Source organism: Onychostruthus taczanowskii, unplaced genomic scaffold, assembly GCF_017590055.1.
Source record: "Onychostruthus taczanowskii isolate IOZ18803 unplaced genomic scaffold, ASM1759005v1 scaffold20, whole genome shotgun sequence".
Classification (NCBI taxonomy): Eukaryota; Metazoa; Chordata; class Aves; order Passeriformes; family Passeridae; genus Onychostruthus; species Onychostruthus taczanowskii.
Window position 1 is genome coordinate 441,666 of NW_024499240.1, and position 72,089 is coordinate 513,754.

Here is a 72,089-nt window from a genome sequence, read left to right on the forward strand (position 1 = left end):
GTATTGCCAGAATCCACTTTTTTAAAAGTCACCTTGGAGTAAATTACTCTGTTTATGATGAAAAGTAGAAAACCAAAGAACTGTTGTATTGTTTGTAATTATAGTCCCTTCTGCATTGGTAAAGAGAAATCCATAAGGACTTACAGTCTGTGTTGCAGTACTGTGTCATCACAATAAAAATCTCGTCTGGTATCCTGCCCTACCCCCACAAATCTGTAAAAAAATCTTAGTTACTGACAAATATTACAATAGAGTGTGCAGGAATTTTCAGTGTGCAAATACCATTGCTGTGGTTTAGCCATAAAGAATATACCCAAGATAACAGTATTTTATAAGGGCATTTAAACTATGCACCACTTGCAAGTTAATTTGCTATTAACAGAATATTCCCTCTCTAGTACTTTGTCAACTCCCATTGTAAAACTCAGAACTAAATGGGAAAGGTCCATCAGAGTGGCAACTGAATTTTATTCTCCAGTAAGGAATCTGTTTATCCTAAGCCCAGTCCCTTAATATAGCTCATAGACCTTGCTTTAAAACTGTGCAGTGTCTGTTCAGTTTGGTGAATAAGAACTTGATGTACTTCTCGACAACAGAATTAATTTTACTAACTTTTAGAAACCTGGGTGTTACATATCCCACTGTGCTCCATACACACAGCAACAGCAGATGCATGAAGGACCCAAATACTAGTTCCAACTTGTAGCAAGAAAAATTGTCATGTTTGGTCTTCATTTATTTGCAGCCATAGCAAAACCAAAAAATCACTAGCAGGCCATGAAATTTACTTACTCCTTTCAAAAATGTTTACATGTATAACATATGTCCAAAGCAACAAGCAGATGGTGCATTTGGTTTAAGGGAAAAATGCTGAGAAGTACAACAAAAGCATCAAGCCCAAAGGGTGCTCACGCATAAAGACTCGTTGATTTTTATGTCCCTTAAGTTAGTGATGCAGAAACACTTCTAAAATAAAAATGCTGGCTGGTGTAGAGGCAAATGTGGATTAACCTTTCCATGACCCAGAGTCTCCAAGGCCTGGGCAAAATTCAGGAAGAAGAACTGAAGTTGTACACTTTTTGCCTAAAGCTACCACAGCTGGCAGACAGTCTGTCCTCTGGGATGAAAGAGTTTTGGGACGCCTTCTCAACTCCATTGCTTGGGGACCTGGGAAAGCATTTCTCTGCTGCCATTTCCCTGTACATCATCTTCAGTTTTAAGATTAATGTTTGTGAAGCAGATGACCTCGTTGGTCATCTTGCACAATAGGATGTTTCTCCCAGCAAGCTAAAAATAACACTGCCCTTTGACCAGCAGTCAGAGATTTTGGGCATATGGAATTCAGAGCTCAGACATCACTTAAAATTAATACATCTTATGCTTTAATTGCAAGTGTTACTTAGCTGGAAACAGTTTAACTTTACCTGTATTTTAAGAGGCATTATCGAGGGAGCCTTTATACACTGCCTTAATCTGGGCCTTGAGGTGCTAATGAACTACACCCTGATTAGAACAGAAAGGCACAGAGGAATGTTCCCTGTGTAAGCTTGAAGCACCTTGATAAATGCTAGGTATAACTAAGTTTTCAACTGCAAAAAGAAAATTACTGGCATTCTTTTTAAATACATCAAAGATGATGTATTACCTCTAAAGTTTTCTTACTGTGGTAACACACACTTTCTGGCTTTAATTCTAATCACAGCCCCTGTGCTGTGCTTTTTTACCCAGTGATTAATGACCCATGCCTTAGCTTTGACAACTGCTTCTACTGAAATAAAACCAGTGTAAGCAGTTCAGTGTTTTATTTAACTTTATTCTTTCAACAACAATACTGCCAAATAATCTTCCTGTCTATTTCAAATGAAGTACGTTATTCACCTGCACTAAGGCCATAGTGCTTATGCACAAAGGAATTACCAGTGATTAGACAACTTGGGTGTGATGAAACAAACACGAGAAATGGGGCCTGAAAAAATTATTTACATCATTTATAAGAATAAAATATACAATTTTTAATAAAAAGTATATATCCTTTTGTGTTGAATCAGGATCTTACTACTAATTTCCACTTTCAATTTCAGATTCACACCTACAAACGCTCAGAGTATAAACATCTATAAAACTATTAAATCTCAAAACATGGGAACTTGTAAATAATTTTTCCCACTTATTACCGTAGTTAGAAAAAGACAATAACCAATATTTATTTAGTCCATTAAGTTAAAAGTCATTTGGCAAAGCACTTAGGCATATAAGCTAAACCAGAAGACATCTGGAACCAGACTTTGCAACATTTCAAGCACTTCTCACACCAGGGTAAGTTAAAGAATGAGAGTTATTTTCATCATAACTACATTTTCTACAATGTAGTTTCATTTTTACCTCAGGAAAAGCAAATGTTCACAATTGTGCCCAAAAGTACCAAAACAAACAACAAAAGTGCTTACTTCTTTGATCAGCAAACTACCACACTGGCTCCCTTACCGTGCCCCTTCAGGCTGCTCTTTTAACAAGCTCAAGGTGTATCTACAAGGAGTTCTCTACTTCTCAACACAAATAATAAACACTTCCTTATCAAAATAGTGCAAACAGGAACAAAGAAAAGTGCCATCAACATAAGTAAACTGCAGGAAAAGAAGGCAGTTGAACACTGTGACCTTGCTCTGCTGCTTCAGAGAAATCAGTAGTACTCTTCTCAGCACACCAGGCCAATGTATTCCTATTTACCACCTCATGCCACCACTACATGCAGAATGGATTTGGTCTTTGGCATATCCTCCTTCATAAAAGCAAATGCACCTGTTCTTTGTACTGTGCATTCAAAAAAGTCAAAAGACTTTTTCAAAACAATAGTTGATCAAATAATTGAGTAATTAATATATACAACTCTTGTCTTCCCTTTTTCCCTTTATAGCATTCTTTGGAGTGCATAGGAAAGGCTACAGTGACACATCACGTACAAAAATCAAGTTTCAGTTTTATGAAAAATACTCAAGTATTTTTAGCATTTATGTACACAAGTTTGTTTACCATATATTCTCATTCTTTCCTTAGACATCTCTTTTATCTTCTTTCTTGGACAGATGACATATTTCACCTATAAAGTTATGAGTTGATAACTATAAAATTAGGCATTTAATTCTTGTATAAATAAGAGTATTGGGAGAAGTAAATTATAAGTGTATTCATTAAAGTGATGTTGCATGAAGTACTGTTGGCATTAATTTGTTCCATCAAAAATTCCAGTAAAGAGAGACAATACTATAAATTAAAAAATACAACAGAACTCTAAACACCTTGCATCTTAAAAGACTGAGGCCAAATATAAAGAATTACCATTAAATTGAATAAAAATTGCACTTGTATATAAACAAACTAATTTTAGCCCCCACTATTAACCTTGTTGCTTTTCAAAAAAGAAGTAATAAAAACATCAAGTAGCTCATTTCTTATGGCTTCACACAGTGAAGTTCGTGCTTAAATGGATCAGAAGAAGGTTTTTCAATAGCTATCTTTTGTGAACATATCATCAGTTTCATCATCATTCATCCCTCTTTGATAGCGTACGGAAGAGAAGGCACTCCAGTGAAGACGCTTCTTTTTGTAGAGGTACCATACCAGTCCAGCTATGAAAACCAGGATAATTAGCAGGGCAAATGCTACAGCCACACCAGTATGGTTAGAACCTGAAACAGAACAAAAGATGAATAGTTATTATTTAAGAGTTCTGGCAAGAATATTTTGTCATAGGGTTGATGCTCAGACAGCTACACATTAATACTGCACAATTAGCTCAAGTCAAGGCAAACTGCTTCCTATCAATAATCTTCGCTTCATCACATGAAGTTACATGCTGATTCAGACAGAAATGCATTAGCTTATTTTTGATCATTCTGTTGTTAATTTACTAATATTTAGGTTGGAAGGGACTTCTGGAGTTCAAAAAAACCTACTTGCAAAGGGTGCACTCATTTAGAGGTTTGTATACTTCATAAATCTAATGAGATCTTAGGCTCTTGGAAGGGAAGGTAATTATACTCCCCTCAGACCGAAGAGATCTTGTTGAGGTCTTCCTTAGTGGCACCAAGATTAATCTATTCCTGCATTTCCACTTCAGTGAAAATGTATACAAAATCAGAAAGATTCCACTTCTTCTCAAGAACTTGCTTGCCTAATGCTTAACTGCTTGTTTTCCTGTACAAAGCCAAGGATGAGGGAGTAAAGGCCTGAGTCTTTTTCTGGAGCTACAGGGTGACATTTCCAGAAGCCTCCCCAAGACTGAAAAAACACTTGCAGTACTTGCTTACAAGCAGAACTCTTTCTGATTCCACCTACACGAACTCACCCACAACAGATACCCTGTGGTAAGAAGTAATATCAACAACTCTACACTTTCTGGACATTTCAGTTCTCTTCCTTACCCACTGAGTGGATAGTGAGAGCCAGGAGAAGTAAATTCCTAGACAAATTGTCTCTGAATGCAGTTTTATGGCTAAACAACAACAGAAGACTCTTGCAGAAGTACTTGATGGGTTCACTTGTGAATTGCACTTCCACACAGACTTTATCCAATAAACCAGAAATTCCTGAAAACAGTCTCTACAAAATCAAGTCTCTGCTAAAACAACACTTCCATACCTAAAGGAGCTTTACAAACCACTCTGCTTCGACTACGTGCACAGTCAACTTTGGACCACATGCCAGTTGTGGACAGGATAACACTGCATTTTTCATTGGCTTCTGCAGTTTTATTCTCCCAGTTGACATATTTAACTGATGAGCCATCCAGCCAGTTCAGGGACTGTCCTGTTGAAAAAAAAGCATCACTTAGTCTAGATCACCAAAACATCCTCTAATGCTACATGATGTCTTCACAACCTATTGATTTCTTTACAGTTCTAAAAAGAAGAGGGCTGACTAGCCATCCCATATATTAAAAGCAGTAAATATGAACACAACTTTTAGCCACCCCTCTTCTCTAGACCTTTAGCAATTGATGCTCTTGCATCAAACATTAGGCAGCAATAATAGAGGTGGGAAAAATTAATTTCAGGGACTCCTGATGACCCTAACTGCAAGAGGAAGAGATTTAACTACAATGAAGTCCAAAGTGCTTTGAAATGTTAAATGACAGATTCCAGCCTCAAGTAGAAGTTACTGTAGCCTACCAACACCACAGAACTGTTCTTATTTGAGGATTTATGCATTTATATTTACAATATGAAACATTCATGCTCATTCATTACTACTACTTCTTACCCCTAAAGCTCTGATCCAGGCCAAGCCATACATTCCTGGTGATGAGATCATGTTCCTTTATGTGTGTGCTCACAAATGCATTTTCTTCAGCATCCACTATAGTCAGAAGCGTTGCTGAAGGATCTAAAAGGCAGAGGAAACCAGTCAGAATTGCAACTTACACAATTTTTCATGATTCTGGTACACTGAATTTATTTGGGAACAATTACTATGGGAAAGGATTTGCTTATCTGGGCTTGTAAAATTAGCTCAGAATAACCTTCTGAATAAAGACATGAACCTCCCATCACTTAAAATACAGCATATTTTACAAGATGGCTTCAGATGGCTTGTTATTCTACCAGGTTATACAGAATAAAATGGGAGTAAACTTACTGCAGCTGCAGACTACATACATGGAAGGTTATCAAGAGATATGCCTCTTAAGAATTAGTAGTCTTGCCTAAGTAATAGGCTTTCAAAAATATAGTTGAACAAAAACTTTGCTGAGTCAAATTAATTTCTAAATCAATCCTCCCACTGTGCCTCAGGTTTTTACGTACAGTCATTAAGGAACAAGAAGGAGGAAAGGGCATGATAGAGAGGCATGCTCAGTGTACCCATCCTCTACAAGTATATATAAATATAAGCCAGATGATTTCTCTTTCAAATACCAGAACAAATTTGACTCAACAGAAAACTGCATCCAGGACTGGGTTTTTAGACCCTAAATAGAGAGTCCAATGTCACACCATAAGATAATTCCAGAAAAGAAAGTTACATCAGTCACTAACTTCTACATTAGGGTGATTAAACCTTCTGTCCATGAAATTGATTAACATTGTCTCTGCAATACAATTCCCCATGTAGATCATCAAAGAATAGAAAAAATCCTCGAATTTGACATAACATTAAGTTTTTTACATGCTTTAATATCCATAACGTACATACCCTTTGAACCATTTGATAGGATAGCAAGCAGCTATGGCAAGGATATAATAAGAAAGCCCTGCCAACGACACTAACTTTGCATGTAAATAAAATGTTTTCCTCCAAACCATAAGCATTAAACCTCTGAATCTTCTTCAACTGGCTACCTGCATTTTATCTACTGATACCTGTGTGACAAATGATCTGTAGCATGTTGCAGTATTTTATTAAGAATTTCCATCAGGTGTTCAAAGATAAATCATGCTATTGCATTTCCTAAACTCAAGGAGCACAAAAATGGCAAAGCTGAAGTATAACCAGTGTAAGATTTTAGGTTATTGGGTTTTATTTCTTCTCAAATAGCGGACTTGTCTGACAAGTAGTAGTGTGATAGAGTCTAAACCTACTCAGCTTCTTGCAGATTCTCTTAGCCTCTTCCACGTTATACACGGAAAAATTGTAGAATGCCATGTCAAAAGCATAACAGTGATCCCTGTACTGCTCCCACTGCAGGGAGCCACTGCTCTGTGGGCATCCAGAGGCTCTGCTTGCTTTCTTTGGCTCTAATTTTCTCTCTGCAAAGACAAAGAAATGTATGTTATTTCTGCTGCAGCAGTTTGTGCACAGTCTCTGGAATAACAGAATGATAAGTACTAACAAGGACTGCTATTCCTACCAACAACTACTATTCAATTAGTTTACACTCCTTCTTCTTGTGTCATGGATGAAGTTATTTAAAAATGAGCATAAGACAAATCCCAAAGGGTTGGGAACAATTTTTACTGCTTTTTTGTGGGTTTTGATATTTACGGTATATATCTGATAAATATTTGATATTCCTATCACAGGTGATCAAGAAGTAACCAGATTTGATTTAGGTTTCATCATTGGAATGATGAGAATTTATCTCCCTGAATATCAAAAAGTGTTTTATCATTCCTGATAGAAAACTCTTCTTAAAAAAAGAATCATGTGCAGTATTTCAGCCTTAATTTCTACTTCTAAATACAACATGTAAACAGAACTACACAAAACCTTCAAAATAACACTTACTGTTTGGAGGGCTGTAGCAAATGGCACCTTCAGCAACATTAGTACATTTTGTACGGTTCCAAAATCCTTTAGTATCCAAAAGAACACAGTTCTCAGTGGTATTTGAGTTTTCTAATTCCCAGGGGTAGTAGTCAAATTCACTTCCATCTGACCATTCAAAATTAGCTTTACTTCCCTAGTAAAAGAAAAAAACCACTACTTTTAAACCACATACAACTGTGCTTTAAATCTCATCCATCGTGAATTAAGTCATGTAGCAATATTTGTCCCTTGTAGAGTGATAAATTAAAGAGCAGGTGGTCTCATCTAAATTCACAGTAAATAAATGTACAACATAGTTTGCATTTTCTTAACATAGAAATTTTTATTATTTGTGGGAACTGAGAAAGTACAGCATGTTCACAAGTTCAAACCTGCAATGTGCCTGTTTTAGCCTATGGGGAGCATTTTCCTTGGTTCCACCCTGCTGTTTCATTTAAGCAATCTGCCTTCCCTGCTATGAACACTAGTGGATATGTTGCAAACTGCTAAACTGTTGAATGGCCTCAATGAGTAGAACTGGGCAGCTCAGGGATGGTTTGCAGTGCTACCTCCTACTTCAGATACGTTCCTGGAAACCCATGACAATGAGGAGTCAGTTGGGAGGGACCCACTCCTAGGTGTGCACAGAAATGACACACCTCTGCAGAGGACTATTCCTGCCAACTAACCACTACTACCAGCTCTGGCAATTAGTGAGGGGAGCAGGGTCAGGGCCACAGGCTTTTGGCTCCACACTAGAGCAGACAGAGGAGGAAGTAGATCTGCAGCTGCCCCCTGCTATTGTGTTTCCTGGGAGGATGGACACTTAAATTACTGCGAGCCTGTTCCTGAAGTGCTCTGGAGAGCCACTCCTGACCTCAACTAAGCAGGTTCCACACAGCCTTGTCTGTCTCTATTTGCTAATGAAATCTGATTCTACAGAGGGCCATTAAAGTCTGAAGCCTCTAGAGACAGTACTGCAAATCATGCTTCCTTGTTGCTGCAAGGAATGATGAGAGAACAATGTATTATTTTAAACTGTCAGGTATTAGGAAGAAATATCTTAGCATGCCTACATTCACCAAAATTTAATAGTAACATGTTACACAGGGTTGAAAATATACTATATGGAAAAGAGATTGTAAGGAACTGGAAAAAAAATCAGAAAATATTTCGTATCTTGTCCAAAACATTATTTACAGATCTGTTACTGACATCCCCAACAGTATATACTTACATCATGAATTGACAACCCAAGCCACAGAGGATAACCATCCTGTTTGACAATGTCTTCCAGAAATAACTGTTCTGATTCACTGTGTACACTTGCTAAATCACTGTTATTTTGTTGGCACACTCTCAATGCCTCATACCACGTTAATTTTTTCTGAAGGATCCTGTACGTTCTGTTTCCATGTGGAATAGTGTTGGGCAATGGAGGCTTGTGCTGTTGGTTTCCTGTTTCAAAGCATAAGATAAGTTGTGTGCATTTCTTTCATGTTACTAGGAAAAATACAGAAAGCATTAAAGTCCATCTATCTCTGTGTAACTCAAGCATTAAAGTGCTCAGTACAAGCCACTTCTATCAAGTTAAGTTTACTTTTGCTACTTGGAACACTGAGTTCAGCAGCTGTTGGATGAGCACAGCAAACACATTTCTCCTGATCAGAGTATTACAGCAGTGATGCAGACTGGCCAGATGACCCCAGATGCTCATGACAGCTGTGCCATGTGTTTCACTGGGAGCAAAACCAAAGCCTTATTCAGCAGGAAATATGATTTAAATTATGACCCTCACCCAACACTCCAATACTACTCACCCCTTTCGATTTTACAGGCAAGGATACTGTACATGTTGTAGTGATTAGCATGCCAACTTTGAGAATAATTATAAATATCCCAAAAGCCATCAAGATTTACACCAGCAAAAAAACTGTTCTTCTTTATGATTGGTCTCCCCAGCCTCCAGTTATTGTAAGCCAGATGAGTTTCATCATACCACTTGAGAACTTTATCTGTGGAAAACATTGCATATTTATTAAACCACTGGCATTATGTCTACAAATACCATTTAACCTTGAATATATTAATAATATCAACAGATGTTCACTTTGGAAAAAATGCTGTGATACTGCAAGTTATTCTAAATCAGTTCCACATCCAATGCTAAATATGCTAGCATTACTCATCCTAGCCACTTTAAGTCCTGCTTTCCAGGGAAATCAAATTTAAACTAAATAGAACATATTGGATCTAATTATCACTCAAACAGAGAGCATGTCAGGTTATTTTCTTTTAGAATATAAGTACAAATATAAATCATTGTTACAGGTTTGCATTCACTTTGACTTTAGTCATAAACTGAAACATGCAAGAAACATGTACTTAATGCTGCAAATTTTGTCTCAAATCCAGTTAAAAAGAAAACACCAAACCTTTAAATCTTACCATTGTCATCATAAATCACACCCAGCCAGACCCACAGAGCCAGGCCGCTGAATGAATGAAGCTGCTCAGTTACAAAGTTATTCTCCTCTTCATCTCGAACACTCAGAACAAATGCTTCAGGGTCTGTTGAAAATTTTTTAACATTACTTTCTTACAAATCCACCTTTAAGTTAAAAAAACCCTTTTTTTTTCCCTATTAACGTTAACAATTATCACAGATATGTCAACCTTTGTAAATGCCAGATCTTTATAACATAATTAATTGAACAGTGCAAAACTAATTTTCAAATGTATTATCAATGGTTTTGTGGATAAATGAAAGAGTTCAGCTCCAGAGATGTTTGTGGATCCTACTGTCACTTCAAGTTTTATGCAGTAAAAATTCTCTGCATAAAACAAAATTACGAGCAACCTTTCATGCTTGAACTGCCCTAGTAGAGAAACAGTATAAAGAAAAAGACCTGAATTGAAATCAATTCACAAAAAAAAAAAAAAAAAAATTGGAAAGATGAATGTCTGAAGGTTTAATGCAAGAGGAAAGGTTCCTAAGGTTATACTTTATTCAGGATGGACAGCAAATGTCCATGTGCTTTTCAGTCTATTTACTCTGTTCACTTCAGTGTTCCACTCAGCAAAGCTGGAGGCAGCAGAAAACCATGAAGTAAATGTAACTGTAAAGCCAGACTGTTGTCAAGGGTATAACAATTACCCAATTTAAAACTGGCATATTGTAACAAAACCCACCACCAAACACAAAAACCTTGCCATTTTTCAGAGATCTCAGAGCTCAGTAGCTCCAAGCTGCCTCTTTCCTCAACTCTGCTGTCCATGCTCTGGCACTTTTTATCAGGACAGTGCAAGGGCAAAGAGCATCAGGCAGTGCTGCATTAGTGCCACAGCCTTTCTCCACATTCACTCTCCTGTCTGTCATTGTAGGACAGTGACTCAGATCTAACACTCATGTCCTCCAAGCTGATTGAAATCCATAAATACCTGCAGTATGACAAAGTACTTACTCATGTTCCTGCATAAATGATGAGCTTCGTGAGGCTTCAGTTCTCTCCATCTATTTTTTGTTATCATAAAAGTGTAACAATTGTTTCTAAATGATATCCAGGGCGTATTTTTAATCTTATGTGGGCATTTCACTTGTGTAACTTGTTCTTTTTCAGTCTTCTCTAAAAAAAGACAAGACAACACCAGGACATGAATCACTAATAACACCACCTGACCTGGCACCCTACAAACCCCTTTCAAGTACCACTTGAAAACATGTAACAAATTAAGCTGTCATCTTTAAATGTGTTATTTTCAGTTTCCTCATGATGGTGATTTTTTTAAAGTAACAAACCAGCAGTAAGTTCTAATAAAAAATACAGATACTTGCAGGTTTTCACAGTAATTTTAAATAGGTTTAAAAATAAAATCCCTACATGAAAGTGCTAAGTGTAGGCCAAACACCAAAAGCTCTTATTGCCTCTAGTGCAAGGCAGATCATTGCAACAAATAAACTACTTCACAGCTAGTAACACATCTTAGTTCTAAGGCTTTATCTAATATTTGAGGAGTGAGAAGGACTCTTCCTGCAGTTCCTTGGCTTGCAAGCACAAAATAGTTAATGAGGTCATAACACAGCACTTTACTGTGACTCAGGATGCACAATGGCTTGTGTCCCCCCACAGAATAAAACCAAAACAAATCATTATGGTCTCATAGAGAAGTCTGTGACGATCTCTCAGAAAAATCTTTTTCTGAAGGATACATAACTAGCACAGCTCTTTCCTGGAAATAAAACCCCACATCCTATTATATCCCTGTCTTGTTATAATTAGTAGGTATTTAGAAGGGTTTTGTGAACTTCAGATGATGTTAATTTTCAATTCAGTGCCTATCTTCTACCCTTCTCCATATAGTTACATACCTTCTCCCTGAAGAAGACTTCCATGTCAGAATAGATTCCAGGAGATCCCAATATTAAGATGTAAACAGTACAGAGATATTTTAATCTTCTCCCACAGGCAAGTGGGAGAGATTAGTATGCAACAGACTTAGAGAAGCAGTGCAAAGATAGGATCAGTTGGCATTGGGTACTGACCCAATGCCTCCATGCTGAATCTATTTCTAAGGTACAATTAGATTAAGGGCAACAGTTGCATGCCCCCTGTCTTTGAAACCAGTTTTTTTTTTTTAATGGCATAGAAATCAGACTGTTGGAGAAAATACAAGTTTTAAAAAGTTGCAATTTTGAAGTTACAAGCTGGAATAATTGAATTAATTTAATAATAAAATAAAAGAGAACTTTTATAAAAATTATGGTAGTATACATACTTTCTGATGCATAGCAAATAGCTCCTCGATTTTCAGAGGAACAGTCAGAAGTTTTCCAGAAGCCATCAGTATCCAAAAACACACATTCTTCATTTGTTTCTTCATCATCTTCAGACCAGCGACTGAAACTCACATGTTTCCCATCCAGCCAGCCATAATGTTTTCCACCCTGACATTATTTAAGAAAAAGGGATGAGCTTACACAGTTAAAAAAATATGAAGTGCAGAAAATGGTATGATAATATATTTACACTGGCTAGACATTTTCAGCATCTCTGGTGAGAACTGTAAGGGTTCCACTGCCCTCATGAGCTGATTTCCTGCTCACAATATAACAAGCTTTGTTATTTTAGGTTCTGCAGTTGCAAAAATACAAATTAGCTGAATGGCAAATTATCCAAAGGTGATGTTTCACTATGGTACTTAGGAAGGAAGGCCTAGCAATGGGATGCCCAAACTGCATCATTTGCATCTGCAAAGCAATATCATCTCCTGGTCTTGGAAAACTGCTAATTACTGAGAAGAAAGTCCAGTCTCAGCTACTTCATACTGAGTTGAAAGTAATTATGAAATACCTAATTGATTTAATACATCAGACTTGTTCCTGCCCTGGAGGATGCAGGAAAAAAACCCGACATAACAAGCAGCATGCTATCCTTTAAAAATCTTACATTTGAAAGGCTTTGGGAAATCCCCCTACTGTTGTGTAATTTATCTTGTATCTTTTGTGCCTGATTTCAGCACTGGAGTAACAAGTTCTGTTGACCAGTTGCACTATAATTTCCTTTCATGTGACACTTTAATTGTGCCCAAATAATGAAGTGTTGCAATAATGAAGAGCCAGTGCATGCCTGAGCTATATGACCCAAAATGAATCATTTGATCATCACTTATAGATAAAAAAATGAAAAGAGATGGGAAAATAAGTTGTCTGGTTTTCCCATTTTCACTAAGATTAAATGGTTGTTTCCTTTAAAAATTTAAAAATACTCTGCATAAAGTATATACTCAAATTTCTGTTTTCCCCTATTTGCTAAAGTATCCAGTAGCCCAGAACTGACAACAGAAGAACATAACACCACAGTGCTGAGTGAACACCACCATACTTTGTAGCTAAGGCACCTCTAAATTTCTAACTTTTTTCTGGCAATTATCTCCAGACTTATGTGCACGACAAAGATAAACCCTGCCAGCAAGCCCAAACCATCCCATTAACAGCTGAGACATCTCCCAATCCACAATAAAGATTTTCAAGAGGTCCTCCAAATAATAAAGACAAAAGGCACACCTCCTGATTTTTTTTTTTTACCAAATAAAAACCATAGGGAGAAAGAAAAACCCACTAAGCTGTCTCAGAGATTCCTCCCTCAAAATTACAGCACGGATACAAATAACATGAAGTAACAACAGAATCTAAGTTAAACTTCAAAAATGTATCTCCACAAGTATACATGATTCATTTTGAATTTTATTTGCCACTTGTAGTTTCACCCTTCCAAAACAGATTTTTGGGTCATGTTTCTAGAGTGCTACTGTAAACAGTGGTGATGATATTAAATGGCAATACTCATTATTCATTTGTAAACAGAAGAGATGACTCAGTACCCCGTGTTGCAGCCACCCTACAATATATTCCTGCATCATCAGTCTTTTAAAATAATTTTATCATCATCATCAATTAATCCAGTAGAGTTCAAGAATATGTAACTCGGGGAACTGAAGGTTTAAAACATTTATCTTGAGACACTCCAGATGGTTATCCCTAAATTAAAACAGTTAGCCCAGAAAGTAATTTGTCACTGAATTTCTTTAACTCAGGTTTTGTTTCACACAACTGTAAAAATTACCTTAAACCACAGTCTGAGGAAAAACAAAACTTACATCTCTGCTGAAGAGTCCAGTCCAGAGTGGGTAATTATGAAGAGCAGCCTGAACAGCAAGAAAAGCCTGTTGGAACTGATCTGTGATGCTAACCAGCTGCATCTTGTTATTTATGCATGCAGCCATTGCATCATTCCATGACAAATTCTTCAGAATTAACAAGTATTGAACATTTTGATAGCTCAATGTTTCATTAATGACTTGCTCTGTCTGGTTATCAGCAGTTCCTATACATAAGAAAGAAATCCAGTAATTAGGTAAATACTGTAGTACATTCTAAACTCCCAATGTCTCTGTAACCTTCAGAAAAACCTGTTTGACTACACTTGGGAAAAAAAAAATCTTAGATAGTAGATTATGCTGATAATTATTGTTAGAAGCAAACATCTTTGATAACTTAGATAGAGAAACAAATACTTAAAATAATTATTCTTTTCAGCCAATGTATCATTAAATACCTTTTTCTCAACTCAGGTTCACATATTTTTATATGTTATTTTTTATTAATTGCTAAATAATTTATTGAATTAAAAACATATTCTATAACTTTAATTATACACAAATGCAAGAGAGCAAGTGCTCTCTGCTGTAATATAGCAACAGCTAAACTTGACTCATTTAACTCTGTGAAACCTGTGGATTTATGCTTATGCAAATCTATTGGGCCACAGAACCTGTCTATGCAGATCTTGGTACAGCACAGTCCCAGAACTCCTTACTGCCTTCCTTCAATATAGTGAGAGCTGTTTTTGCCTCCACTTAACTAACTGCAGAAAATCCAGCTTGCAGAGGGAGGGATGTAATTCATTATTTGTGCTCTGAGCACAGAGTGTTATCGCAGTGACCAGCACCACACCTGAAGGCACAGCTCAGTGATGCACAGCTACTGCAGTTAATAGAAGGTGGTGCAAATACTCCTGTGGGTGGTAGGGTTAAGCATACAAATGGTAACCCCAAAAGCTTTATATGCAACCAAAAATTAATTCATTCTGCAAAAGGCAGAACCCTCCCAATATTTAAAACACTTGAAGTAGAAAAAGGCCTGCAAGGGGTGAGGGGAAGCATCACTCTATAAATATCAGTATATAAATGCCTGATTGATAGGCTGACAGGGCCATTTTCTAAAACACATGACGACAGAAACACAATATTAATTTGATATTTACAGCTTTCAATAGATCAGAAAACTGACAAGGCTCAAACAGATTGTTTCAAGTAGTTTGTCTGCTGCCAAATCCTTTCACTTAGTAAACAGCTACAAAAGAGAACCATGGAACCCAGGGTGCCATCACACATCAAGGGGTACCAAATTGGAAACAAGGCAGTAAGCAAAATGTTCATTTCTGAAAAAATAATTGCTGATGATTACCATCTCAAGAAATTCTGCAAATCCAAGATTTCCAATGAACATGAATCATCTTTTCCTGATGATAAAGCCCTAGACAGCTTTGACTCTCGCACAACTGTGCCTACAACATGCTGATGTCCCTCCCAACCCAAACTATGCTTAGATCCCTAAGACAGCATAAGACCAGACCATAGCAGGACACATTCTCTGTCAGCCCAAAAACCTTTCTCCTTACACCTTCTACAGCTGTGGCAAAGAAACTTTGAGTATTTAGTCACTAATAAGAGATTGATATAAACAGATATATTATCAACCTCCAATTCATAAAAGTTTCCTTTTCACATTTTTATGTCATAAAAATGTCTCTTCCATCCAAAAGATGGAAAGATGCCTCTTCCATCCAAACTTCTAATCTTAACACCTAGAATTTCTGAAGTATTTGGCACTGAGTTAAGAAGATTTTGTATGTTAAATGGAGGTGGGGGGGTGGGAGGTGGAAATCTCTGCCTGTTTGAGAATAAAGAAGGTGGGCGTAGTCTTGGGCGTTTTGTACACCTAGGTTTCTTTGTGTTTGATTTTTTTTAGAAGATAGGATGTTCATCACTTGAAAGGATTATTTATATAAAGGAACCTACTCAGAAGTGGGTATGCTGAACATTAGCCCATAGCAGTAATTAAATGCACATAATAACTATATGTGTTTGATCTTATTCCAGTAATTGGTATTGGCCAACCCACACAGGTACATCTGAATATTATTTTTAGTTCAGATTAAAAAATCCCACTCACACCAACTCTCAAGTTTGCTCTGGGGAGAGACCAACTTCAGCATAAAGAGTCTATGACACTTTATATTCTCATAGCACTAGAAGACAGAGGACGTATTTAAGGAGGATATAAATATTGTGAGATTCCTTCCTAGGGCTTCTCACTTGCAGTTTTGAAAAGGAAAAGGCAGTCACTTTTTCCACCCCTCAGTGTACATGACCTCTATACACACAGAACATTAAAGACCCATCTGCTGAAGTATAATTCCACTGACACTGCACAAAGTCTCTCAGGAAAACAGATTCTCCTTCAAATGGGCTATGAAACACAATAGGGAAAACTCGGAATGGCTGACAAAAGAGGCCCCAGACCCTTGTCTACACTCTGCTTTTCTAAAATTTAGCTGCTCAGCCTCTGCAAGAATCTTGCTCTTCAAGTGAAATAATTTACATGCACTAAAGTCTCCTGGCACATGCACCTTAAGTTTAAACTCTGGCTGCAATTTATTTTGACTCTTCAGACTTACCTACAGACCGCTGGCATATACCCAAGAAGTGCCTGTCAGCACAAGCAGTGAAATTCCATGTTCCAACATATTGTGATTTGGGATCATTGAGGACTACACCACACTGATTGTTAAATTCTTCATCAAAAAGCTGAGAAAAAGAAATATCCTTATCAGACTGAAATAAGGTATAAACATACTTGTGTAGAGGTGAAGTAACGTGAGTCTAGGAGAACCCCAGCTGTCTGAACTTGTTTAAGAAGTTTCAAAGGAGTGGTGCAACACAGCTTAAACAGCTTACCTGTTTTACAGACACTACCAGGTGCCTGGACTCAGAAAGTTTTCCTAAGCTAAATACACTTCACAAGTTGTCATCCAAGTAAAGGTAAACAGAACTCCAGTATTGTCAGCCACCCTGTTGGCCAATTAAAATGACTAACTGGGGAATTTGGTCTGTTACATGGGTTTGTTTTTCTGATACAACATTCCAAATTTCATTAGTTAACAGGCAAAAGAAGTCAAAAGTCAAAACTTACATCCAGTGGAATTTTCCTTAATCTCCCTGTCAGGAGTGGGTGAAAGTTACTATACAACAGTCTACTCTCATCTATCCATTTGTTTTCCCTTGTACTGAACAGGAACTGTAAACCAATCCAAATGTCTTTTGGCAGGCCAGGAAGCAAGGATGTTATATAATCTGTTGGACAGACAGTAAATGTACATATTGTGGTTAGGAAAACAACAGTAAACCTCCAAAAGAATACTTCACATAAGTAAGACAATGCAATCCCTGTTTGTGTTAATTTAATTTTTTAAGCCCTTCATGATTGATGAATGCTTATCATCCCTTCCTTCCATTTGATAACACCTTTCATACTGATTTTATCTGAAAGGAGCAGGCTGTTGGTATTTGTCCTTAAAATTCTGAGCTGAGGAGAAGGTAGGTGATTTAACCTGTTCCTTTGTCCACTAATTTGGAGTCTTTTTACACACAAATTTAAGAAGCCGCTTTTCAGCAAGCCTGCAAGATCTTCTCTTGTCTTGCTGCCCTTTCTGAATTGATGGAGGAAGTCTTATCTCCCATCTTTCTCTTTTACATACCATAATGAGAACATTTTTTGGATTCTGGCAGAGTTTGTCACCCCACCATCAGAGACAGCAGGACAGGTCAAAGGAAGTCAGATTTAGCTGAAAAAAAAATCAGCCAGGTAAACCTTGTATCAGACCCCTCTTTGTGAGCATTCTGGCAAGAAACAATGGGCTTTGGTAACCGCCCAGGCACCAAAGGCATTCACTAAACTTGACTAGTTTAGGAAGACAATTCAAAGCTATGTAATTAGCTACTGCTGACGTGCTTCAGCTATTGGTCACATGCCAGACTAGCCACAGCCTATTTTCTGAAGGAGACAAAGCCACTGTAGATTTGCAGGTCAGGGCTAGCCCCTAATAGCACCGGGAGGAGCAGAGGCAGCCCACAGAAAGAAGCGCATTTTAAAACAACTCTGTCTCCTTTCCATATAGGTGGTCTCCACTACACAGAGAAAATCAAAACAAGACACAATAACAAACACTTCCAAATGCACCAAATCACATGAGGGATCCTGCTACGTTGCATTTCAGAATGGCTGTGCTTTTCCAACCTTAAATACATACAAAAACATACAGGCCTGAGACATGTATATTCCTGTATATAACCCTATTCCTCCCCAATAACAGCAGCAAAAGAAAATTACCATTAAGCTGCTGCCTGCAGGTACACTCTTGACTTCTCTAGTCTATTTACCATATTTTGTTTGGCAAGAGGTTATTAGCTTATAAAGAAAATATGCACTGTGGGCACTGCAGAATTCAACTGAGCTACTGCAGATACACCCTCAGAGAACTCTTAATCATCCACAAGAATACAGTTGCAAATTCAGCCATATCATTCATCGGGTTATTGCTGAACTTTACTTGCAGCCAATGTGAACCCATTTCTTCCTCACTGCATTTCTCTCATTGACCTTAGTTGGTTTAGGTGAAACAGTTCTGTGTTCCAGTCCTCCTGTTTTCCATCCTCTCCTCAGTGTCCTGAAGAGCTCAAAGGAGGTCACTTTGGACACATTAAGCTGCTTGGCACGTGCAGAAACAAAGGGTCCTGTGCTTCAGCTGGCATTGTATTTGCCACCTCATTCCCACACACACAGCTGAGCTTCTCTTGGAAGCAGCTTCTAAGGTGGTTTTTCAGAGTGCAAAGCCTACAGTCTCAGTTATATTTTACCTTTCAAAGCCAAATAATTCTTCATTCAATGATTACCCTTCTATGCTCAACCTTCAGTGCAAGGTTTTGCAACTTTTTTTCTTTTTGTAACAGGCTAAGATGATATAGAGAAGCTGCTCTTCAAACTGGTTCAAGTATCTGGTAACTGCTTTTCCATGTCACGTTTCCAGTGATGCAAACAACAGACAGAACATTTTTAATCAGTCCTGGATTTTTAGAATGCTCCTAGTATGCCTGTGGATAACCAAGTGATTTATGCTCGAGTTCTTAAGCAGAACTATTCTGAATGTAGAAGAGAAGCTGCATACTAAAGTGCCCCAGTTCACCACCATACCTTGGTCAGCTTGGTCTGAGATAGATGGAAGAGAGCCTCCAAAAGTTACACACTTTTCATTAGCTGCATTAAATGTTAAATGTTCGGGTTTCATCTTTAGAAAACACTGCAAAATAAATATAATGAAAATTCTTTTCATCATACCATTCTGCCTAAGACATAAACCAAAATCTTAAACCAACCCTAAAAATTCACTACTTATTTCCTGCAATAAAATATAACCAGTTTTTGCAAAAAAGCAAGGGACCTGATACTAGCTGCAAACATTTATTTGGTTCAGCAGAGTAACTAAATATAAATGATCCCCCTGACTCACTCCTCACTCATATTCAGTAATTTTTATTTGCTACCTCAGAATCATGTACTGCTTTAGGAATGAGAACTCACACATGAACTCTGCAGTCAGATAGTGCTGGTCAGCAACTTGTAATAAGCTACCTTTGGGGGAAAAACTACCTGGGAACTCCAAGGTCTATTCTGCAATGATGTGAAGTAAGTTTGCAAACCTTGGCACAACGTAATGTGCAGATTTGATGTACATGTACAGAATAAAGAAGGAGCAAATGACAGGAATTAGTCTCACTAAGACTTTAGATGACTGTCTTAAAATGTAGCACTGAAAGAATTAATAATACTATGGCTTCTGACTTGTTGGTTAATTCTTAAAAGCTGCTCACTAATTCTTAAGTCAGTTTAGTCATTCAGGCAACTCAGGAAATAGCGTCTGCCAACTTGCTGCCTGCCTATGATTACTCCAGAAGAGATACAACAGGCCTCTGCCACAGAAACCTCATCCTCCCCCTTTCTAATCCTTCTCTTCATTCAAAGTAGAAGCCAAAGACTAGAGAGTACAACCTATGTTCTTGGACCTAAATGTGTGGTGATGGGAAAGCAAAACAATCTGAAAATGAATGCTTTGAATTTAAGAAACTATCAGTGCTGAATAAGGGACAAAAAGGGGAGGAGATTATTTTAATCACTATAGTTAGTTTTCAAAAGTCCATTTCCAGCCTATTCCTCAGCAGAGGGGCTACCTCCTCCTTTCTTAGAAAGGCCTTCCAGCTTACTGGACTGTGAAGAATAGACAAGGATGATGAACCTGTGTTATCTCTGTACCTTGTTCCGGAACTGATGCCAGCCTTTAGGGCAACCTCCTCTCACTGGGCGGTAACTGGGATCGTGTTTCTCTAGTAAGGAGGCATTATTTCTTTCACAGATGAAGGGCAGTTTCACATTACAGTTAACTGGGTAGTCTGCAGAAACAGAAGTTTTAAAAAACAGTTGTGGTAATGCCTATCACACTCCAGCTGCTTTCCATACTTTATGACATGACAAAGACCAAACTGAAGGGAAAGTCTTTTTGGTGCAACCACAGTGAGCTACTGCACAATTGAAAGCATTAAAAATAGCAGTAGAGCAGCAGGCAAGCATAAATCATTTATATGAGACAGTGGTACAATATTCCTCAAGATCCAGAGTTTTACTTCCAGTATTAGCACTTCATATAGGCAGAGAGAACTTGAAAACAGAATATTATTGAAAAAAGATTTTGTGTATGAGGACTAACCTTGTATTCTGGCAAAGAGGGTACACCTAATTGTCAAAAAAAGCCAGAAGGAATCCTTTAACATCTACATGGAGAGCATCTGACCTGCACTGCTTTACAGGACTCCTGTAGTCATAAATGGACTGACTCCTGGTCTAGAGCAATTTTTGGCTAACACAGATGAAATCAGTTCAGCAGCAAACAACTGAATAATAGGGAAACATGCTTTAAATGGAAACGGTAGAAGACAGAAGGAGCTTCTTGTTCTCTGGAGGTTATACATCTTCCTCAGCATAAAAGTGTTGAAGAAAGAAGCAATACACTTCAAGTACCACCAGGCGGCCTTTTCATTCCTTTGTCTATCTCTTACAATATGACTCCAATAGTTAATGGAATTTGTGTCTCCAGATACGTAAACAGTTACAAGTACAGAGTTAACCTTTGTAACTGACAGCTCTCAGACAAACTCCAGAGCTCAGAATATGTAGCATAAAAACAAAAATGTAGCCACCAAAACCAAATTTCACCTAATTAATTTCTGTTGCAATAAAAACAGAAATAAGAGCAATAAGCAATAAGTTGCAATAAGAGTGACAGGTTATCACAAAAAATTGTCATTTGAATTCAGGTTTGCCTCTGGTCATTAAGAAATATTACCATGGCTTCTACCATGAGGAAGTAATAAATGATTCAACAGTCAATCAGATTATCATGAAGAAGCCATTCACTCTTAATTTGGTATCAATCTGCAGTTAATAAAAGAGTTTGGGTAGAACAGTAATTACTACTTTTTTTCTTTTCAAATAACCACAACAATAGCAGAAGGGGTGAAAAAAATAAAAATAAAATCAGCCTTACCTCGATACCAGTTCTTTCTGGAAATATACCAGCAATCTCTCAGTAATCTATCATGGAAGCGTGGAAATAACTGCAAACTGGATATAAATATTTCAGAGTTAATCTCCAATTCAATGTGACCTTCATGGAGAAACTCTGACAGCAACAGTGTCAGTGCAAATAAAAATTTTGGCTATTAACTGTTTCTAGATGCCCTACACAAACTAGGCTAGAAATAAATATGTGGTAGGTTCAGCAGTTATATACTGTGCCCAAATTAACTGTGTTGAGATGTGCAGAATGAGGTTATTTATCACCATGCTGCAATCACAGCACATTGCCAGGACAAGTGAAGGGAATAGGAAACAGCTCTGGTTTTCTTTTCACAATAGTGCATTGCTACAGTATTTTGGAAAGTGAAGGACTTTCCTTTTAAGAAGCCGGTGAATCTTCTCTGCAGCCAAGAAGGGACTGATGCAAGATTTGTTGTGAGTCACCCCAGCTCTACAAGGCTATACTCAAAGTCCTCCAAGACTTTGCCATTACCTAACTAGAAGTGTGATGTCTTAAACCAATTTCCTATTCTCTGTTCTTGGGTATTCCTCAATCCTCAGAGTCAACAGACAGGGCACTTTTTTTTTTTTGGTCAGTTCTCCAAATGTTAACAGAACACAGAAGTTGGCCCAAAACCCCAATAAAAGCTTTTCAAAGATCACAGGAATACATTAGCTATGAGGATCACACATTTCAAGGATTCACACAAGATTAAGATGCCTAAGCCCAACAGCCCAAAATCTAGAGGCTCTGATAACACACACAAGAAATGGATTACTAACTTAGTTACAATAAAATTACAATGAATTAACTACTCTAGTTAACAATTCCTAAAAAGCACAAAATAAAGCTTACAACAAAGCATATCAAAATTATTCTACATACGGTGAATGATAGCTGTAGCCATAATCAATAAACTTCAGCCACCACTTCTGTTCGCTGTTTGATAACTGTGGAAGTAAAGAACAAAACCCAGTATTTTACAACCCACACAGAAAGAGCTCCTGACTCTACCAAACATAGAACAGTGTGACAAAATTAGTCACAGAGGTACTGAAACTTGACATGTTTTTCTCAGATGCCTTACAAGAATGTATTTTCATGCCAGGAACAACACAAACCCCTTCCATCAAGCCTATCAGACCATCTGGCACTTCTAATTAAATCCTCTCACCAGGTGAAAAACTATATGTTGTCCTGTGCACAAAATTAAGAACTAGCACAATTGTTAATGAAATATTTGCGGACAAAGGGATGCTTGCATGGTGGTCCTGCTATGACACTTTTTCACCAGAGAGTTTTGTGGTTTTTTAATGTTGTTAAACCTACTTTTAAATTTAGAAATCCTTTTACCAGACTGCCATTAAAATAACTCTCTCTTATCCCATCTTTTCCTTTTAAGTACAATTGAAAACCATTCAGCCCAATAGGAAAAAGAAGAAATTAGGATTAATACTGTCTTATATTGGAAAACTTGGCAAGTAAATTTCCCTGCAAGGGAAAGTAACTGTGAAAACAGATTACACCCCCTTACCTTTTCTATTTGAGATAATATTGTCCTGAGTTTTGGGTAAGACTCCACAGAGGCTAAATCACTATCATTTTTTTGACAGTAGGAAATAGCTTCCTGGTAGCTCAGGTTTTTATCTGGCACAAACCACAGCTCTGCTCCATCAACAACAAGTGGGGCTCCATGAATTCCAATTTCATCTACACAGAAGAAATATCATTTGAGTAAGAAATGAATTCTGGAATTCAAAAATTCTGGAATTCTGAAATACAAATCTTTTATTTTTCTGAATTGATTAAGAAATGTCAATTTGACACCGGGAGGATTCGACGCTCTGCATTTGGAGCTCTCTCAAAATCAAATTCTATCAAATTCTATCAGTCATAACCTTCTCTGGAATGAAACAGGTATTGCAGTAGCAATGTAACAAACCTAATAAAAGATATTGAGTATAAATCACCCTACAACATACTGGAAAAATACAAAAGAAGTCAAATTACCTGGTATATACCACTCTGGTGTCTTTGGAGTGCTACCTGTTCAGAAGAAAAAAGGAAAAGTCACTGAATTCACTTTCTAACAAGACTGTGGCCACCAACAATAGAAGTGATGGTCAGTACTCATACTTCTCAGTATTCATGATGAAAAAAAAAAAAAAGGAGAATGAAATCATACACGGGTTTAATAGTTTAAAATTAGCTGATATAAAATTAATGGGAGTACTGCATACCTCCATCTTACATATCTATGGTTCTTTCATCTCTCAAGCATCAAAGTAGCATTTCTACCAGAATCTCACCCCAACAAGAAAGTTTCATGCCAAGACACTTTTAATCAACAACCCAAATGTAAAAGTCTATCAGATTACATTTCCTACTGCATGAAAAAACCTGGATGTGTGCAGATATGCCATGCTATTCTTTTGCATCCCCACTCCTCACTACAATGAGGAGCTAGTACATCAGTTTTACCAGAAGAAGGCTAGTTGACCTAAGGTGGAAGCAAACTGTACGCCCAAAGTACTTGTGATTTAGTTAAAAATATCACTAAGAAAGTGATATTTTTGACTTAAGTCCACAAATGCTGCAACTCAGTGGCTTACATCACCACACAAGAAACCAATTCTTACTTCATGGGACTAGAAAGAATACGAGAGCAGTGATACTGCATCCTCCTCGGGGCCAGTTTCTGATCTAAGTGTACATCTGTTTGTATGTGACATCAGTGAGACATTTCATGTACTGTCCTCTTAGCAGTCCAGAGAGGAAACAATAAAATACTGTTTGCAAAGTTTCTATTATATGGCAATAATTACAACTCATTGTGTTAACTCTTTATACGAACAGATGGATGTAACTGCAGTTTACCTTTAGTTATCTGGCAGACCCACTCAAGCTTAGCTTCACAATCAAAAGGCCTGAAGTAAAATTCAAGGTCTCTGCTTTCATGGAAGTAAAATCTCCAAAATGATCTCCGTGAAAACTGTGTGGTCTGCATACAAATAGAAACAGAGTACTGAGTTAGGACAGCATAGGCCTTTGAAATGTAAAATTAAACTGTAATAAAAAGTTCCTTTGGCAAAGTCAGTGTATTTTACTGTGTTGTTAATCACACAATTTATTTTGTAAATAAAAGAGCAGATACAGCTGTAACTTCAACTATAACTCTCCATGTCAGCTAATGCTGTCAAGCAATTACATAAAGGGCTTAAGGTCAGTCTACATTCAAAATCTTAGAAGTTTTTTCTAGAAATAATGTTTCTTAGGGTTTTTATAGTGCCCACTTTCCCATCAATGCTTATTATTAAATTATCTATTGCAACCTGTTCCCCTGAAATGAATCTCATTTCTGCTGAAAAGAAGAAACCATCTACACTGGCACAGAAACAATCATTCTTATTTAAAATTATTTCTTACAATCAAGCTTGAAGAACTGACTCTACTCTTGCTGGTCTCTCCAGTAAAGCAAATTTTTTATCATTTACTGAAATAACACATCTATAACTAGCAGGCAGGAGAGGAAAGTAACTATGTTCATAGCATTCCCTTCAAAGTGCTCTCCTGGGTCTAAAATTTTAGGAGCTCAATGCTGACCAGATTCTCAGTCTGGGGTCATGAACACAGGAGAAGTGAATGAGGGAAATGGCTGTGAACAGAAGGAAAGGGATGCAATTATCCTTTCCTCAAATAAATCCTAAAAGCAGAGGTGGTTCTATTTAGGTTAAAAGGGATGGTAGGTACTGCAAAAAGTCAGACGATACTTCAGAAAAATTAAAGGCTATTTTAAAACTCATGCCATCAAGACTAAATTAAGTATTGAAGAGCTTAATCAGGAATCAGGCTGAGGTCTGACATTTGAAATTAGAAACCAACAGAGAACATACAGTCTATTTCACAAGTAAACAAGGAAATACACACAATAAACACAAACACATGCTCTGTCCTGGCTACTGCATTCCCCTTCAGGTTTCAATTTTTTTCTTAATCTGCAGTTAAGAAAAGCCAATATAATTTTTTTTTTAAACTACTGGTAGGACTCTCTGTGCTTTTTTTGTTTTAGACTCGATGACACACCCTTAAGAATCATATGTAATACACAAGAGATCCATAGTATGGCACTATGCAATACATAATAGCATTGTTACTAAAACATTTTGTAGTTAAAAAGGTTCACAAGAAGTCCTGTGAGAGGTTATCATTAGCATAGAACTTGTCTCAAAAAAAAAAAAAATAAGCGAAAGTTTGTAATAGGTGTAGATTGATAAAAGGAACACTACAGATTTTTCATTATACTAAGAAAACATCTAAACCTAAGTTCAGTTTACAACTGGAAAAATTACTTTTTCCAAGTACTTCCAAGTAAAAACATACATTACTAAAAACCTTGAAACTAACCTTTAATGCAGCACAGTCTCTAGTATCAAACTCATCTTCCGAATAGTCGAGTGGCATAACAACACTGGTTACCTACAGGATGAGTGACAGGGTGAAAGAATCAGCATCTAACATTCTGCTGTGGCAATCCCAAGAGATAACCATTCAAACCTGGGGTCCCATTATGTTCATTACTATTAAAATATGTGTGGAATGGCAGTTACTCCCTCAGTTTTGAGTCTCCATGTCTGTTTTTTGGGGGGAAGGAGGAAGAACTCACAATTTCAGACAAATAACGCAATTACAGTGAGGAAGATATTTTTGGAAAAGTTGGACAACAAGGAAATGAGCTGATAAACCCTCCCTTCTGTTGTGGCATGAAGACACCTTGTTCTCTCCACCAGCTCCTGGATGTTTACTACTACATTTCTGTGAAATTATTTTAATATAATGGAGATAGAAATCAGGTTAGCCTTGTTAAAGATATGTTTTTAATTGGAAATCTGCTTGCATGGCACAATCTTCTTCTGAATTATTAATCTGTTGAAAGACACTTCAGTCCTAGTCCTAGTATGTGACACTTCCTGATTAAGGTTAACTTACTGGTTTGTTATCACTCCATTGCCAGGTTCCCAAAGAATCAGGACTCCTCTTATTCATTCCAATCCAGACCCATCTGTCATTGCTGTAAATAAACAAGATACAATCTTATGCCAAGCATATGGTTCACCTCATTTAATAAGAAGACTGACCTATGGCATGGCATTATTTAGGACCAAGCAGCATAACCAAGATTTTACTACAGCAAGCTGTAGCAGTTCAAAGAGAAAACAGACAAAAGAGCTAAGACCTCTTATGTAGAGAAGAAAACTAACTAAATCAGGGAATTCCTCTGTGGGCTGCATCACCACTTCATCAGCTCTCATTTGATATAATGGTCTCTTTGCTTCCAGAATCACACACAGAATGTTTATATAGTTTGGTTCCCTTTTTCTTGTCCACCTTGGGCTATCTCCCAAATACCATCAGCTCAAATACACTCTTCCTCAAGCCACACAAAAGCTTTTACCCAAAGAACTGGCAGATTTCCCTTAACTTTGTAAGTGGTATGAACACACTAAACATGGGCACCTATTTAAATTGTGAAGCCTCAGAAATGAGGCGCAGACATAAATCAGCACCTAACACCACTGACTACAATGGCTGCATGAACAAGTGGCAGGAACATTTGGCAAATACTCAAATCTGCAGTAAGAACCTTTACAATAAGCTTTTGCTATTGCAAGGTTTGTTTTGCACTGCAAATTCTCAATGATTCAATTTTGTGCAGGGCTCATAAACTGAACTTTATACCTCACTCCAATCCACTACCCTGCCCAATAAAGTCAATAGACACTTCTCTGAATGACTGTATCAGCTGGAAGCAGCAGAGGGGAGAAAGACCATGAGTTTCTTGTGAAATCAAAGACTACATGAAACCATACTGCAAAAGAGCTGTGGAAAAGACACTCTCATCAAGGTGGTCTGAGAGCAATAATAAAGCATTGATGCACATTACAGGGCTCCTGTAGAACTGCATCAGGATGCACCAAAAACAGAGAAGGAACACAGGACATTTGAGGAAATTAGGAGCTTAGGCTATTAACAAGGATTAAGGATTTTCTTGTTTAGTCTTCCCAAGGAAAGACAGGGAAAGGATACAATTATTCTTTATAATATTTTAGGAGACTAAACCTGCAAGAAGAGAAGTGATTTGAGCAAACAGAACATCATGTCTGAGGGAACCACAACTCAAAAATAAATTTAAGCTCAGAACTGGACAGAGACATTTGACCAGCAGAGGTCAGAGCTCATAAAAGGCTCCCTAGAAGGTAGGGCTGACAAACTGATTTGAAGCCAGAACTTGGAAAGTTTATGTTAAAATTACTTTATTACCTGGAGGGATGGACTCAGAATCAGGCTTTGTCACTAGCTTTCCACACGTATCACCACAAAGATTCTGAACAGTCTGAAAATACTGATGGTGCAGCACCAAGAAACAGCTTAACCCAGGGTTTGTGAGCCAAGTGTGTGCAATCCAAGAAGGACAACAGTACTTGGTGAAATTTCCTTCAGGAAGAAACTATCAGCCAACAGATCTAATTTTTTTTGTTCTTTGTCCTCAACTCCAGTAATAGTTTTCTGTTGGTGACATTGGTGAGATAGTGTGATCACTCTAGTGTGATTTTACCATACTGATCAATCTTTAGTCTTTCAATGATACAACTAAGGAGCCTTTAAAGAGCCTAAATGCCCCATACCACTGCAGTGGGAAAACTGTGAGCCAAACATTCACAGCTGTCAAACAGCCAAGTGACTTTTGGCTATTTGCCTTTAGGAGCTCATTTTTCTGTGGCTGTTCTTCCAATTAAGAGGCAGAGATCCCCTCCTAATTGTCACCTACAGACTTAGTGCAGTTTAAGCAGTTGATCACCACACAGGAACATCTACTAAAAAGAAAATTTGAGACACTAATTTTGAAATGATTTGCAGTAATTACCTGAGGTTTCAGAGCAATTTTTCAAACTCCTTCAATTTGTATTTGGCTATTGTGTAATAAATAAATTAAAACCAAGAACTGTGCCAGGTCAAGAATTTCTCCAGCTTATCTCCCAGTTTACAATCACTAGCCTGAAAACAGAACAATGTTTTCAGCTGACTGGGCTCTTACACATTCAGGTACCTCTTTTGCTTCTTTTGGAATTGTTCAGACATGACCATGAGTAATTTAGTAACTGCTACACTACAATTGACAGTACTTTTAAGCTTCAGTAAAGCCTTCTGATAACCCTCTGAAATTATACTGTCATCTCATCACAGGAAAGAATTCCACCAACTATTTAAGACAAAGATAAATTAAGACTATTGCGATTAAGCTTGCAGCAAGGAATTTGCTTGTGCTTCAAGTATCTGTCCCCTCATTGCAAAGCACTAGAATTCATCCTGTGGACTGATATCAAAATGGATTTATCACTGACAGGGTATTCTTTGAGCTACACTACAGGAACTGTTTCTAAAAACCTAAAGTATCCTGAGTTTTAAACTAAAACATACATGCAATTTGTGCTTTACAATGGACTCCATACTGATTGACACTGAAAGACCCTAAATGTCTAGCAATCCCTGCAGAATACTGCTGGTTTTTCTTTTACACAGAGCTAAACATTCATAAAAGTCAAATACTACAGGAGCAAATAAATACAATTCAGACTGTGAAGGGACTATAAATCTGCAATTTTTCTGATCATATTCTAACTGCCAAAATAGAAAATTATTTTCTCTGTCATTTATGACAGCTCCAACACAAGATTAAGAGCCTAAGTGAAGTTTTTAGGGCTTGTAGGTCAACCTAGTTCTTGACAAGAGGCAAAGTATACATCTGGGCCAACTCCTTAATGGCTCAATTTAAGGCACTATTTAATCTTAGGCAGTGCTGACCTAAAACTCTGCATGAAGCCCATTGGGCCACCTTGTTCTCGCTGCTGTAACAGGTTACTGCAATAGCTAAATCACTAATCCTGCTAATTACCTGCTCTTGATTGGAAGAAAAGAGAAGCTGAATTAACAAAATTACTAAAACTTGCATCTCGGCTTCATTGCTGCTTTGGTCATTCTGTTAAGATGATTTTTTTCTTTCAAACTTAAGTGTTTGTGAGGCTTTCTAGACTCAAAACAATTACAGCAGCAGAGCTGTTCATATAAAAGGCAACCTGGATTTCTTTCCAGTAAGGTGTCCTCACTGAAATGTTACTTCTAACCAGTCCAAGCTGCTGCTTCTCCTGTGTCCAGCATTGCTGCCAGCTATAAGATGCAGAATGCTCATAAACACAGTTCAAAAAGAATGGAAGTAGCTGAACCGGATCTGTTCTGCCCGCATCACGTCCCTTAAAGCCAAAAGAGGTTATCCTACTTCTTCCACAGAGGGGAAGGCTGGCAGGCAAATTTTATTTTCCTTTCCAATGGCAATAGCCTGACTTGGCTGGAGTAATTCTGGCTCTTATTTGACTCTAAGGTGGAATCCGAGTAAAGAACAGAATGGACTAGGCAAGCTGCCCTTTTTCCTGGTGAACCAAAATGACTCTTGCTAACATTTAAAAACAAACAATTCTCAATGAGTCACCAGAGAACTGTGCAAGGGGAAAAAACCTGAAACCAAGAGTCGAGGTGTGGTTCCTTCCCCAAGCTGAAATGAATGCACTGAATGAATGCTTTAGGTTGGAGTTTGCACTGAGTAAATACAGAGAATACGAACAAACTGCATGCCAGCACACTCCAGCAGCTAATCATATCTAATATCACCTTAGTGTGATTTCTCCCAGTTAGCTAAAGTATTTGTTCTTGGTGAAATAATTCACATGGTTTTCTATCTCAAATGAACTTGATTTTTATATTAACTACCCTTGACATCTGACCTCCAAAATATTTTATGCAATCAACACCTCTGAGTAATTTAAAAGCACAACTATCCTCAACAATTCATCATGTTACCTAAGCAAACATTATTTAAAATATCTCAGGCAGTATCAGTTATGTAGTATTTCAGTTCACAATGTGCTGAAGTGCTGAGAACGGAGTTAGCCCAGATGAAAATACTGTGTTTTCAGTTACATTTGATATGAGCAGTTACGACAACACTGACTGCAGAGTCAATTTCTACCAGGCTCAATATATTGCCCCTCATTTTAAGTTCTGCTGGAATAATATTGAAATACTGGGACTTATCATCTTTCAGACTAAGTTTGAAATTTCTGAACTATGGGAAATTCAGGAGCATTTTGCGTCAACTGACTTCCTGGAAAGACAGAAGTCTCCACCTTTAAACTCTCAACAGAAAAAGTAATTAATACCTCAGACAGTCTTCAAGCTTAAAAGCAGCTCCAAGTACTTGTAGGAAAATAAAATGTTACTTCTCTATTCACATTTCATAGTAGATTAGGTGCACTAAAACAAAATTCGTAATTGAAAAGCCATCTAATAAGGTCTGCAGCTAGAAATAATTTGTGCACTGATTTTCATTGTGGGACTTCAGCCAGTTTAGCAAAGGAATCACAAGTGGCTTTTACACAAGCTAAACTATCTATATATAGAGCATACAAGTTTGGTTTTGTCCCTTATTAACATAAACACTGAGTAATTTTCATGACTTGTGCACTTCTAAAAAAAGTTCACTGGTTTCTCAAGAAGGCATCTCTTCAGTCATCAGGTTTAAAAATTTAATCACAGTGCTGCATGCTGGCAGCTGCTGCAATAATCCTGATTTAGTTTGTTGATGAAAAAATTTACATCATGTAACTGGCAGCATTTGAGTTTCAGAAGGCAAAAATTCTGAAAAAACAGACTGTCAATCAAAAAAACCATATTACACAAGGATCTGACATCACACCAATGCCTAATAAAGCTTGGCAGTGACAATTCATTTGATTAAAAATAAAGCTTTAAACTCATAAATTATTTAGCATTTAATCTGTTGATACCAGAACACTCAGCACACCCATCTAATGCCCATATAGTGTTAGTGCAGCTATGCCAAATAGGATCTGTGCCAACCAGATTGCTGGACACTACATTATTCACATTTTCAAAAGTTAGCACCCAGTTTAGGCAGGAAGCATTTCATGAATAAAAATGAGATGTATCTGAAAAACTGAAATAATAACTCATCTCTAAAGAATGTACTGGTAAAGAGTAGGTACATTTACCATCTAGGTGTACCAAAATTCAACACAGAGAAGGAATAATTTATTGGAACAACAGACTTAGATCTGAGCTTTAAGCACCTTCCATTACATAAATTTCTCTTCCTGCGCTGCCTGTAGCAATGTGAAATATTGGCCCAAGCTGTACTCCCATGACATTTTCCAGCAAGGCAGTTCAAATGCCACATCTAAGTGTTCTGTGGGAAACACAGGTGTCACACACTATCTCATATTTGCCATCTGTGGTCAGCAGCAGCATTTGCGATCCACTGCAGAATCAAAACTTTAGAACATGGCTAGTTTGTTACCTGATCATTCTTCTCAGGATAGAATGAAGTGCCTTAATTTCTTCTGAGTGGCTAAAGCTAGGCAGATGGCCTCCAAGGGCTTCACAGAACCTTTCTGCCTCTTCCCAGGTCCTGGTTCGCAGCACTCTTTCACTATGGAAGAACTTCACAACAGCCAAATGTCAGAGCAGAAAATGACACAGGAGGCAGTATTTTTAAAACACTCCTGTTCTACTAAAATATGGCCACCTGAGATTTAATAACTGGTATTTCCACAGGGAAAGAACTTGACTTTTTAACATTTTTTCTTTCAGTTTGCTTGACAACAGCCAGACTCTGAAGTTTAGCTGACAAAATTTATTTCAAACACAACATATTCCACATGACAGACTTTCTCTGCTTTTCTTTACCAGAAAGATTTTAGAAACCACCAGTCAGCTCATTCCATAACTGTAAATCAAGTTATAAGTTTTAAGTGATGTTGTTCTTTCAAATTTACGGCGAACTACAAAGCCTAATGTTCACTTAAACTGGGCTCACTTAAGTGCTGTGCATGAAGAAATTTCTTTGGCACACCCCTGGAAACCTGTATGCACTGAGGTGCAAGTTTGGCTCGTACACCTCAGCTAACACATCCACTTGATCCCCTTGGTTTCAGTCCAAGACAATTCCCATCAGCTGGATCTCTCTGCACAGACAAGCTGCATTTGGTCAACAGCAGTTGTGGAGAATCTGCCAGGGCCAGCTGTCATGTCCATCAGCTATGGGACAGCTATGCTGCACAGCAGCACAACAGACCTATCCCTTTGGGATACTTGCCCACACCCTTGTTATTCAAGCTGGGTTTCCCCGCTTTGCTATATGAGCTGTTTACAAGAAACAGTTCATTGCAGACACTGAGTCAAAAAATAATGAATCCAATGAACAGCCTCAGTTTTAACTTGATTTAAAAAACTGCATTTCTAAATAAAATTGTGCTTAAAGCATTCCAGCTAAACTGCTTGCTTCCACTGTTCACTTCAAAACAGTAAAATACAACTGAGGCTGAATGTTTTTATATATCCATATTCAAACCAGAGAAAATCCTACCTCTCCTATCTATACTCTCGGAGTACAGAAAGGAAAAGGGCAAGGGAAGGTGATGCAAAGTGCTTTCCTTCCTATCCAGGTGTCTGTGCATGCCTGAGGGCAGCAGTACAGGGCCAGTGCTGTGGCCCCAGTCAGCTGCCCACAGAAAGAGGCACAATGCACCTTCCAGGAATGGCAATACCTACAGGCAGTCAATCTGAATCAACACCAATTCCCTCTCCTGGTGAGGAGCACCTTGAAAATGCCCTCACGACAGCTATGCCCACAAAATGGCTGATCACTCAATTCCTCCAAGGCAGTAATGAGCAATTAACATCAAAAAGGGATAACATTTTACCTTATAGCAGGCAAGGCCGGATCCATTATGCCACCCAGGGGGACAGGGATCAGTTGGCTTTGGGAGCACTTCTGGCTCCTTGGGCTTCCCAATATATTTTTTGCAGACAGAAAATGCTTTAGTGGTTTTACAATCCTTAGTTTCCCACTTTCCAAGAGAATTTCCACTGGACATGGCCACACATCCTCCTGAAAACTCTAAAATTAAAGCCAACAAAACCACATTTAAAACCGTTGGCTGGTTTCCAAAAAACCCCTGACATAATTGTGAATCACTACTTTATTGCATGCTTGGAGTTCTGTAACATAGTACTCCAGCGCTTGCTCAATGTAAAAGGACAGTATTTTTATGTGTTTTTAGTTTTCAAATTTACCTGGTTGCATGGAATTCCAGTTAGTGTATGTCACAGCTTCAGGTGTTTCCCCATTCACTGTACCCCAGGAATATATTCCTGACTGGCTGATATCCTGCAAACCGGTCCAGAAGTATTTTTCTTCAATTTTTGTGTCCTTTCTAATTAGACTGTTAATAAATTCTTGTTCGAATCTGAAAGTCCACAGATTAATCGGAGTCAATATTTGAAAGACACCAGACTACTGAGGTAATTTAAAAACCAGGGACATTACATGAGTCAGTTCAAGCAGTCATCCAGGCATTCCCCATATTCAACTTGGGGTCAGCAGGCTGGGAATTCTCATGCTTCCAGGAAGGTTTCACATTGTAGGTTTACCATTGTCACACATTTCTAGTTCTTGGCAAAAGCAATTCTCTCTCTACTATATAGACCACTAATTATACAGCAGTTTTCATCTCTGATTTTATCTCCAGGATTGTGATGATAAATTTGCTCATAAATTACAAATGTGCTTTACCTGTTCATCACTGTAAGATTGCACTGTGCTCCAAATGAAACTTCCATTTTATCAATCCTGTAACAGTAGTTTCCATGTCTCTCCCATCCCTGGTTAGAGAACAAAAACCACATTTATACAAAACAACCTAATTTAGGCATTACCTACAGGAGAAAATAAATCATTGCCAACACTGGTTGGTGCCCACAAGCTGGCACAGCATATACAAGAAAGAAATGCACTGTGTCACACACAAGGTCCACTATCATCAACTCTCAAATTCACAGTTGTAAAAAATAATGCAGCCACAGGAATAAAATACACCACTGTTTTAGCTTGCCTGGGCAGAGTCTTCTGACCACTATTGCATTTACAGAGAAACACAAGGACAACAGCCCAGTCCTATTCAAAACAATAGGAGTTTTCATGCTGTTCCACCAACGCCAGGATTCAAACACAAGAATACTAGGAAGGCATACACCAGTGTTTCTTTACTTCTGAGAAAAATACTCAATACTGAAAATGTGTGAACTTACAAAATTTCTCTATTATTCAAACATTTCTCCCCATATTTACACTGAAATTTCGAGAAACATTAATGTGTTAACTCTTTTGTAGCCTAGCAATGCCACTGGTGTCTGAACAGCACAGAAAGCTGTAACTCTACATGCTGGAAGTCTCTGAAAAGACAGAGTAAAAAGGTCATGTAGAAAGAAAGATAAGGGGTAAACATCTTTCCTGCTGCAAGCAATATGCCACACAAAACTGAACCAAGTAACTCTGAAGTAGCTAGCAATACCATCCCAGCCTAGCTCAAAAGACAAAAGCTTTATTTAAGCCATAAGATGTCATACTGTAAAAAAAAAACAAACAAAAAACCAAAAAAGCCCCCACCTTTATTCAAGTAATAGAACAAAACTGAGAGCCAGTGAAGTGCAACAAACATAATCCCAGTTAACAATCTCTGCATATCATTATGTTGCAAAGTAATTATTTAATTTTAAAACATAATTTGAGCAAAAACAACAGAACAAATGGAGTTAGCAAAAACATTTCTAATAAAATAAATTTCTTTTAAATAAATGAATAAAACAAACCTCTCCTGGGTCCAAGCTCATAATACTTTCATCAATAAAGAGACTGATAATACATCCTGAGCCTGCTTAGGAGAATGTGACATTTGGATTATGCTATGTATATGTCCTTTCTCAGATAAAATGTTTCACAGAATTTACTGAACAGACAAGAAAGAAATGAAAGTAGAGGAAGTAAGTGATTTCAAGTAGCTTTCCGAGCCAAATGACAATAAAAGAAATAGAGGCTTCCTATTACCTCTTCCAATGAACAACTTTTATCTGATTTTGTTTCATTCAAAATCTCTCCTTTTTTCTTGCAAACATATTTCAATTTTTCTTCACAGGATTTGACCCTCCACTGTCCCAGCTGTAAGAATAAAAGGAAAAAAAAGTATTTTAAATTCTAACAATCTTTGAATTTCTGTGTTTGCAGGGGCTGTTTCCACTGGTGAGAAAGCCAAAATGCCTCCAGTATAGGTATGGGATGCCCTGGATTATATGCACAGGTACGTGTTTGGAATGGAGAGAGAAAGCTGACACTCATGGAGATGGATCACATCTGGATCACACCCAGAGAGGAAAGAAATGGCCAGGGTGGTGCCAACTCTCTTAGATCAGGCAGGAAATGGGTGCAGGAGGTGTATTCAGCTTAATGTGGAAGTAGCTCAGAGACAACTCAGAGGAGCTGAGCACAAACTCCAATGCCAGGCTGCTGACACAGCAGGCAAATGCATGCTCCACTTTTCTAATGAATCTGCGGGATGAGATACAGCCTGTGTCCCACTCTTAGTGACCTCCTTCCTTCACCAACACCCTTTTTAGAACATTCCATCCTCAGACTGGGTGACCAAAATTGGTGTGGGAGATGACTGAACCCAGATATCCCTTTCTTCCTACCTTTCTGCCAGACACATGCAAGAGTACAGTAACCCAAAATACAGAGTGACAAGGCCAACTGTCTGGCCAACAATGTGTAGCCTCAGAGCTAGGAGTCATTTCTTCCATTCTTTGCAGTACACAGCTACGAAGTTCCAGCTAAATATCTCTAAGAAATTTGCTTGCAGAAACATGTATTTTAAAGATTCCAGAAATAAGATCAGCTATCTGCTTTACCCCCATCCTTGACTTTCACACACATCAATGTTTCCTCTACTATGATGAAAAAATACAAACCAACAACCAAACTCAACACTGTATTCCTACCTTGCCTGAATATGACACGCAGTTAGGAGTGCTGTTAAAGGGAACTTTTGGTTCATTCTGATCCCAGTAGGTAAAAACCACAGGCGAGTGATCTGACCACTTGAACAAGGTTGGCACATCATCATTCTTGAGACCCATCCAAATTTCCTCTTCAGCATCTGTAATTTAAAATTAGGACAACATTTTCATTTCAGTACAATATTCAAACTAACAGGAAAGCAATGTGTTATCAGCAAAATCAAATTTTTTACCATACTGTGCAGCAGTATAGCAGTATTATTTTTTTTACAGTGAGAAAAGACCATATGTTTGTTATCTTGTTTCTTAACTTATAATCACATGACCATGAGTAAGCTTAACAGAGAAGGAACAAACAGGAAAAAAACCCAACCACAAACAAACAGAAATAATGAACACACAAGCAAAAAAATCCTCAACCAAATTTAGAGTGTATGCAAAGATATAACATCAAACACTACCGATACTATTTATTAGTTCAGTGACTCAGATGTCAAAATATTGACCCGACTATCTACTATTGCCTTTGAATGAACAAATTAAGCACAAAGTATTACAAACGTAGAAGTAGGTTAGCCCAGTAAATAAATTAATTAATAGACTGAAGCAGAACAAGTCCTAACACAGGGGGCCTGGATCTGTACAGCAACATTCAACACTAGCCTGAGTACAAGCTCAGCTTTAACACCCACACTTAAAAGCTAGAGGTTATGACAACCTTATGCTAGAAGGTGGAAAGCAGTTTGTAATTTATGGTGTACAGCACTTGGTGTTTGACCTTTACAACTACCCCAACTCACCATTATGAAGCTTTGTAACAACCAGTTCAACATCTGCTAATGAGTGAATGCTGATGAGGTTACTCTTATTTGCTTTGCACAACTCATCTGCTGAACTCCAAGGTGCCTGGTTGTTTATCAGCATGTAGCAAAACCCATCGTGGGGGACCCAGCCCGGATCACAGCGAGTATCCAAGTGCCTCCAAAACTCTAATAACGAAGAGAAATGGAATTAGAGGCTTTTGTTTTACATTCCCTGGTGCAAAGGGTTGGCTTTAAAGTCAGCAGCCCCTTGAAAATAGCCAGAAGGCAGCAATCAGAACGTGTTCATATCCCTTCACGTAAGAAAGGGTCACAGCTTAGTCAAACAAATAGACTTCAATGCAGCATTAGGAGAACTCATATTTTGGGGCCATGAAGTAGGCAGAAGGAGAAAGAAGTTAGTGGGAGTAAAAGCAAAAGGCAGGACCACATTACATTAAGCTGGTCTTAGTGTAAGTGAAAGGTTAAAAAGTAATTGTAAGCAAGATTTCAAAAGCAACTGAAGACAAATCAAGTTGATTCATTGCAGGAAAGAAACACACAACTCAACAAATGCCTAGTTTTAAATATTTTTTTCTTCTCAAGATATTAAAAAATCCTAACTAGTTTTAATAGATGCTGAAAAGGCATATACCGATAGCCTTTCTGGTTCAAAACACACTATAAAATACTCCAACCACATGAATTTTGTTTTTTAATGAATAAAACACTATATAAAGACTGGTAATAACTCTACATACCCCACTGAGGAGCTAGAGAACAGACAAGAATTGTTAACTGACAATTAGCTTTCAGAGCATCACTGCAAAATTTGAACCAGCTCAGTTAAATTTAAACTGATTACTATTTCTTCTTCAAACACACACACCTCTCCAGGGGAAGCAGGAGAGGACATGCCTTAGCCAGAGACACTCCACACATCTTCTCCTCTAGACCTCCCTATCATTCAAGGACAACTACCTTTTACTAAAAGTTTTTGCAGGAGAAGCCCTGGATAAGGGTAAAGCAAACTGGGTAAGGCCAAAGCATACACAGAAGAAGAGGTCATGGGCATGGGAAGGGTTGGACATTCAGGTGTAGATAAGTGGCCAAAAGCAGGGAAGCAGTTATATGTCACTGTAAACACTGGAGGCCTCTGTGTGTGTGTGTAGGTCAAGATAAAGGAATTATTATCTTGTAAGAGCTGCTATAGGTCCAGCAAAGATTACACACTGAGCAAACTACCCACTCTTGCACTCTGATTTTCAGGGCTTGGCCTGGTTTCAGAGGACAGTAAGGTTACCTGACTACTTCTATTTGAATTCAACAGAGCTTGATCCAAGATCCAGGTAAGTCCCATTTTATGTCAATACACACCAAGACGGAGAGAAACAGGCTTAAAGCAAATGTGGAAAGGTTTGGGATGCAACTGCCAGTTCCAGACTTCCAGTAATAGATGAAAGAAGGCACAAGCCATGGAAGAAAATGTGATGAAAAGGGCAGGACTGCTGCAAAATGCTTTATGTGTGAATGAGAAAGCTGCAAAAAATGAAAACTGTTTGCGATGCATCATCTTGACACTGAAGAAACAGAGTTTGCTTCTGCTCTGCTAAAAAACCAAAGCTGTTGTGAAAATGTTTTGGCAGAGATGCCTGAAAAGGCTTGGGAGGGAAAAGAATGACTCCATAAGTGAACATTACACTTGCATTAACATACAAAACTCAAAAATGCAAACTGTCCTACCTGGAGCACTTGAAACTTCATTGAGTGGCTTCTTGCAAGCATATGGAAGCTGAGCCCCACAGTGGTAACTCTGCCACTGACCTGAAGCAGCATTCATCACCACACAACTCATCCCATCCAGTGGGGATGAACTTTGCATATCTATAGACAGGAACAAATAAAAACATAACAGCACAAGTTATCACACACTAAGGCAGTGACTGCTTCTTTTCACTACTGGTGTTCAAAACAAGAATAACCCTCTTTGGATAGTATGGCACCTTGTATGTGAAGAAGGTAATTTGCATCAACTGAGGGCAGCTGTCCTAGCACAGGTCCCACAGAATGTTTTTTCTAAGACAGAGAAAGTTTCAGAATCAAGGGATCTTGACTTCTTTTCCAATGTTTAATCATAGAACCAGGAGGAATGTTCTATTTACAATACAAGAAACCCTTGGCTGAGCACTTTCCCAGACTAGAAATATCTCAGGGGAGAGCCATTTTCGCAGCCCTCAGTTTCCTTTGGCAGTCCCATTCCACCCCCACTCCAAACACAGTTCTGCAATTTCTCTCAATGCTAACCATAACCTTTACCATAACAGAAACCTTAGACAATGCCCCAGATTTGAAAGAGCCCAGAGAATAATTATTTTTTGCAGTCTTCAGCTTCCCTTGGAGCCCCTTTCTGATGGAACTTTTTGACTTTCTTTTTCTTTGAGCCTCAATGCAAAACCCAAGCTGTGACCTACACAGAGCACCTCAGCTCCCCCTGTACTGGCTTAGTTCAGGCTCACAGAAAAAAGGCTCAGGGTAAATCTCAGTTCTCCATGAAAAAGAACAGCAGGACAAGGACAGGGTCTTTTCAGAGGGGCAAAAGAAAAGGAAAAGTAATGGATTCAACTTGCAGCTATGAAAATTCCTGTAAGGCACCAGTAAGTACTTTCACAAGCGGGGCAGACATGAATATGTCTGCCATGACTGCAGACTAAATCATGCCACTGTATCTCAGGATGGTCTGGCCTCTAGCCCTGCATTACAGTCCTACAGAGTGGTCACATTTCCAGAAGAAAGTGCAGTCAATAGTACAAGCAGCAAAGTTCTTAACCTTTCCAAAAGACAGAGTACATTTGGAAAATCCCACAGAAATTTCTTAGCAAAGTTACCAAAGAAGTAACAGAAACCACTTCTCAAACTTTTCACAGAATTCCAGTAGCAGCACTATTCTAGAAACTAAAAGAAAAAAGAGAATTCCACTTAAAAAGCTCAAATTCAGCTTGAATGACAGAACAACATTAGCTTCAATATTCCTGATGACTAATAATCTGGGATTCTCATATACACATAGATTCATAAAATATTTGTGAAAACATTAAAAATTCATCCTGGAAATGCCACATAGTCTCACTAATCCTACAGCATCTTTGGAGTAATTAAAAAAGGTTTTTCAAGGGTTTTATACCTCTTTCATCTTCATGTTGAAACAAATTTAGGCAACCTTGAAGTTTAAAAACCCAAGTTAAGCTTCTAAGTAATTAACATCAGTCCTTGCTCAAACACAAACTGAGGGAAATCAGTGTCATTCTGTCAGTGGAAGGAGAAATTTAGCAGCTGTGAATACTTTACTAAAATGGACTTCAAAAAAACTATTTAGGTTATACTTTTTTAGAGATTTATTAACCTAATCAGCTGTAAATATAAAATGAGAACAGAAAGATTTGCTGGCTAGGAGGACAAGGTGCTTCTGAAAGTGGAATGAGATGGAAAAAAAGTAATACTAGTTACTGTTGGGAATATTGTCAATACCACCAGAAATATCAGTACCTGGATGCCAGTTGAGAAAATTCAAAGGTTTGTGATCTGACCACTGCCAACCACCAGAAACATCCAGTTGATTTAAGCCAATCCAGAAGATCTGGGCAATGTCATCCTTGCCTAGAGATGTATATTTTTTAAAGAAAACAATCAGTATAAAATGCTCATCCTTTATTAGTCTTCTTTAAATTGAAAATGCATTCTGAAATGGCATGCATTTCAGGAAAGAAACATTGCCACTATAATTGGACATGCAAACTTTCTTGAACTGAGGAGGAATTAATCCACACAAGCCTTCCCTCCCAGTGTCTTCAGGTGTTTCTCCTTTGTTTTCATAGTCCTAAAGACACTCAGATAATTTCTCCAGGTCAAGACTGAACACCAGGGAGGACAATTTCATAGCAAGAGAGTAACATGCTGCAAAAACACCAACTGCCACTCTGGCCTGTATTTAAGATTTTGGGGATACTCCTCATTAACAATATGAACAACATCTAACTGTTATAATGAAATCATACAGATAAATTTAAATAACTCCCTAAAATGAGATTAGAACCTTAATTTTGCTACACAAGTGAAAGCAAAAATATTTGAAGTACAATCAACTTTTGACCCAGAGATTAAGGACAGAAACTGAAGTGCTGTCTCCACTTTATAAAGATTTCCCAATATTTTTATGTGAATAATTACATTTACCTTGTATGTAACTTAATTCAGATGCATTTTGGATGCTAAGTAAATCTCCTCCTTGCCTTTGACATGAAATATAAGCTTCCTTCCAAGAAAGAGAAGACTGTGTATTAAACTGGTAGCAATTTTCAGACCCTGGATCATGTTCCCAGATATCGTGGCAACCATCCTCTGTTTAAAAGAAGCAGAAGGTACTTGTAACTAAAACTATACAGAAACATTATGAAAGTTTCAAAAGAAAAAGTTTTGAATATAATATGTAGGGTCTATTGGTTTTTACACTGGTCATCACTAATACTTGCAGTTTAAGCCAACACTGCAACAGAAAAGCTTTTACACAGCTTAACAGCCACACAAAGGCGGAGCTGTACATCAGAGAAGTGACAGAATGCTTTTGGGATGCCTATTTAGAAACCCAACGTGCCTGGCTGTAAGCAGATTCCCCATTTTCCATCGCGAGAATAATCTTCAGAGGTGGCGCACCATTTCCCACCCGTGTGAGTTTCATCCTGAATGCAGTCATGATGCCACACCTTGTTATACAGAAAGGGGAACTCACAAGGTTTACCATAAGAGTTACCATCTTTGGTATAAACTTCTGCAGGAAAAAAAAAAAAAAGACAAAAAGAAGTAAAACAAAGAAGTAAATACATTCCCCTTGCTTGGACATGGAAAGTACAGCAAATCAGTGTTACTGTTTGTACAGATACAGTTAGCCTAAATGCATGCCAATCACACTTGTGGTCTTAAAATACCATATCTTCTTACAGATAATATACAGCAATGCCAGAACTGAAAAACAAAATACATTGAGAAACATTTTTCTGTACATTTTCTTCTGCGAAACAGCAGAAACTTGTCTTCCCCTTCCTGGTAAGATAAGAGATAATTATTTGTCCTATTGAAATCCAGGTGCTTTGTTTGCAGAGTCCTACAGAACAAGGACTCTTAACAATCAACACATAGAGAAAGAGGGATAAGGTAAAGCACATTTTCACCACTTCTTCCAGGAAGCATGAGATTTCAGACAAGACAAGCTTCCATGGCAAGTGCACACACTACCACACCAAAGCTCCCAGTCCAGCAGGCTGTGAGCTGGCAGCATGCTCTGAATTTGACTGTATAGCCCACCAGCAAAGAAAACATCCGCAAACCCTGCTAACAGGAAAATGCCCATCATGGTGGCGAGGACAGTGTCAGTTCTGATAGAAGGTGGTTGGTATTTCAGGATTGAATAGGTTTGCACTGAAACATGGGGCAGGGGGGATTTAAACCTGCTAAGAAAGCCACTCAGTAATACAACTTTTGCAGTTGTGCTGTTATTTTTTAATAAAAGCCTTCAAAGCTTCTCTCGACAGCACAACATTCTATTCTATTGCTTTATTGATCAATCTTTTCACACAACTAATTTTAAGAACTTATTGCCTCAGACATACTCAAAAAGCCCTTAACAAATAAAATCTTCAAAGTGCAGACTTACTTACCACGGTAGGGATACCGACATATATCACTGGAGGAATTGTTGCTTTTCCACTGGTCTGTTGCATTTATGCTTGCAGTCACATAGTTATTCTTGATAGTTACTTTGTACTGAGATGCACCAAGGATGGAAGCATCAGCACATCGCCACCACAGCATTAATTCTGAGTTACAATCAACCATTTTCAGGCGAGACACTGATTTGGTGAATATATCAAGTCCCAGGCACTGCTTGGACCCCAAGTGAAAGAGGCGATTCTGGGATACCCATTTCCATAAAGCTCCACTCGTGTCCCTGCAGTCATCTATGACTATCAGCGAGTTTTTAACTTGTATGCACTTGTTCTCTTTGTCATGGCGAATGGTAAACGCATCACTGCCTGCAAAAGAACAAACATATGGCTATGATTCAGTGTCATTTTCACAGGAAGCTCATTTTTAAAAGGGCAATCACATTCTGAGAAATGCTTTCAGAGAAGTACCACAACTGCTGTTTGTCTATAAAACCCCCTCTTTTGTAGAAGCCACATTCAGTGCATTTTCCTGCTCTTTAGTGAGTCTTAACTTCTATGGGAAAAGAGCTCTTTCCAAGTCTATAAAATGAGTAGAGACAAAATGAGACTTCGGAGTCCAATTCTAGTAATACGAATTCTTCCTCTATATTTAACATATACTGATTGCATCAGCCCCTGATTAATTTGCAAGTTTACTGGGTAAAGAATCTTGTCTTCATGCCTGTCTTCAAACACAGTAACACACACAACAGACACAATAAAATATAGTTAACAATAATATTCACTTATTAAGCACTTTTTTCTAAACTGTGTATCCTATATGATACACAGCATGTGAGGTTTACATTTGAACCAGTTTGTGGGTGCAGCTGCAGTACTACTAAGTTAATGAGCACTGCTTTGAGGAGAAAGTTTTAGAATGAGTATCCTACTAAAGACAGCAGACAACAAATTAGGAGTATAATTTTAAAAATTATATAAGGACACTAGTTTCATTTTCAGTTGTGATGAGTTTCATTTTCCATTCTGGCATAGTTTGTGATTAAAGACAAAAATCAAAGTTGATAAAGCACAGTATACTATTTAAAAAGTATATGGTTAACCCTGCTAAGAAAAGCTAACACCTCTGTCAGTATAAGAACACTTCTTACAAGCAGCGGTAGGTTTAAGCAGACCATGAAAAAATGCCCTGAAACTATTTCCATGCCACAATAAAGATGGCTCCACAGTGTAGAACTTCCACTAATCAGGCTGAAATGGACCGTGGCTGTCCCAGACCCACAAGGCTATTATTCTGCTGCTTAAATATGGAATCTGCTGAGTAGTATTTTGCTTTTAATGGTAATGCACTGTCAATCACATTCCTACTGCGTTTTCTGTTATGACTTACTAATAGGTTTGGCTGAACAGAAAGGAAAATATTCAGTAGTGCTAATGCAGTGAATTTTACCACTACTTCGCAGTATACCCATGAATTTTCCACTGTAAGTGCCAAAGAGTATTTAAATAGTACCTAGCTGATCACACTGTAAAGAAGAATCTGTAAGTCACTCACCTACTACAGTGAATTTTTTTAAGGAGCACACCAACTTCAACCAACTGTCCCTTTCATCCTACTAACCAAGACATTTTAACAACCAAACATGTTTTCGTGGTATCCTTTAACCCTGCGCTTTATCTGCTTTTGCTTTTTATTCTTCCCTCATGACTTTCTTCCTCTTTTTTATTTCTTATAACAACTTTTTAGCGTCTTCTCACATCTTCTTTCACTTCTTCCTCCACAACCCTCATGCTGATGCCAAGTGGAAAATCACTTTTTAAAATTTCCCTGGAAAATGTGCTGATGCTGTCTCACCAAATCTCTCTGGCAGCAATTTATTAATAATTACTCCAGTTCAATGAAGCTTACTCCAGGCCATGAAGTTTTAGTAACATCTTCAGCTACCTATCTGAGCCTGTTACTATCATAGGATATAAAAAATATGTGAGGTGCGACTTAGCGAAGAGCTCAACTTGTTTCCCAGAAGCTCTGACTGGGCTAGCGGCCGTGGCTTACGAGAATTTGCTCAACGTGAAACTTTTCCACCTGCTTCCTGTCGGGAAAGGCGAGCCTCCTTCTCTGGCTCACTGCGCAGGCAGCGGCGATCCCAGCGGCGGCGGGGCGCGCCGCCGGGAACTGCCCGGCCCGGCCGACTCCTGCCCCCGAGCTGTCAGGCCAAAGGCCGCGGCCCGGCCCCGGCTCCGCGGGCACCGGGAACGTGGCAGCCGCGGCCGGCGGCTTTCGCGACGCCCCAGGCCAAGCGCACGGTCCGACAGGGCGGTCCGGGGCTTTTCCCTGCCTTCTTCGCTTCTCCTTCTAAGTTTCCCAGGTTGTTTCCACGCAGTCGGACTTTGCCGCCGCGCGCAGCGCCCTAAGGAGCCGCCGGGGCGGAAGGCCCGTCACGCCGCCCCCTGAACCGCCCAGGCGCCCGTCGGGGCGCTCAAGGACCCTCCGCGCCCGCGGCGCACCCGCGTCCCGCTTCGCCCGGCGGGCTCTCGGCTTACCTGCGGGGTCCGGGCGGGCCGCGCAGCACAGCAGGAGCCAGCCGAGGACGAGGCCGCAGGCGCGCACGCAGCGCCCGGCGCCCGCCATGGTGCCCCGCGGCGCGGGCGCCGCCCATTGGCCGCCCCGCGCGCGTCACTTGTTGCCAGGAGGAAAGCGGCCCCCGAGGTTGGGGCGAGGCGGGGCCGGCCCGGCCCGAGCGGGGCTGTGAAGGCGCGAGCCAAAACGTGAGGGGGAAAATGAAGGGAAAAGGCGGGGAGGAAGGGAAAAAAGAGGAAAAGTAAACTGGGAAAAATGAAATGAATTAAAAAAAAAAAAAAAAAGAGGGGGGCAACCCGAAGAAAGACTAGAAAAGCAGACCGAATTGTCAGATGGTCAGAAAAGTTAAAACTAAAAAAACAGCAATAACAACAACAACCAAAAAAAAAAAAAAAAAAAAAAAAAAAAACACAAAACAAAAAAAAAAAAAAAAAAAAAAAAAAACAACCACAAACCAACAACAACAACAAAAACCAATAAAAACTTAGAAGCTCAGTTGGGGGAAAAGGGGAACGCATAACTACTAAACTGCTAGAAGTGAAGAAAAGGCAAAAGGTGAATAGAATAATCTAAAAATTAGCAAACACACGCAAGTAAAACATTTAAAATGGTACAAACAATGGGCGCGGCGGTGCGATCCATGTGCCATGGCCGGGGCTGCCGAAGTCGCCACCATGTCCCGGCCTGGCCGGGACGGCGCTGCCCCGGGCCGGGAACTGCTCCGAGAAAATTGCGGGTGGCAGCAGGAAGTTAAAGAAACCAAAAGTAACTTGTGTTACACGAGTAACCTGAGTACACGGCGAGAACCAGCTGGCCTGAGGGAGAAAAAGAGAGAAAAAAGGGAAAACTGATAGAAGCGATGTGAAATGAAATCAAGTTTATAGCTACATGCTGTCCGAGTCAATGCTTACCTGGACAGGGTGTATACCTCAAACTCCATCTGCTTAAAAAAATGATTTGCATAGTCACAAGAAAAATATTTTTTTTCTAGGAAAATCCATTTTGATTAGACTTGGAAGAGCCATTGTTCATGGAAAGAAATAGTAAATTTTCATAAAGATGGGAAATGCAATGTGCAGTCTGTTTTATATGCTTCCAGTGTGCCCATCATGTAGGAATGTGTACTCATGGGGACACAGGATTTGAGGGTATGCCAGGCTGGGAATTGAGTGGAAATGCAGCGAACAAAAACAGCCACCTGCAAGTTAACAAATGTTCTCTCCTGCTGGAAACTGCACATGGCTGCCAAGCCAGGAGCTATTGAAAAATCAGAAGTCAGGTCCAGGAAGAGAGGAGTCTGTAGACATAGCAAAATCAAACCTGTGTTACCAGAAATAATTCATTTTCAGGAAGAGCAAAGCTTTAAAGTCTCCACACAGAGAATGGGAAGCAGAAATTCCTCACTGGTGGGCCTGATGCAAAAGCAAACTATTGAAACGAAAATTAAATATATGGTGGGATGGTGTGGCTCTTTTTAAATAAAACAAGAAGCAGGTGTGAACTCTGAGTTCCCATCAGTCTTTCCAAATGTGTGTTGTTATTATTAATGCACTGACTGTCCCAGTTTGGGAATGGTTAGTAGCAGAGTTTCACTTTGAAACGAAGAGCATGCAGTGCATATTTACTGAACACAAACCAGCAATTCTGAAATTATCAGCATCCTACTTACCACACATATATCAGCAAATATTTGTATTAAAAGAGGGGAGGTTCTCCAAGGTATCTTAACATATGTAACATATGCTTTCAGATACGCACTTCTGATTTCAGCTCCTTTTTTGTTTATTGGTTTATAAAATATTATCTTTGATAGTATAGACTCAAACCCTGATCCTGGCTCAAAAATTAAAGGATGCCCAAGAATAGGAAAAATTGCAGTTTACGTTGGTGCCTCTTAGTTTCAGTTTTGGGTCCATGTACATGTCCTATACTTAAATTCTGTTTTACATTAATGTAAGAGGGGATACAAAATGTACAGTCCACCAACCAGCCAAAATGTCTGAAAGAACATGCAGGAAAAAAAGAGATTTGGTGTATGTCATGTCATAACCTATGGAACTCTAATGCAGTTTTCTCTTATTGAAAAAGTGGGTTTGCATTAAAGCTTATCAAAGTTGTAACAATGCCAAAGCCTACTTCTTAGAGGATTTATCCTTTATTAATGAGGTTTCTGCATTTAATGTGAGCTGCACATTATCACTCAGCATAATCAGTGAGCAGTTTCTGTATTGCAAGTAACAAGCATTATATATCCCCATGAATACCTACAGCTCACTTCAAAGCAGAGCTAATGGCTGAGCAAATTTCAACCATGCCTGTAGAGATAACTACAGAATTTCAGATACAGGAGGGCCCAGCCACAGAGCTCCCAGAAATGCACAGCAGCTTTTTGCTTCCAAGAAGACTACTTTGCCTTTCCAAACAAAAAGCCTTTCAAGGTGCCAACATCATGACTAGGAGCCTTGTATTTCTAGCAGGAGTCTTTGTTGCTTATCAAAGGATAATTTTTTTGCCCTTATGCCCATATGTTTTTAACAATAGCAATGCCTGTAGAAAGTGTCAACACCTGTCTATCCATAAATCTCCACCCCATCTCTGTTCTGCTCACCACATGAAACAGATACTTTGCATGAGCAACCTTCCTCCTTTTACATCCAACACACTGCAATCCAGTTTTTCTGGCTAAGTTGAGTGCATCCACATGTGCCAGTGAGCACAAAGGGAATGGTGGAAAAGGATTTGCTGCCTACAGCATCTCAAGAGAATAGGAAGAGGTTCTGGAGATGGTAACTTCTGCTTTTCTCTGCTTCCTCCAGCAAAGACTTTGAAACTGGGACATCTGAACAGGCATCACTAGTTATTTACTAGCTTTTTAACCTTGCAACTTGGGTGTTTACAATACCTAAGTCCTTTCAGAAGAAAACAAAAGAAAACAAAAAAACCAAAACAAACAAAAAAACCCGAACCAAACCAAACAAACAAAAACCCAAGCAAACAAAAAAAAACTAAAAAAAATACAAAAAAAAAAAATCAACCAAACCAAACCCAACAGCCACATGAAGGCTTACAAGAGTTACAGGAGCAGTTATTTCCTGAGGGAGAGGACTCTCTCCAAGAAAGTGATGGTACCCACAAAGCAGCCAGCAGACAAAGATTTCAGTGCTACCTAGACTCTGCTGCTAAGTTTAATATTAGAACATGGCTCTGGTTTGAGTAAAGTGCCTACTAATAATCTAAAATATCTATATGTTTAAAGGTAGTTTAATGGAGAAGAAATTTGGACAATTGCAACTTTTACCATAAATGCAGATAAAAGCCAAATTATTCTTTTTTGACAGATACACAAGTTTAGTTTGATGGAGTTGATCCCATGCATGGCCATGAAAAAAGTCACTGAAAAGCAACTGATTTGGATAAAGAGAGACTGTATCCAGAGAGGTTTTTAAGCAGTAGCTTCAATTAAGCTTTGCATTAACTCCATCTGGATGGTCTTTTCTTCATGGACACTTACTTTGTTTGCTGCCTTGTTTTTTTAAATGGATATTGAGGACTAAATTATTTTTAAACATCAAAGAATATTTTGCTTTTAGCAAAAAGGGAACACAAAGGAAGATGGCTTTTCTCCCTTGTTGCTCTAGATTTCCTGTTTCCAGTTGCAGTGGCCAAACCTTTCAGCACATTATGAAACTGTCCTATTGCACAGTAAACTTAAGATGAATCAAATGCTCTCTCAGCTGAGTTTATGTGTATTTCTTGCATCTCTTCTGCAATCTCTGTATGCATCTTTGGCATGAGTTCCAAAGTTTTGAGGCTTTTATTGTGCTCGAAGGGTTTATTATTGCTAGGGACCCTTACATGTGATTCTCTTTAAGTGTCACCATTCATAATAAATACCTAGATGTTATTATAGCATTTGAGAGACTGTTTTGTTTCTTCTACTGCATGTGGTAGATAACTTTCAGAAATAATAAAAGGAATTACAGACCTTTTTTCTAATGTCAAGTTCCTTTTTTACTCAAATGTGACAGTGGCAACTTCTGTAGTGCTCCTTCAGCTCTGCCCTGATGCATATTCAAATGTTCATATTCAGGCCCACTGAAATACTAGAAACAGGTCTGGGAAGTAAGACAAAGAAAGGAGTGTGGACACATCCACATTGCATGTTTGTTGATAGCAAGGAATGTCTTTCTCTTGGTGTTGCTTTGGCTTTGACTCCTGCTAGGATCACTGTGTGCTTCTGGAACAACGACAAAATAATACGAGCAGGACTTTAACATTGAGACAACTGCTTGAAATTGTAAAGTGGTAAATGACACTCTTCTGTAGCACTTTAAAAAAGGGTCTCTGACATATGTACTGTGCATTTTCAACAGAAAGTGTGCCTTGGTTTAGTAGGTCTACTGGCAGAGTTTGTATGCTCAAGCTCCTCAAAAGCTGTTCTCCCTTGTCACTGTGTCAGTGTGGGATTATTACTCAAATTATGGTTGTGGGAACTGGCAAACAAGATGATATTTTGTCCTGCACTATATTTGTTGTGGAAAACATCATTTGAAGGAATGATTTAAAAGAAAATCAGTTATAATTTGGAAAATGTTGTTTGAAGCAAATAAAAATTAATTCAGGTAGAAGAGCTTTCAATTTTAAATTTGAAAGGTGTTTGGTGGGTTTTTTTGGTGTGGTGGGTTTTTTTTTGTTTTTTGGTGTTTTTTTGGGTTTTTTGATTTTGGGTGTTTGTTTGTTTGTTTGTTTTTGTTTGTTTTTTGTTTGTTTTTGTTGTTGTTGTTGTTTTTTGTTTCTGTTCTTTAAACATGCAAAGCAGAACAATTTCCTAAGAGTGCTGGGGAAGAGCCTGTAGTTTCGGGTGTCACATGCTTTGGAAGCAAATTTATTCCTGACTAATAGCAATCTCTAAAATGCCCCCACTGCCTTATGTTTGACCAGGAGGAGCAAACTTTCAACGAGCAGATGAGAGAATGCTTTAAAGGGCAAAATTCCAGATTGATCTGAGCTTGGGAGTACTTCTGAGATAAAAAGGGTCTGTACAGAAATGGTGAACTCACTGAGGGTTAAACTGCTGGTGTTTAAAAGTTGTGATTGATTAAGATATAAACTGAGTAGCAGCAGGAGTGGGGAACACACAGTTCAACATGCCATAAGCAATGGTTTGGAAATTGTGCCTTTCTGAGTGCAGGAGAGGCCAGAGAGCAAAAATAAGAATACAAATAAAAATAAATAAAACAAGAAAAATAAGAAAACAAATAAAATACCTTTCAAGTGGGAAATGAAGGATGAAACAAACACCAGAACAACATCTACCTCTATAACAATGCCAAACATCTAATGAGTAAGTGGAGGGAAATAAAATATCTGGTCTTAGACAAAGGCAATGACATGCTACACACATGCTGGACATTTTAGTACCAGAATATAAAATATACAGAAAATGTAGGTCTAACCTCTGCTGGTAATGGGATAATGAAATTTATTAATGAGACCTTGTAAGCAGATCAAGTAAACAAAATAGGAACCTGGCAGGTGGCATAGAATGCCAAAGCACCAAAATGTCACCTTTAAGCATATGTAGTCCTGACTCTGCCACTTGCCTGCCTGATCAGGAGGACAGAGAGAGCATGCTGAGAGTGATCAGATGGGCAAAGAGAGTGGGAAATGTCACCAGCACTGTACCTCATGTAACCTCCATGGTGTCTGGACACTGCAGCATGGTTATGCAACACACACTGTATTACACTCCATCAATATTGCTTCACAGAGCAGTGGGACAGAGAAGCCACAGAATAAATGCAGCCCCTCATTTGGTTCTCATTTATGTGCAAGATCTTGACCTACATCTTCAGCTCATGGTTTCTGTTCCTGTGTTTACATTCAGAATTCCCAGAGGCTTGACAAAGGCCAAGCACTCACAGCAGTTGCACCCAGTTTCAAAAGGGAGAGAGACATAGCAAAGAGAGAGTTTGTGGAGAGGAAACAAAAGGTAGCAGCTAGGAACAGCAAATTCTTACCAGTGGAGCTGAACTCCCTGAAGGAGGCACAGCACAGCATCAGTGTGTGCCACCTACTAAAGTCTTGAGAACTGGCAAAAGGAAGTTGGCACAATAACCTCACCACTGGGTAGATTATTATTAGAAATCAGAAGTTTAAACCTTCTCCAAATGCAAAACCACAGAAAGGATCACAAACCAACATGTTAATGAAAAGCACTGTGAAACTACAATAAAAAACTCTGAGCAGCAACTCGCAAAACAAATCCAGACTAATATTAAATCTTGCCTTAGGTACATTAAGACCAAGAAACCCACTGGAGTCTGACAATTCAAAGGACAATTGCAGGGTAAAGAAAGAGGAGAGGACAAAACATTTCCAGAGAAGCTAAATGATCTATTTGCACATGGAATAAGCCGATGATCCCAATACTCAAACCCTTCTTTCTGAGAGTCAGCAGAGACTCTTCCTGAAAGTGTGCTAACTGGGAAAGGCTATAAACCAAACCAAAGGCTATAAACCAAGCAGAGTAACAAATCTGCAGACATCTGAGTTTTTTAAGGCAGTGTTGAGCACTGAGTGAGGGCCTACAAATAGACCTGCCTTTCTCTTCCCACTTTCCATGTGCCTGTGGTCTGGAGAGTGGCAGTGTGACAACAATCTCCATAAAGAAGATTCCAGAGGGTAAATGAGGTGACATGATGGAAAACACTAAAGGCTGGCAAGCCTAACATCAGTAGCAGTCAAAGCAGTAGAAACTGCAATACAGGATAAAATTCTTGTGCACCTGGATAAACATGATCTATTTGGGCAGTGCCAATGCATCTTCTGTAAATATAGTATTTACCATCTAGGCCCCTAGACAGCTTTTTGATGAGGTCTGCAAGCATGCAGACAAGAGTGACCTGGTTGGTATGGTCCACCAGTTATTTCTTTATCTGGATGAAAGCTCCTGCTGGGTGAACAAATCAGCAGGTCCTCCTCACAAGAACTTGCTTTTTGCATTTTTCTGTTGATTTAAGGGGCCTTTGTGGTAAGGAAATTATTTGTACCTTAGTCATTATTTCTGTGAGTCTGAAATAGCTTTTGTTATTACCCACAGCTGGGGCTTGAACAAGAACTACCTGTCTGTGACTCAACACTCACACTACTTGAGATAAAGTTGGTGGGTGGACAGCGCATATAAATGAGTTTATAGGACTTCTGTGTGTGCTTGGCACCATGGGTGAATCAGGGAGGGACTATGAGGGTGCTGCTATCAGGCTGTCATCACTGCACAAGTACTGCTGGTGAGCTGGTTTCATGTGCTTGACAAAGAGCGCGAGGGAGAGCGAGAAAGATGGAGATAGCACAGAGCAGCACAGATCCCTCATGACTCAGATCTGCAGTGCTCTGCCAGACTAACCAGTAATGAGCCTCTAGGCAAAACTCCAGAGTAGATTTTAAGCTATAAAGGCTTCAGGATTTTGTCACTTCAGAGATTACCTCTGTGTGTGACATATTTCTATTGTAGAGATCATTAGTTTTGTCCAAGCTGAACCTGCTCCTGGCTTTGGAAAAGCAAAGCCCACTCTCTTTCCTTTCCTGAGGCTGTCAAAGAGTAATGCTGCTCTCTATGGCAGTTTCTGGAAGACATACTTTACAATGTATGACTAACTCTAGTTATATTTTTAAATGTTAAAAAGAGAAAAAAGAAAATTATAGTAACACTGCATATTCAGCAAAATACCTAAACAGTACTATTATCACTCTTTGATTTGTATATGTCTTAATTCTCAATATACCCAAATAAATCACAAAATTACAAAAAACCAACAAAACCAAAACAACCAAAAACCAAACAAGAATTCATAGTAATGAAGTGTGTGTAGATTTCTAATTAGCAATCTATTTAATTGATGCTTACCTAAATAGTCCGGTAACTTTAATGAATGCATCTACATTTCTTCTTTTTTGGAGGCAGTAATATGCCTGTAGTAATATACCATCTATTTTTATATATATTCTATCAAGCAGCGGCACTTCATTCTATGAAGTCCATAAGTTTCTTAAGATTTGGTTTTATTTCAAACTGAAAACTGGGCTGGATCTAGCACAGGCAGTATTTAAATGACCCAGCAGGAACGTGTGGCCCACAATTTAAGTCCCATCAGCATGCAAAACTTTGAAAGCATCAGAAATCTCTATAAACAGTGAACCTGGTAGAAATACTCAGATGCTGTTGAAATAAATTAAAGTACCTAAGTCAAAGAATCACAGGATCTGAAGAGATCATTTAGTGCACCCTCTTGCTTAGAGCAGTCAACTAGAGCAGATTGCCATGGGTTGGTGCCACTTGCATTTTGGAATATCCCCACAGATGAAGACTCCACTATGTCTCTGGACATCTCTCTGATGTCCACAACAGCAAAAAAACCAAACCAAACCAAACCAAACCAAAACAAAACAAACCACCTTTTTTATTTTGTTAAAAAATATCCTATGGATCACTTTGTGCCTATTGCCTCTTGTTCCTTCACTGAATGCAATTGAGAGGAGTCTCGCTTCATCTTCTTTACTCTCCCTAACTTTAGATCTTTAGATACATTTAGATACATTGATAAGATCTCCCTGAGGCTTCTCTCCTCCAGCTCTCAGCCACTCCTCCTATGACAAACACTCCAGTCCCATAATCATCTTTGTGGCTCTCTTTGCTGGATTCAGTCCAGTGAAACCATATTTTTCCTACACTGGGAAATCCAGATATGGATATCTAGCACTCCAGATGTGTCTTAATGCCGAGTAGGGGGAAATTATCACCTGCCTCAACCTATTGGCAATGCTCCTAATGCAGCCCAGAATACTTTGGCCAGCTGTGCCAGAAGGACACAGCACAGTGCTGGCACACGTTCAAGCTGGTTTCACCAGGGCTCCCAGACACTTTCTGTAAAGCTACTTCCCAGCCAGTTGCTCAACACTCAGCCCCTAGTAATGTGAGTGAGGACATTACCCAACAAGTGCAGGATTTGGCCTTTCCCTTTGTTAAATTCCATGAGATTTCTCTCAGCTGATCCATCTAGCTTGCCAAGATCCCTCTGAATGGCAGCAGAACCATCTGTTGTATCAGCCACTCCTCCTTCAAGTCTTTAAGTCAAACTTGCTGAGGGTGCACTTGTTCTTTCATCCAGGATCATTAATGAGGGTGTTCAACAGTAGTGGCCCCAGTATTGACCTCAAGAGTACATCACTAGTGACTGGCCTCCAGCTGGATTTTGCACCACTGATTATAATCTCTTGAGCCTGGCATTGGAGCCTGTTTTCAATCCACTTCACTATCTATTTATCTAGTCAGCAGTTGGTTAATGAGGATACAGCCAGTGATGAAAGCCTTTCTGAAGTTAAGATGATTAACGTCCTCTGCTCTCCCCTTGTCTACCAAGCTAGTCATTTAATCACAGAAGGCTATCAGACTGATCAGGCATAATTTTCCCCTTCATATATCCATACTGATGATTCCCAACCATCTCCATGTCCTTAATATATTTTGAAATAGTTTCCAGAATGATTTGTTCTAACACCTCTCTGGGTATTGAGACAAGGCTGACTGGCCCATAGTTCTCCACATCCTCCCTCTTCTCTCATATCTTGAAGCAAGCTATGGCATCTGCATTGAATTTCTAGTTCTCCTCTGATCACTGTGGCCTTTCAAAGATACATGAGACTGGCTTTGCAATGACATCTGCCAGCTCCCTCAGCACTTGTGGATGCAGCCCACTGGGTTCCACAGACTTGTTTGTGTCCAGTTTCTTTAAATGTTTTGATGTATTCTACTGAGGATAAGCCTGCATTGCTCCAGATGCTCCCACTGGTCTCAGGGTCCTGGGATTTTTGAAAAAAAATCCTACAGACTGGTGAACCAGGCATTGAATATCTCTGACTTGTCTGCATCCTGTGTTACCACGACCCCACTCAGCAGCAGGCTCACATTTTCTCTAGTCTCCATTTTCTGCCAATACACTTGCAGAAATCCGGACAGTGCAGAGCTATTTAGCTCCTCACTGCTCTCCAAACTGTCAATGAACTGGTGCCCTAGGAAAGTTCCCAGACAGTGAAAGAGAAAATGGTGTTTTCCCCCTTTTAATCATACACAACAGTTTGAGCATATGTGCTATTAAAACCTCAAATGCAATCCTTTTTTCTGAATCTGAATCCACATTGATTCAGATTAATACAATAACTACCAAGCTAAAGTAAGCGCTCAGTGTTTCTTATGGAGCTTATGCACTTCATTCAAAGCACTGAAATATTTACTAGAGTAAAAAGTGAAATTTATGTATCCCTATTCTGTTTCCCCATGAAAAAGTACTGCTACTAGTGGAGCACAGTCTCACTCCTGTTTTCATTGTGAACTGTTGAATATTTACTTACTAGTATAAAGTCCAGTGGCTGGACTGTGTTCCCTTTACAAACCTAGCCCTTGAGTTGACAACTTGAAGTCTTCAGAGAGATAGAGTGCTAAAAGTATACTGATTTTAACTTTAACTCAGGCACAAATATGGAATGTAATTGAGATTCTACTTTAAAAATAGGATGAACCAAACACTAAATTCAAAAGTCAATCCTTATGGCAAGAATAACCATATTCATTAAACCTAATATATATCTTTAACCTTTACTCCCTCACACTTTTATAACCGTGAGCCCTGCAAGAGAGGACGTGACAGACATGGCAAATTAGAAACAAGCAAAAGGGAAGCCAAGAGTCTTGACTTTAAAAGCAAAGGTTAGTGAGATCCCAAGTCTGAGTATATTTTATTATTCTAACAAAACAAGTTCCAACACAAGTGTTGGACATGAAAACAAAGCATGAGCAAACACAAATAGCGCTAGAGATCACTTTGCCTTCAATTAGTTTGTTTTTATAAACAGTACCACGGATTTTGACACACTGCTAATGCTGTAACATAACACCATAGGAACACTAATAAAAAAGTACAGGATGATAGTCTCAATTTTTTAACCCAACACATAACTGAAAATAGACTTAATTTATCCATTTCTTTACACCGCCATTTTAGCCCCTTCCTGATACTGCTATTAGCCTGAATTTTGACCTAAAGTTACTTCAAGTTTAGTTGGGAAAACACCCTTCGAAAATTAAATATTACCAACAATTTTCTGACAAAATAGGTATCTGTCTGGCCTTGGAAGCAGCCTGGAAACAGTGATGGAATGAGGTACTTCACACTGTTGCTGCAAGGGGGCTTCCCTTTAGAAACAGGGCTGATTTTGCAGCTTGCGTGGTACTTGGCAATCTTTCTCAAAAGAGCATTGCCAAAGAATAAGGTGCCAAAGAATAAGGTTTTTTCTCCATTTTATATGTGGAAAACTCAAAGCAAGAAACCAGATGAGCTGGCCAACATGACACAGTAATGATGAAGCCTGGAAACAAAGCCTGGACCTGCTGCCCCACTCCTGGCGTTGGGCAAATTCTTTTATCTGTACCTGCCAACAAACAGCTCAGCAGTAAAAGGCACAGTTTTCCTTTCACTTAGCCCAGTTTTTCTGTGAAACAGAGATATAAAATATGGTTGATTCATGGACTCAATGACTAACCTCTCCTGTCATTTGGCTACTTACTAGTATTGTACCTACTCAAGCAAAGAAACAGCAGAGAATGCCTAAATATCCTGAATATTCCACCTGTTGGGTTTGTTTGCTTGACTGGAGGCCTGTTCTTACTCTCACACAGGCAGGATAAAAGCAGCAGGACCCATGACTGAAGGCATCTCATACAGCTGACACTCAGTCAAGGCTGGGTCCCTTTTGCATTAATTCTTGTGCAAATGTGTGGATTTTCCCTCTAATCCTGAAGTGTGTGGTAACAAACTAGGACTCTCATTCGTGGTCAGTCTGGGACACATGAATTTAATTAGCTTTCTGTCAAAAATACTCTAAGTGTTCACTTTATATAACCAGTTGAAATTTTAAATCAGTCCTTGGAGGGAGGACGGTGGGCTGTTGTAGCACTCTGGAAATGGCACTCTCCATAATTACTCCAGTTCATCATTTGTAACATCTGTCAGTACACACATACACACAGCAAATACCAAAGCAACTAAAGAATTGCAAATAGTCAGAGAATGAACAAGTTTAGAAGGTACTTTGCTATCTACCACTTTCTCTGCTGGAGAGAGTACAACATTAAAAATACAAAAATATTCACAGTTCTGATGTTAAACTAATTGTCAAGGAGTTTAACTTTAAAAAGCTTCTCTACACTAAGGTATTTCTTTAACTGACACCTAATGGCATTACACTGAACTATTGGGAAGAAAACAAAAAACAGTTCAGCATCCCATATGACCTATTTGTTTTAAACAATAATGCATCCTACTACATCTATTTTGGCACTTACTTGTAACAGGTGATGTCTCTGTGCTGCAACCAACATGCCAAGCAGGAAAACAGCTCCAATGTTAAGCAAATTGTGAAAATTATTCCTAAATTTCTTTTCATCTTTGATATTTGGTTGTTTTAGATTTCTACCAGGATTCCATTCCCTGCCCCCCTTATTATCTTTTTCCATGTCAGGCTGTAATTTTAGCTAAGACTGGCACTAGTTAAGCACTAAACTGCACTGAATTTTGGTGTAGTACTCACATCTAATTCTTCTTTTACTCCTAGAACTCCTGAAATGGAGGAAAGAAAACCTCTGTACTTTCTATACAGCCATCTCTGGCCAGGTTACAAAGGAAGGATTAGAGCATCTGGGTAGAATGAGATATAAATATGTCACAGCAGAGCCTACTGTTTAAGACTATTATAATTTTATTCTCACTTTTCAGGATTTATATTTTTACATTTGGGTATCTGAATATTTATCACAGTAGCTTCTGAATAATATTTTGTAAGGCACAGTATGAAATTTGAGACTTTTTTCTGCTTAACAGTTTTTAAACACCCCCCTCCCCCCACCTTCTCTTGTTGAAAAATGGTCAAGAGACTGACAACAGCCCTTTCCCCCTCTCCCTGTGATTTCTATTACAATAAATGTACAGCCTCTTCATTCCCTGTGGTCATTCCTTATGTTAGATTTACTTCAGTCTCAGGACTGTTGAATCCTACTAGAGGCAGAAAAGAAGTCTAAGCCTGAATTATTACCCATTTTGAGAAATTCAGTCATATATCACAAACTGTCTCCTCCCTTCCCCCTAAAAATACAAACCACAGTGCAAAGTATTTCTTTTCCAAAGAGACCTACATTAGGTTTTATATTTTCCCAGAATGTTTGGAATGTACATTTCCAATCCAGTCTCTTCCCTAGAGAGTTAATAATTAGCAAACTGACTTACCCAGCTGGTTTTGTTCAAAGTGCCGTCATCCTCCTGAATTCAGTCAACATCTATCAGAAACAAAGACGTCAAACAAAACATATTAGGCTTCAGTATTCTCTTGTGAAGTTTTGGCCTCCAGCCAGAATATTTTGTTATTTTCTGTGTAAGCTTTATTTTTCTTTCCCTGACCAGCAGTTAGTATGGATCAAAAGAATGACTGCTTAAAAACACAATCATAAAAACAATAAACACTGACCCTGACATAGCACTGTGCACCTTTGATTAAGTTCTGCATCTGTACTGGGTGTCCTTATATTTGGGAACATGCTCCAGTATGAGGTTTTTAGCTTTTTTCAGCATCCCATGAATGTCCCTCTGTCCCAAGAGGGAGACAGAAAACCTCCAAGCTGTGTTAGAGCTCTGTTTAAATATCTTTTCCAAAAAGACAAGAATGTCCACATCAGAAATAATTTTCTTCATTTTGCTGTTGCTATCCAAATGGGTTAAACACATCAAATTTCAAAAGGGAAATTTTTTAGTGATTTTATGATCCTGGTAGAACTGGGGTCAACCATTCCTGCCCTTTCTCATAGCTTATGGCTTTGCTTTAAGCATCATGGGCTTTGCAGTGTATCCCACAGCTCTTGAACCAGATTTGGACATAGATCTACTTCAGCAGATCCACATGGAGTTAGGAACAGATATTTGTAAGCCTGCCAAAAGCTGTCCTGTCAGTCAGTCAGATCTCAGTGCTTTGAACCAGGCAGTTGTTGCGCAGGAAGTTGATTTCCACTACCATGTTACACAAGAGGAAGAAAGGGGAGCTTGTGACATTGCTGCCTCTTGCATAGCAGGGGGGGCTGCTGCTTCTCCCCACAGGCTGTGCCCACCTGGGGTCCAGCTCCAGACCCAATGGGGCAATGGGACCACCCAAAGGTGCATCACAGAAACATCCTCAAAGTACAGCCTGAGTAATCATCAGGCATCCCATCATCTGGGTCTGTGACTTCAAGGGCTAAAAGCAAACAAACAAACACACACCCAAAAGGAGTGTCAAAGAAACAAAAGCAAAAAAAAAAAAAAAAAAAAAAAAGTTTTCAAGGTTTGCATATATCTGTCTATTTTTGTGCTCTTTATGTAATGATTCTGGACCTTCACATCCTTTACCCTGGATCTGGGTTTTAGATACCCAGGACAAGTCGGGTGCCTGTCTCCCACTAGCTGATGTAGTAGATGAATTGGATGATTCAGCTTCACTAATTTTGAACCAACTTCTTCTGTCCAGAGGGAAAACACAAATTTAAGCAGAGCTGTTTCTGATGTCCCAGTTGCATGGAATTTGTGCCCAGAGATCCTGAATTCTGGCTGCTGAATACTTGTGTGGGTCAGAAAGCTGGAAGGTAGCTTTGGGCTGGAAGGCAGTGGGATGATGCATCAGCAGTCCCACAAACATATACAAACCAATATTTTCAGGTCAGGCTTACTCATCTTTACCCAGGGTGACCTGAAAGAGCCATCCAGCAGTGCTGTGAATCAAATCCCTAGCAGCTGTGGTGGATTGATTTGTTTATTTCTAAATCACAGTTATTGAATGCAACAGTGCACACTGATCCTTCCACTCTCATTGGCTGCTTCTTGTCAGCCCAGCCATCCCCACAGTTACCTACCAAGTATTTCCTGCTGCGGTTCAGTCACTTAATTCTCATTCTAGTCTTCCCAAACAGCAGGAATAACTGTTTCCTGTTCTCTTTATACTTTTGCTTTCACCAGTGAATGGCTCTTCCTTTCATCTTTCCTTCCATGAGGGTTTTCTTTGTGCTACATCAGAGCAAGTGGTTGATCAACCTGTAAGATCAGCTGGGACTCGCCCAACTTCACCTTTACATTCTTTCAATCAGACAAGAATTAAGCAAATTTACATATACATAGCAATAATGAAAGACAAGATGAATATTCTCAACCCAGACTAGATTCTGGAAGGTTAGGGGGGTGGATAGTCAAGGACAAGATGAAGAAAAGAGCCCACATTGGCTTTCTTCCTTCTTCCATAACTTAACTACACCCAGATACCCTGACACATGGTGTGTATGCTCCAGAGGTGCCATGTCAGTGAGACAGGCATTCCAGGAGCCTGCAGGGATAAAGGCTACATCAGCTGTGTTCCTGGGTGTGGTGAGAGGGAAACAGCCACTCTGCTATTTGTACTACAAGAATTTTAAAGGGTAAAGTAGCCACTGTTTCTGTAGGTATTCTAAATGTCTGTTCTTTCCAGATAGAAAGCCTCACAGTGCTGTTCTGATGCATTTCCACATTTAACTGAATGGTAGCTCACATCCCTTATAGCCATGATCTATCCCATATGTATAGTTCCATCTTTAAGATGTGCTTTTGAAACAATAATTACAGTAATTCAATTTGCCCCTCAACATAATTTTCATCCCACAGGACTAACAGGGCATGATATGCAGCAGCAGAAATTTTACCTTCTTACCTTTTCAGAAAGAATCCTTCTGGTGTTCTTGGATATTAAACACCAGAAATATCATGCCTAGGTCATGTGAGCCTTTAGATAGTTGTCAGATTTCAGGTACATAACAGGTAAGCCTGCTAGCATGAAGAGTAAGTACCAAAAGAAACTAATATAGATGAAGCAAATTTGGATTGAGACCATAACAAATGAAGCCTTACATGACTTAGAATATTCTTTTACTTTATATTAAAAGTCTGTACTCCAGTTCACTGGCAATATCCAATGTTAGGGATTCTGCTTGCATACCTCAGTGAACCTGGAACCATCAAGCTCTGAGATGATATCCCAAATCCATCATCAGTGAAGCAACGCAGCCCAAAGCTGCTGATGAGGTGGAGTCTGTCTGTTCTCAGCTTTGTGGGGACTTTCCAGGTGCTTCTCATCTACAATGCACACAAGGTTTATGGCAGAAATAAGCAGTAAAGCAGATTTAATCAGGTTATGGCTGGGATCAAAGGCCTGAGATCACGATTTAGAACAAATGACCTGAATAAATAGCTGCAGAAGAGGAATAGATTTGATGGGATAATTTTCAGTATTCAGTTAAGAAAAAAAAAGGATTTTTTTGGTACAAAATAAATGCAAACTTTTACTTTCCAAAGATGAGAATCCATCTATAAAAATCTGAAAAGATAGAGGGATGTTATTGTTCTGCCTTGTTTTCTGAGACACTGACCCAGCTATTGCATTCTCCTGTTCCACACAGTGGTGTTGGTCACCCTTCATGCACCCAGTGACAACCACCGCTGCTGCTGGCCATCCACCTCTGTAGGAAGCAGGCTGTTAGTTTTGTGCCTTTCTGGGCATGGTTCAGAAAGACAGGCTTCCCTGTTCTCCTTTGCTAGCATGCAGAGGAGAGGAACTTTCGGCCCGCTCTGCATTTCATGATTTATTTTGTATCTACAAGTTTAGCTGTTGTGCTTCCTAAAAGAAAATGTTTTCAAGCATTTTTTTCTGAGAACCACAGTAGAAATTTTGTCTTTAGGCTGAGGTTAAGAAAAAAGTAGGATAAGGTAGTAGAAGTATTTTTGCTGTTTCCTAGCTGTGCACTTTTGGGAACAATTGCAGTTGGGAATTACTTCCATCCATAAAGATAATGGATGTAGAAGTGGATCAGGAACTCTCATGCTTTGGGCAATTGGGAGAAGGAGAAAATAAATCTACTTTCAACAGTGCAGTGGAATGATTACTTATGCATTATGATTACTTACGCATTTCTATGTCTTAATTTTTCATTTCCCCTGAAAAGTAGTAAGCAAATGCCTGTACTGACACAGTCAACAAAAAAAAATTAAAATAATTCCAGAGAGATACATGGCTGAAGCATTTTCACTGAGTTGCCTTTCCGTGAAAGGCACCAGAATCAAAATATACCACAAAGATATGCTTATTTATTAAGGAACCTGACTGGATTTTCACTTTACTCACCATAGAAATGAAAAGCCCCCACACCAATGTAAGGACTTGCATTTCCGAGCCCTTCCATGCATCCCATTAAAGTGGTTGAGAAGGAACACTGAGACTCAGAAAACTGTCTGAACCCAGCTTTGTAACGCTGTGGCCAGGGCTCGGAACTCACACTGTTGTTTGCTGCCCTGTGACTTGGGAGTTTTGCTGTTTGTTTAACTGAACTTCTAAAGGACCCAGAGCAGATCTGTGACATTTTCTCTCGCACAGCTCGTTTTGTCAGCTCTGTGGGTACCACTACCATCTACTGGCCAAACCGAGACTGGCTGCGCTTCCAAGCACCACGATCCATCTTAAATGATTCCGTCTCAGAACACAAGGACGCCTGTGGGTTTGTTCCTGATGGTTACTCACACATCTGCACCAGGGCTGCACCAAACTGTACGATATCACTGCTGGCCTGCAGAGGTTTAAAACCAACATTCCACCAACTGCCAAAGGAAATATTATAGCTCAAGTAGAGGTCTCCATTTTTTTGTGGATTTTTTGATGGTTTTTTTGGTGTGGTTTTTTTTTTTTTTTTTTTTTTTAGCTGAGGATTTAGAGCCCAGTTGCTGAATGTGTGCAATTTAGCTTTTAACCAAGCAAATGCCCTGGAGGAAGTGTGTGCCGTGGTTTTCATTACAGTGGGTTTATTATTACAAGAGAGTGAGGATGCCTGTTACTACACTGAGGGAGGTAACATGATGAAAGAAAAACGCAGGGGGTTAAATTAAATGGGAATTTGTGCAATGGTAACCAGTGCTGGTCAAGTGTCAACAGAGCATGCAAACCCACTATTTTTTCCCTATGGTCCCTCTGGACTGTACAGCACAAAACAGCACAAATTTCAAACAGTCCGTGGCTCCTTGGTCATGCCCCAGCTACAAAAGTGTGTGTGTGCAAAGGGAGCAGAGGCAGGAGAGCGGGAGGGAGGGGGATCCCTGCACAAGGAAGGGCAGTGCCCTGGAGAGGCACAGCCAGAAGAAAGGACTTTGCTGAGGAGTCATGCTGCCCACTGAAAACCTTGTGCCACAACCACCCTCTGCTGTGTCCTTCCATGCTGGGCATCACCAGCATACAAATGTTCCCATCACAGAATTGTGTCCACCTGGGGTAGGTGCACTGAACATGTCTGTTCCTCAGAGACATGCTGCAAGAACTGCTAAAGGGACCAGGAGGTAAATTTTGTCCTGGAATGGCATCTGCAAAGACAAGCAGGTGGAGATTTGACAAATCTCCAATATCTGCCCAATATCTGGCAGATAAGTTTGACTTGAATCTACCTGTCTCTGGTGGGGATACCTTTCCATTGCCCAAGAAAGATGTGGCATGAAAAGATGTAACACTTCTCTTTGGGTATGAACACTGAAAGAAGCTAACATGGCAAAAAACCCACAACGTTCACTGGCCTATTCAGGCCCTGTTGAACCCAGTCCTTGGACACACAAACCATGGTGGTGCTATCCATGGAAGCTGCTGTGTGGAAGTCCACATATCTCTACCTCATTTGTGGAGGATACAAATAGGCTCCCACATAGCACACTCTCCACAATTCTGCAGGAAATTTCCTCCAGTCCACCACTCATCACTGGTGGCCTCAGCTCACTACTGCAGGGAACAGGCAGTAGACTGGGAGAATATCTGTAAATTAATGCCATGATTCCATCTGCCATCCTTTCTGTTGGTGCTCTGGATCCCACCTCCTTCCAGCACCTCTTGCACACATATTCTGGGATATCCTCATCCATGCCCTGGGAAACACTCAGACCACCCTGTGTGTGGAGATCATGGGCAGTGCCCAGGTCTAGTCCAGTCCCACAGCCTGAAAGGAGACTGGAGCCAGCTGTGCTCACACAGGATGAGCCAGGGCAAAGCCTGGGCACTGCTCTTATGAGACACTAAAGCCTCTCTTCTTGGTAAAGCTGGGAAAGATTCACAACAAATTACAGCAGACAACTGTTAGTCACATTTTAATTTTCCAGTTGAAATAATACAGTGAATCTCACTGCCAATGTCATCAAGGTCAGCAACAAAAACACAGTCACCACATACTCTGATCAGGGACTATATAGGAGACCTCTGATTAAGGGAAAACAATTGAAAGCCATTGATAACAAAACCCAGAAAGAAGACTAGAAAACAATCATTGATTACATTCTTGAGTGAATAATATCTGCAGTTTTAAAAAATTAGAATGATGAAAGATGTAAAAATAAATACCTAAGGGTCTGTTCCTTCAAAACCATTTCAAAGTAGGAAGAAAACATTGCTTGAACTTTTTTTTCTTTAATACAAGCTCATCTATATCAGCATTAATCAACAATCACTATTTTGAGGTTAGGTTTATTGATTATGGCATTACCCTTCAGATATATTTTAAGGAATAAAACATACTTCAAGGAAAATTGATAAAACACCTATGTCAAGTTTTGTGAAAAAATACAACTTCATTAACCACACCAAAATCTGACCAGAGTCTGTATAACTATCACCAGCACTGTAGCCCAATAAAATGTCCTCAGAGATGACACAGCTTAGTCCTGCAAACAAAAACCACCCTGCAAGCCACTCTGCTTGCTGTACTGTAAGCAGGCAGCATTTACACACTTCTCAGTGAATGTGATGAAAGGGGTTTATTGGTTTAAGTTCCTCTGGCTTTTGTCTGAATAGGTGAAATAGTCATTGGGAAAGAAGAGGTCATAAGCTTTCTTTTCTTTTCTTTTGGCGGTAAAAAGCTATGACAATTAATACATATAAACAACAGATTATCTGGCAATTGCACTCAAAAGTTGCAGTCCACGAACTCTAACAATGGATTGCAAATAAAAACAGTCTGATAGATAAATCTAGAGGATTAAACCAAAACTTAAAAAATATTACTGATGACTAATGTATGGGGTCAAACTGCTAGACAGAATGTACACAGAAAAGCTATTTATATTTTATATGATAGAAAAATTTCAGATTAAGAACTTGTGATAGCTACAACCTTAGAAGTCATCAAAAAGAGTAAACCAGTTCTGTAAACCAGCACAGAAATATTCTATGTATGAAATAATTTTTAAAAATAGCCCTACACACAATTATGGCATGAACAGGCAATTTTTGGCCATGTGAAATCTAGGTTAAAGGAGGTCATACATTCCTGTGCATGTGCACAATTATTGTGTAAAAACATTTCATTTGGCCTTAGCTGCTTGCTTAAGTCTGAAGAACATACCTCCTTCTCAGGACTCTTGCAAAACTTTTAGAATGAGTCACCTTAAAACAAGGAAACTGAGAAATAGAATTACAAATGCAGCCCTTTGCAGCCGCTTTTAGAGATGGCGGAAACGACGCTAAATCCATTGTGAAGTAACCATCACTAAGTGCTTGTTTTTCCACACTGCAGTAAAAAAAAAATAAATTAAAAAGCTCCCAGGTGTTTTCAGAGAGGTGTGTGGAGGACTTGGTTGGATTGGTGGGAATCCCAGGGCAAGTAAACATTTCTGTCCTGGGCTGCTGCAACTGAGACAGCATAGAGACCTGAGCTGGCTAATTCACAACCATCAGCAGAGCAAGGGGTCAGCAAAATTCACCTTCGTCCTTAGCACCTTGGTATGAACACTGAAAGGGAAAGTGCCTGCTGCATGGGGAGAGAGGAGTAGCATCCTTAGGGAACAGCAATGTGGCTCCCCCACATGTCATCCTCAGCTTTGGAGAGCAGGCTCTCAGCAGAGCGTCCATGAATACTGCTCACAGGAACACTGCAGCTGAACAGCAAGGCCATTTGTTCCATACCTTGAGAAAGATTTATAACAGGGATAACAGGGTTTTTTGGTTTTTTTCAAACAGATATTGCCCAAAAATATTATTAATGAAGGCTGGTGGGATTCCATGTCTGAAATAATCTAGGTGAGAGATGACATAAGTAAATCTTTAATAGGACGCTGGATGCATCTAAAATGAATGTAATGCTTTCAGGATGACAAAGCCCATATGCCATTAAATCTCTAGACTAATTTATTTCATAACATGGACTAGGCATCACAGGCCAAACTACCAAAACTCTGGCAGTCCCATGTCAAGAGTGACTTCATCTCCCTGCAAGCTTGGAAATCAATGTGGCAAGAATCTATGGTCTGAAAAATAACTGTTCATTTCACCAGGAAAAAAAAATGGTCTTCTCCATAATCCTTGGAATATATTTCAGAGTTCCTAAATTCAAGGCCAAATTTCAATGCCAGCTCATAAGCAGGTTCTGCAAAGTATAAAAACAAAACACACAGGCCCAAACATTCCCAAAGGAAAAAGTTGCATGAAAATGTCCACTGCTCTGGGACCTCAAACACGTCTGCTCCAAGTGAGTGGCTGGAGGTTTATGGTCTGTGAGTATTTTCAATTCCTGGCTTGTCCCAGAGAAGAAAATTTCTCCATGGCTCTACCTTGCATCCTCACCTCATCCTGCCACAAAGCAAAATCTCTCCAGGATAAGGGCTCCTCCAGCATTGATACTGATGGCCCCTCAGGATATGGGCACTCCGAGGGACTCGGAGTGAGAAAACCACTGTAGGTTGTGAAGTTTCACACAGAAGAAAAGACCACGTGCTACTTCTGATCAATTAATTGTTCTCACTTCTCTCAAAGTCAGAAATGAGGATGCTTTCTTCCAAAGCAGGACTATCAGCATTGATCTGTGGCAAATAGGCATCTCTGACCCACAGTATCCTGCGGAAGAGTTGGTTATTCTCTTTGTGCAGGCACCACAGGAAAAGGGAAATGGCAGCCAACATCACCAATGTCACAAGAACAGCCAGAGCTACAAGCCCACTGTATGATGCTGAAAGGGAAGAACAGAAATTGTTATTAAGCAAATATAGCTACAATTATAAGTAATTTGAAATATAAACATATAGCTCTTTTAAGGAAAACATTACTATTCCTTATATGTCACATCAAATTTCAAATTACAGGTTTAACAGTGAAAAAAATATTGTCTCACAAAATATCAGCTCAAAATGTGTATTATTCCTTATTAAAAAAAAAGTACAGAGTTTACCTTTTTCAGAGGATTCTGTTGTACCAATATCTGAAATAAAATCCAGAACAGTCACAAAATGACCCACAAAGGTGATTATGTATATTCACTTTAAAATTAATACTGAGAAGACAATCTACCTAAAACCAACAAGAATAAGCTGTTCTTTGTTTAATTTCACTCATGTCAATATTATTCCAACTGGCCAAGTTAAACATAATCTAGTATGCTATTTAAAATCCCTTTAATTTGGTGCAATATATTAATTGGCATTTGTGCAAGGATGAGCAGCAGTATGTATCTACTTTTTAAAGTACAAATTCATGAACAGAACCCTGCACAGATCAGCCTGGTTAGTGGTTCCAGCAGTGACTGAGGCATTTTGTGTGAGTTCTGGAAACACTTGAGCTCTCTCACAGACCATTCCTACTGCTGTGGTGCCTGCACAGCTCTCCTAGGCTGGACCTGCCCTCCCTGTGGGGGCTGTGGAGGTCACCCTGATGTCACAGGAAGGCTCTTGCAGCTCCACAGGCAGCGGCTGCCTGGGCTCCCCAAACAGAGGTCACCCCAGCTGCCCGGGGCTTTTAGAGGTATTTTTTTCCCCAATGCCAAGGGACAGAATTAATGAAATGAAAATTGACATGAATTAAGCAAGCAACAAGGAACAAGTAAAACAATGGTTATAAGTACAGAACTGCCTTATTTTATGGAAGCACATACCTGCATCCATTTTACATACAAAACCCTTTTTTTCTATGCATGGAGATAATTGCCAGGCTCCATCTGTGGTCCTCAAGCTGATGCAGAAATTCCCTTTGAGATTATCAAATTCAGGCTCTCTGATGCCCCAGTTAGAATAATTTAAAGGAGAACCATCAAACCAGGAGACTGTCTCATCTGTGGGCAAAAGTAGAAAATTATTACAAAATAGAATATTATTTTGAGAAATATTTCTGTTTCAGTCAGATTTACCATCACATGAAAAACACAGTATTACAGAATACCAGGATTTTGTCTCTTTGGCCATTGTATTTCTTTTCTTGAAGGATTTATAAACATCCTATGTAGTTAACACAGAAGACAGTCTAGTGTATCTTTAAGAAGCAAAGGAAGGCATTTACATGCATGTATGCATATTAAGTATTCAGAATACTGGTAACCATTTCAGAAAGCCTCACTGTTTTTACTACATCATAAACAGGCACAAATGAGTGAAAAAAAGTCTCAAAACACCAAGGTGTTGTGAAAAATGGTTATTAAAAATGGGTTTTGGAAAATAACTAAAACCCAAACCAGATTCTTACATGCAGTTCTATTCTTCCCCAAACTTACTGTCTGTAACAAGCAGAATGTTCAACCAAACCATTTGTACAGAATAACCAAAACTGTGTAATTCTTCCAAAATGAAGGCATTTTCATCTTCATCTTGAATAGTCAGAAGATTTGATCCTTCAAATTAAACACAGAACAAATTTTCAAGCAATCCATGCCATTAAAATTAAACATTGTATTTCAAAAAGTTAACATTATGAATCTTAATTTCAGAGCTTGAAAATTCTGTTTATACATTATAAGTTCCTAAATTTGTAATAATTGTGAAAATGCTCAAGCAGATACAAAACTTTTCTCACATGACTTCAAAACAAATTTGAAGGTAAAAATGTTCATGTTATGTTTTCTTGTAGAAACCACTATTTTCACATGGAAAGGAACATTTTTTTGATGCGTGCTGCCTCCAATTTCATAGTTGGCTTATGAGTTCCACTATCGTTATCTTGAAACAGAGAAAACATATGCCATGATTTCAGTCATTTCAGAAAATAAATATTGATTTAAGATATCACAATGACATTTGGTAGCTACAAAATAATCACTTACCTTGATTTTTGCAGACCTCATATGCTGTATCAAAACTCATGCCCTGAAGAACTGTGGAAAAGCTGTAGCAACTGTTTTTGAATTTGATCCAGGGTACAGTTTTTTCTGAACATAAGCCTTTGTAGGCATTGAGTTTCTTTTCTGTGATAGAAGTAACAGCACAGCTTTATTGGCACAACAAAATACACATTAATATAACATTCCACACACTGTTTTGGAGTAATGCTAATAGCATGTTATTGTGTTATGCCTCTATTTTTTCAAAGCGAAAATCTAGCGGTTGCATATATTTGTATTAAATGAGAACAGCTGGTTTTACTTCTGATCAAAAACCTTGCTGGATCACAACAGCAGGATCAGGACAATAACTGATAGTGATGTGCATGAGCTAAGCAGGGGCCCAAGTGACCAACACCACTGAATGGGAACGACTGGAAGAACTGGATGCTGCCACAAGACCCTGCAGTCTGGTACCGAATGGAGCTCCAGACCTGAATTCTGGATTTAACTGAAGCCCAGGTGACTGACGGAGCATTGCAGGAAACACAACATGTTTTAGGATACAGAAAAATATTCTTACCTTTACTAAAAAAAATTGCACAATCTTTGATGTGCTCATCAGCAAAGTTATGATAAATTTTTCACCTTGCTCTAAATGCTTCCCTTCTCCCACCCCACAGTTAATTTCAGCCATCTGGATTTATTTCCATTCAAGCTAGGTCATTAGCAATCCTCATTTTTCAGAGATAATATAGTGTTCACTGAAGAGACAGAGTAGGTTATTTTCATGTTTCTTTTCTATTATGAAAGTTCTATTTCCATTCTCTTACAGATCAGACCTGATGGCCAATATTTTATAGGAAAAAAATGGTTCTTCACAAATAGGAAATACAGAGAAATACACTTCAATTTTAAGTAATATTCAGCCTTGCTTAACCTCTAACCAATTAACCTCCTTTCACATATTTCCACTGTGAGTACACAGACTTGCAGATTCAAAGATTTAATATAAACCTTGACTGACTTACCAGGTGGCACATGGCAAACTGCTCCTTGCAGAGGTTGTTCACAATCTGCGCTTTTCCAGTGCCCTGCAGTATCAATGTAAACACAGCTGCCAAGGGCCTGGGACTCATCATCTTCCCAGAAGGTGAACAAAGACCTGGTCCCATCTGACCATTCAAAGTTAAGCCCGTTCTGCCAAAACAAATTTCAGGTTATTTTTCTAATATAATTCAGCATCCCACAAGTTAATCTTCTTTTGGTGGCATGCTCACCAGAATTACACAATGTCTTAATTTTCTAAAGGCCCAGCAAGGATCAAAAAAAGGCAGAGTCAAGGATCCTCCTAACTCCCTTTTGGGAGCCGACGAACCACATCTAATTTCTGCTTTCAGCAAGCAGTTATTTGGGCCATTGGGCTACTATGATGAAACAATGAAATTTCAATGTCAACATTTCAAGAGATTTTTTTTTCCCACATTTTTAAAAGTTATCTGTGGCTTTTAGTTTTCAGTAGTCTTTATACCAAACTGGCTGTCACTGGATGTACACATTATATTAAAAGGAAAAAAAAAAAAAAAAAGAAAGTTTAAGGCTCATATCTTCCAGAGTTTCATCTCTAGATGCAAACTTTCTGTGACTTCAAATCAAGCTCACTAGCTTGCTACTGGAAAAATCTCCTTTGCAGCATCACACTGACAGCCGGGAGCCTCCTACGTACGTCGGAAGTGAAGAGGCCGATCCAGTGGCTGTAGCCCAGGCGGTTGATGATGATGGTGAGGAAGGCCTGGTGGTACTGGTCTGTAATGCTCACCAGCTCTGCACTGTTTGCCATGCAGGCTTGTAATGCAGAAGACCATGTAAAATTCCCACTTATTAGTTTGTACACTCTGTTTCCATACTCTAGAGTATCTGGCACAGGATACATATCGGATGCATTGATAAGATGTCTGGATGTGTCTGTTACAAACAGGAAAGAAAAAGAACTTATTTTGAAAACTGACAACTTCATCACAGATGAGCAGCTTCTAAAAAAATCTGAACTATCGTTACAAACAAACTAAAAAAATGAAAACTCCTTGGTTTTAGGAAGGCACTGTGAAATTTAAAAAAGAGAGCTCTGTTCAAATCCACTACTGCTTTCTTTCATTTTAGTCTCCTTCAGAAGATAATTCAAAAAAGGGGAAATGGAATGCAGCAGGATGGCAGAAGCAAAGCACCAGCTCATCTTTCTAGGAACTGACACATCTGTTTGGACACTTGAGCAAA

The 72,089-nt window shown here is 39.0% G+C and overlaps 2 protein-coding genes across 2 annotated transcripts in view; both read right to left on the reverse strand.

Moving 5' to 3' along the window:
• Window positions 1–1,792: 1,792 nt before the first annotated feature.
• LY75 (lymphocyte antigen 75) lies at window positions 1,793–45,689 on the reverse strand. The gene is made up of 35 exons (XM_041403762.1): window positions 45,592–45,689; window positions 43,039–43,413; window positions 41,979–42,152; window positions 41,561–41,725; window positions 40,874–40,984; window positions 39,074–39,214; window positions 37,331–37,519; window positions 36,513–36,670; window positions 35,566–35,676; window positions 34,255–34,343; window positions 33,756–33,928; window positions 33,383–33,579; window positions 31,978–32,120; window positions 26,538–26,619; window positions 25,956–26,027; window positions 24,429–24,552; window positions 23,562–23,597; window positions 23,086–23,261; window positions 22,437–22,501; window positions 21,519–21,595; window positions 20,231–20,367; window positions 19,115–19,220; window positions 17,057–17,217; window positions 16,542–16,671; window positions 13,900–14,126; window positions 12,019–12,187; window positions 10,707–10,868; window positions 9,691–9,813; window positions 9,063–9,257; window positions 8,480–8,700; window positions 7,222–7,396; window positions 6,576–6,743; window positions 5,260–5,382; window positions 4,639–4,806; window positions 1,793–3,686 (listed from the first exon to the last, which is right to left on the reverse strand). The coding sequence occupies exons 1-35, from the start codon at window positions 45,677–45,679 to the stop codon at window positions 3,502–3,504; spliced, it is 5,196 nt and encodes a 1,731-aa protein (XP_041259696.1). The 5' UTR covers window positions 45,680–45,689; the 3' UTR covers window positions 1,793–3,501.
• Window positions 45,690–64,944: 19,255 nt separating this feature from the next.
• PLA2R1 (phospholipase A2 receptor 1) overlaps window positions 64,945–72,089 on the reverse strand; it is a 37,089-nt gene continuing 29,944 nt past the window's right edge. The window contains exons 24-30 of the mRNA XM_041403757.1: window positions 71,542–71,780; window positions 70,847–71,015; window positions 69,819–69,959; window positions 69,273–69,389; window positions 68,661–68,837; window positions 67,962–67,991; window positions 64,945–67,742 (exon numbers count right to left, since the gene is read on the reverse strand). Of these exons, the coding sequence (XP_041259691.1) occupies window positions 67,525–67,742; window positions 67,962–67,991; window positions 68,661–68,837; window positions 69,273–69,389; window positions 69,819–69,959; window positions 70,847–71,015; window positions 71,542–71,780 (1,091 nt within the window). The 3' untranslated portion in view covers window positions 64,945–67,524. The remainder of the gene's footprint in view (window positions 67,743–67,961; window positions 67,992–68,660; window positions 68,838–69,272; window positions 69,390–69,818; window positions 69,960–70,846; window positions 71,016–71,541; window positions 71,781–72,089) is intronic.

Bases quoted from the DNA above. Each gene is read 5' to 3' on its own strand.
- LY75 (XM_041403762.1), bottom strand. From the start codon at position 45,679: ATGGCGGGCGCCGGGCGCTGCGTGCGCGCCTGCGGCCTCGTCCTCGGC. The intron at 37,520-39,073 runs GTAGGACAGTTT...CTTCGTTATTAG, and splicing joins TGAAGTTTCAAGTGCTCCAG to AGTTTTGGAGGCACTTGGAT. The intron at 16,672-17,056 runs GTAAGTTTTGAC...TCTTTTTCTCAG, and splicing joins TAAGGAAAATTCCACTGGAT to CTTTTTGATGAAGAATTTAA.